This window comes from Cryptomeria japonica, chromosome 4, assembly GCF_030272615.1.
Source record: "Cryptomeria japonica chromosome 4, Sugi_1.0, whole genome shotgun sequence".
NCBI classification, from domain to species: domain Eukaryota; kingdom Viridiplantae; phylum Streptophyta; class Pinopsida; order Cupressales; family Cupressaceae; genus Cryptomeria; species Cryptomeria japonica.
This window is the reverse complement of record NC_081408.1, coordinates 760,777,352-760,849,440: the sequence shown is the minus strand read 5'-3', so window position 1 is coordinate 760,849,440 and position 72,089 is coordinate 760,777,352. Positions and strand designations below refer to the sequence as shown.

Below are 72,089 nucleotides of genomic sequence, written 5' to 3'. Positions count from 1 at the left end.
ATATATATATATATATATATAGATAGATAGATAGAATTTGGATAATATTTAGTAGATAGATTTGAATATTTAACTTTAAAATAGAAAAATTACAATTTATTTTCAATTTCTTTTAAGTTTGAACATCTTATCAATTCTATTAGATTTTCACAAATTCATTTGAATATTATTTGTAGTTTCTTGATGATTGTGTGAGAATTTTTTTCAACCATCTACATATTGGATCACACTTTGTTATGACATCTCCTTGAACCCTCTTGTATCTTAATGATGGATCATGAAGTGTGGTTTGAAAAATTGATGCTTAAATTTTTTTCACACACAAGCAAATCCAAAAACTACAAACTATATTGAACACCTTATGTTAAATGTTTTGTTCTACTAAATGAAAACAAACCGTTAAATTATATTTTTTGTGCTATATACATATTGTTAGATATATTAATAATTCTTGATCAAATTATAGAGTTTATTAATTATGAAAATATACGACTATACAATTATAATGCATTTATGTAATATAAACACATGAAAAAATATTTATTTGTCATTTTTATTAGCCATAATGATTGCCTTGTACATAGTTGGAGTCAAATATTGGAATTTTAAGGCCATATTTCACTTTTGATTTAATCCAAGTTAATGTTATCTAAAAGATTATATTTTAGCTAACAAAAATGAATAATAAGATGTTTTCTTGACTATAAACTATTTATTTAAAGTATTGAATGATTTTACTTTAAATATTTACATTTCAATGCATGCCTTGTGTTATATCCTTGGTTTAGTCATTGCAAACTTATTGAAAGATGTATTGAGGGGTATTGAGTTTAAAAAATCAAATAAATATATAAATAACGTGTCGAGACTTAAGAAAGGAGCTCGTTTTTATTTTTATATATTACTTTCAAATTTATGTATCTATACTATGTTTAGAACTTAGAATTAATCAATTAGAAAATTTGGTTACTTACCATTTGTTATTGTGATTTGTTACAAATAAAAATTATATGTATTTAGTGTTAGCTTAAATTTATTTTTTATATAAAAATGTACCAAATAATCTTCATGATGTATGAATATAATGCTATTCACAATCTATGTTTAAAAGTTGCGCACTTCTCGACATAAAAAGTACAACTTTATGTAATTTGTATATCAAAATTGTTATTGACCAATAAAGACTTGGAATGGTTAGGGACAATTCAATTGCATGAATATTATAATTATAGAGAGTTTATAAATTTTCAATGATTTAGTCTAATTAAATACCTTATAAAATAAATGAAACAACTAAATTAAAAAAAATAATAATATTTTAAAAGATAGTAATATGCTATACATAAAATATACATGCCAGTATAATTATGTGTATCTAAGTGAGTGACGGGTTCTTCTATCTTCTCTAATCAACTAATTAATTTTTTCCCGATAATGGTTGTTAATAGTGTGCTTGTCATTTATTTATTAAGATACATATGTTGAAATTGATACTAGTTTATCTATTAATGAAAATGAAACCATTGTAGATATAGTATATGTTGGTAAGAATAGTGTAGACACATAAAAACATATTGTCTTAATCATCTTACTAATGAAATGGATACCATTATCTAAATCATTAGACTTGATTAATCATTAAACGATTTTCTTCCATTCTGATTATTAAAGAGATTTAATATCTATAACTTCATGAAGCCACTTTCAACTCTCAATTTCAATCCTTTTCATAAACCACATTGGCATATCTATTTATCTCTTCCACCTCTATTTTACCCTCTCTTAGAGGAGAGAAACCCTTAAGAAACTAGTGGTACAAATTAGGAAGAGAAAACCAAAAATGAAAGAAACCTAAAAATTAAGCCCTTCCTAGAAAAAGAATCATTGCATTCAATCAATTCGAATAGGTTTAGAAACACTTTAGTATATGTGCCTAATTTATACTTGATTGTGCCCATTTTCATGACTATTATTTAAACTTGGTTTATTCCTATATTCACAACCTTTTTCATGGCCTATTTTTCTAGGACTAGGGCCTTGGGTTCCCTTATCTAGGAAAATAAAGATCAACTTTCAAATAATATAAGCTATGTTTTACAAATAGCAAGAATTTACGTTGCTCTATTGGCCTTCCCTAATTTTTTTTTGAAAAGGTGTAAGTTTCATATAAATACAACTCCCTCTCTCATTTCAAACTTCAACCAATACTTTCAAGTATAGGCATAAGCAATTAAATTTGTTTAAGAATGGATTTGCATTCAAGGAGAAAATAATTCAATTTTGTAACAACAATCATGATCAACTATATTATGTTTCTCCATGTTTAAACCATGCACTAACATATTTTAGGAATTCACTCTAGACATCACATCAATTTTTGTGTCAGATTCCATGAAAGAATTTAATACTTGAGGTAATATGTTTCAAATTCAACATTTTAGTACTTGTTTAGCCTCTATCCTTGTGAGGGAACACACTCTTTTCATAATCATAGTTGTTGTCGAGATGGGAACAAAAACATATGTTTTGACTAAGGTAAGCCCCTATACAATACAACTCCTTGTTTTTTATGTGTCCAGGTTCAAATTCGATAGTGAAAACTCTATAGCAGTGCAAGGAGATAGTTGTAGATTGCAACAAACTTCAAATAGATGAAAAATAATGGGCTAATTCATTTGGCATCCCTATCCTACTATTTTGACCTAAATTTTTTGAAGATAGTAGCAGAGAGCCTCCTAACTGAATTTTCATTTATTTTCATTAGTTTTGGACACCTTTGATCTAGGGTGCCCAACACTTCATCAAACACACTTTTCTCTAGATTATAACTCTAGGTTCTTCTATGTATATCTTGTTGCAATTACTATTACATTGTTTACATCATTAACAATTTCTCATGTAACTATTTTCTATGTAATAGTTACTTCTGTATATGGGTGTATGTAAGAAGTTGAGTCCACTATTTGGCCAAAAAGTGGATGTGTTTTCCCTATTTTTTGAGAATTCATCCCAATTGACCTAAAAATTTGAAGCAGTAAAGAATGAATCTTGGAAAAAGACATTGATAGAAAATATAGAGATTGAAGTCTCGTTTCCAAATATGTATTTTATTTTAATACCTTGATGATACAAATTAAGTTTCAATAGACATTTCTAAAACCTATAATTTAAAAGTCACCTTTTCAGGGCCATACTATACCCATGTACTACAAGCATAATTTGACTTAAATGAAAGCATTTTTCTGAATCCTTTTTGGAAAATATTTGTAGCACACTTACCTTTGATGAGGATAATTATAGAAACCTAAAATTGTCCTATCTAATTAATTTTTTTTTTTAATTATTTAATTATTTTAGCCTAATTCTTCTATTAATTAAATAAATCTTTATTTATTTAATTAATTAATTTACCCTTTTCTAGCCTTATTTCTCATTAAAATAAATACATTTATTTATTTAAATTATCCTTTTTCTAAATTAAATAAAAATCTTATTTATTTAATTGATCCCATTTCCTCTGTTAATTACATAAATCTTTATTTATTTACTTAATTCATTAGCCTTTTCTACCCATGACACATGACATTCATCTCTTAATTCCTACACTACCTACCCTCTCATTATTTTCGTATTTCTTCTACCTACCCTTTAATCCTAGCCAACCATTTATCTTTTACGCCTCTTAATCTTATCCCTTCATTTCTTACAGTATCTTCTATATAAGGAGATGCTTCCTTCATTATCAAATCCCTCTTCTTCAAGAATTCAAGCATTCAAACTTTCATATGTGATCAAGCCTAATTTCAACCACACTTTCGTTCTTTGTTGAGCTCTTGTGCACACATAAAATCTAAGAGAAAATATATCAAGCAAGATCAATGGAGATAGGAAGAATGGAGATCCAAACCCTATTGGACATGTGATGGTATAATCTTTATGATTTTCTTGATTCTCATTTGTCTTAGGTAATTTTCATATGTTATGGTGGTTCTTTCATTGTTGTTAGGCTAGGGTTTTGTGGTTGAATCTATTTAGTCTTTCAATATTGTTGTTTCCATTTTTACCATAAACATTTTGGCATGCCTAGTGGGACTCCTGTCCCTTTTGCATTTAACATATTTTGTTGCAAATTTTGTGTTTTTGAAGTTGCAGATCTGACATTTCTGACAATATTTTAACATTTTCATGTCAGCGCATATTGGAATCACGTTTTTGATCTTCTGTCGCATCTGTGACCTCGCGTCCGCGTTCAATATTATTTCATTTTTTTTTTGTAGTTTAAAGGGTCACGTTTGTTCATCTTTCAGTGGCGTCTGCGTTCTGGATCCTTATCTACATTCTAAATCTGTGTCTGCGAAGGTTTAAAGCGCGTATGTGTCATTTAACCATGTCTATGTGAGGTTTAATCGCGTTTGTTTTTCAAATTTTATAATTTTTTGTTTTGTTTCAGTTTCAAGGCTTTATTTCATCATTTGGATTTCAGATCTGGTTTATACAGGCTAACATCTTGTGATCTAGTTAACAAATTTGTGCAGCTTGTCCTTGAGGAGAATCACATTGTTGAAGGCCCCTTTCTCACAAAGTCTTTTGGATCTAAAATTTACCTACCTTGTGTGCTTGCAGGAGGGGTATTATTGCAAAACTACTAACAAATATTTGTTGTAAGATCTTGGCAGGGGTTTTATTTTTATTTTTATTGTGTGCCTTGTCTTCATAGGTTAACAAACATTTCAATTGGTGCACTAAAATTGAACCAATATCTTTTGTGTATTGAGCAATAGGTTCTTTTTGTTTAATCTCTAGAGGGCCTGTCTCCTCGTGTGGTCATTAAGACTACTAGTGAGGAGAGAACAACCCAATTGGTAGTGAGGAAAATCCACCTCTTCCGAACCACTATAAATAACTATATCCATGGTGAAAGCCATGGGTAACGTGTGTTGATTAGTTCATAATGACACTATGTCTCCCCATAAACCCATTTGATCAATTTTTTTGGATCAGTTGTAGGGCGTAACCCCTACTAACTGGGAGCCTTTTGTATTTAGAGAGTTGAAAGTTCCACATGTATGGCCACACGAGTGGATGCCATTACTAGCACCTTTTTGTTTTAGAAAGACAAAATCCTTCTAGTTATTGGGGCAGGAGGTCAGACCTCTGGAGCGGCCCACACATATATGGTTCTTAGTAGAGATACAAAGTTCACCATGGGGAGTTTTTGTGGGGACTAATGCTTGGATGGAGAAGTGAGTGTCGAGGGTGGAGCCACTGGGGTCGAGCATTTAAGTATCCACTTTGAATAGCATAGCCTCGGGGGAAACCCCATGTGGGATGAATAACTATTATCTTGGCCAACCATAAGAATTGTGCTTGTCTTCATTTAAACATTCAAACATCAAAACATTGTGTCTTTTGTGTCTTCAAGTGTATGCAAAACATTATTACATCAAACAACACACTTTATTTTGAGTCATTTTGAGTCTAAACACTTACAAACATTGAGTTCTCATCAACATTGTGTCTTCTTGTCATGGAAAACTATAAAAATTTCAGATTTGGTCACAACAACAACTTCACAAATTGGAAAATTTCCACGCACTTTCTAGAAACACGTCTGTGCAGTGTTTAAACATGTCTATGTCATTTAATCACGTCTGTGTAGGATAGAAACACATCTGTGTTATCTCAAGGAAAATTTGCAGTCACAAAATCTCAGAAACATGTCTGTGCAATGTTCAAAAATGTCTGTGAAGCATACAGGCACGTTTGTGTTCAGTATTGGAAAAAACTCACAATCTAGCAAACAAGAGTAGTCAGTTTTAGACTTATTAAGCTTGCTAAGTTATTTATTCAGGTTTTCATCTAACATTCAGCCTATTTTTGGGTCTCACAAATTCCATCATTGCTTTACACCTTGCATTACGTTCACATTTATCTAAACTTGAGTCAAACGGTCACTTGCTTGTCCTCATCTTACTTTGTCAACACACTACATACAATAACATTATTCTAAGTCGTCCCTCATCAAGGTCTATCACCTTTGGGTCTCATTTGGTCTCACTTAGAGTCAAGCCCAACTTACCTCATCAAGAGAAACTATCATCTCTTTGGAAGCCACACCTAATCTACTATATACATACTTGGTCTTACACTTTGGATATTGCAAGTGCACTTCAGATTCATTTACATTCCATCCAACTCTTGGTCTTCCATACTCTTTCTATTTTTATCAAGTCTCATACATCTTGGTCAAGACCTAGTTCATGGTTGGAACTTGTTCCCAAAAATCTAGGAGAGAAGCTAAAGAGGCTCAAGAGTCCACAAACATGAGTTCCTATGAGTATGATAATGATGTTTTTTTCAATTCTGATCACACCACATTACCTGACATGGATGCTTATAGAAACATTCAGAATGTTCAGAACATGGATAACACAAACAACAATGATACACACAATGACAATATGGATAACTTTTCCGTACATTCAGTAGAAGTGGAAGACTCTATTATGGATCCCCATTTTAATAGATTGGTTATGGAAATAATGAGATGAGATAGACAATATTTCCTACAAGTGATGGCACAAAGTGGAGCTAAGATACCTCATGATTTTGACATGTCTCAAATAGTGGAGAATCGACCTATGCAAGAAACTCAAATCAACATGGATCAAAGGAGGCCTAATAGTGGAGGCAATAGAGGACCACATTTCATGCCTGAGTTATCATCATCTTTTTAAAAAAACCCTGAGATCCCCAATACACATGGTCAAGCTTATGATACTCATCTACATAGATCTTTATGGAAGTCTTATGCAGACAAATACACTCAATCGCATACCAATGCTAGGGATCAATCTCAAAAGCAATTGGATATCCAAAGGCATGTTCAAAATTTGGACACAAGGAAACCCCGTGTCTAATTTGGGGACAATGCACATGAGAAAACTCATGACATGCTTTTAAATATGATATACATGGACAAAGAAAACATTTTATTCCTCATTATGACTCTGTACCAGGTGGTTCTCATATGCAGTATCATTATAGACCCCCTCCACATGAGCATGTTTATGATAAATACCATCCATACATTTAGTATGCTCCTCCTCCACCCGCTGGCTCAGGCATGGGATATGGTCCAAGAAGTCGGTCTCCATCCAAAAACAATTTGGAACAAAAAATTAAGGACTTACAAAAGAAGATGGAGGACATAAATACACCAAATCTAGTTTATACAATGAGAGAAATATGTCCCTATCCATTTGACAAAAGCATTCCAATGCCTCCTTTCCCTATATATTTTGTGACACCAAATTATGAAAAGTACAGACACAAAGGAGACCCTAAGGCACATATAAGACAATTTTTCACAGCTTGAATTGAGGTAGGAGTAGAAGAAACATACTTGATGAGGTTGTTCCCACAAATTTTAGGTGAACAAGCTATGGAATGGTTCTCCCAACTTCCACTTGGGATTAAGTCATGGGGTTATCTAGCAGAAGCTTTCATACAATATTTCTCATGTAACATAGAGATAGATATATCAATTACCACTTTGTGCAATACCAAACAGAAAGATGGGGATTCATTTTCATCATTCTTACAAAGATGGAGGAATTTAGCCAACAGATGCTCTTGTGAAATTGCACAAAAACAAATGGTAGAGATGTTTACCCAAAATGTCAACAAATAAATTGGTTATGACTTGAAGAAATCTTGTTTGTCCACCTTCAAGGATGTCATTGAGAAAGGCTTAAAGCAATAGAGAAGGTCTTAATTGAACAAGGAGTAATTAAGATATTCAAAGAAAACAAAGAGGACTTTAAAAGAAAAGACAAGCCATGATTTTGGAACAAAAACAAAAACATAATAAATGATGGTGTTGTCGATGCTAACACAGTAAGGCCTAAAATCATTTTTTTTGGATCAAGTTCTATAAACAACCAAGTGAATACCCAAACAACTTCAAAACCATGAATAAAATATACCCCATTGGGAGAACCACTTGAGTCAGCTTTCAAGAAGCTAGTAGTGAACAAGATAATAACAATTCTAGATAATCCTCCATATGAACCAAAGGTCAAACCAAATTGGTGGAATGATGATGAGTACTGTGAATATCACAAGAGAAAGGGACATAAAATAGGAAATTGTCATCGGTTGAAGAACATCATACAAGATCTGATAGAGGTGACATTGAGATTGAAGGACATTCATCCGATCAAGAACATGAGATGTTTAAGGAACCATTCCATAGACATGACAAGGGAAAAGCCAAAGCCATAGATGAGCAAATCAACTATACCAGAGCATCCTATAACTACGATTCAATTGTTAATCGCATTTCAATGGATAATTATGTATCTACCATTATCATAAATGACAAAATGCCTGGAAATCCTGCCCAAAGACCCAAAGTTGTCCTAAAAGGCATTAGACCTTCTTTCGAATCTACCTCCGAATGTAATGTCACAACTCGTCAAGGTAAAGTTACTTTGCAAGGTGATCTAGCTAAAACCACCACTTCCTCATCAACCAAACCCGAGTACGATCTGGTAGAACAATTAGGGAAGATGCCCGCACTTATCTCGATCCTTGAGCTCTTACACATATCTCTTGCACATAAAGACATCCTGGACAAAACTTTAAGAGACACTGTTGTCCCCATTGATCTAAACGTGGATCAGTTTCAGGCCATGATGGGATATCTTTCCTTTCCGCATTCTCTCACATTCACTGAAGCTGATGACACATTTGTAAGCCAACATAATGCACCTTTACACTTTGAATCCTTCCTATACAAACATCGAATAAAATGATTCCTGATAGATGGAGGAGTTGGTCTCAATATATGTACTTTGAACACAATAATATAATTGGGATATTCTAGTAAAGTTGTGAATGCTACAAACAAAATTACCATCAAGGCATATGATGATGACGAGCATTCATCCAAAGGCACAGTCACCTTACCTCTTAGAGTAGGCCCAGTTACAAAGGATGAGGTTTGTTAAGTCCTAGACCTTGATCTCACATACAACATATTTCTAGGACATCCATGGATTCATAAAAAGAGAGCAGTCCCATCTACATACCATCAATGCATTAAGTTTCCTCACAATGGAGTTGAATTAACAGTTAATGGTGATCCTAATCCATTTATATATTGAAATAACTTGAAGCCAAAAGCCAAGACAATAATTCCAATTAATAGAGAGGCTATCCCATCTTTCGCATATATTGAGCCTGAATCATTAAAACCTTCAACATCAAAGCAAGGTGAGCTTAAAGGAATATACCAAGATAAAAGCATGGGTGAATACACTCTAAATTAAACCATGTGCTTACGAAAAGTTATGAGTTCAATGAAAGAATACAGATGACCACATCCTTCTAAACAGGTATCTATCATTACACTAAAATGGAATCCTACTATATTCCAAAAGTGGGGAGAAATGGAAGAAAAAAAATTATACAAAATGCTTTACAAAGAGCCTGAAGATATTACACAAGGTCACATCAAGATACCATGTGAAAAATATGGAAAAGGATTCAAGATCTTAAAAAAGTTTGGGTATGATGGTAAAAGTCCTCTTGGATTAAGAAAAAAAGGTATCATTCAACCTTTGCAACTAGAATTGACACTTAAAAATCAGCGCTTGAAAAGGATTGGTTTCATATCTTCCAAGGTAAACACTCGAAAGGGAGAAGAAGCATTTCAAATCAAAGTTTCTGAAGATCAATAAGAGATTTACTATTCCAATGACTCTAATGGATGGGAATGGGGTTCGAACAAATCCTCCATCTTTTATGAACTCACTGAGACATTCAGAGAACTAGGTGAACCCATAGAAGAAGAGGAATTGCATAGAAAATTAAGAGTTGGTCAAGAAACAACCCTTGAAGATCCCACACAGTCTTTTTCATTATGTTCTAGGTTGAAATCACAACAGATGAGGACACTCATTCTAGAATGAGCTTCTAGTGATAACAATTTGGACTCGTTCATGATCGAGACAAATGAGGAGAGTGTCAATGATGATGTCGACAACTACCTTCACATACCTGAATATAACTGTATCTGCACCCTAACACCCGCAAAACTTGAAAACATTGACAACCTTCCCCTTGTTCACCCCCAAATTATTGACTAGGACCATGAAGGACCTATACAATTCGACACATTCCAAAATGATGAAGCCTTTATCAACTATTTAGGCATACGAGAGGAACTTCCTCTTGGGGACCATAAGGTGGGATAAAATATAGAACTCAACAACATGGCATATTTTTGTGAGGGTGTTCGGCCTTCTAGTCATAAAAATGTAAAAATAAAAACAAATCATGGGTTTTACGGTGAAAACCACATTGTGGCACTGTCTGAGCCCAAAAAAGTAAAAAGAAAGGATGTATCTAAGGGTGAAAACCTCTCTGAGGCACCTTAAGATGGAAGGCTTGAAATTATCCCGACATCATATGAGGAAAAGTCATCTACGTTGGTAGAGGAGACCATCAAAACAAACATTGGTACAAAAGAGATTCCACATAACATATTTCTGGCACAATCTCTAATAGAGAGAGAAAGACCGAAGTTCATAAGTTTCTTCACAGAGCGACAAATAAATTTTGCATGGTCCTACGCTGATATGCCTGGATTGGACTTGGATTTGGTAATGCATCATTTGACAGTTAAACCAAGAGCAAAGCCAATAAAACAAAAATTAAGAAAGATGCATCCACAAGTGGCATTATTATTCAAGGTAGAGCTTGAAAATTTGTTGGATGTCGGATTCATATGCCCAATTGATTATCCTGAATGGATCTCCAACTTGGTACCAGTCAGTAAGCTGGTTCACAGCATCAGAATATGCATAGATTTCAGAGACATTAACAAATATTGTCCTAAAGATGATTTTCCATTACCAAACATCAACCTGATCATAGATCTTACAATAGGTCATGCAATGTTATCTTTGATGGACAGATTCTTTGGCTACAATCGAATAAAAAATCACATCCGAGGATCAACACAAAACAACATTTACTTGTCCCTGAGGAACTTTTTGCTAGAATGTCATGCCCTTCGGGATAAAGAATGTAGGTGCAATATACCAACAAGCCATGACTAATATCTCTCATTATCTTATGCACGTAACTATAGAATATTATGTTGATGACCTCTTGGGAAAATCAATAGATAGAGATACACATTTGGACATCCTTTCAGTCGTTTTTGAACAGTTGCAAAAATACAAAGTAAGACTAAATCCCAAGAAATGTGTCTTTGGAGTAACCTCCGGGAAGCTCCTGGGATTCATTGTTTCAAAAAGAGGAATCAAAGTTGATCCAGAAAAAGTTAAGGCGATCTTAGAAATTCCACCACCAAGAAATATCATTCAACCTCGATATTTACAAGGAAGACTCCAGTCCATATGAAGATTCATAGCACAACTTGTAGATAAATGTCATCCTTTTCAGCACTTGCTACACAAAAACATCAAATTCAAATGGGATGATAACTATCAACAGGCTTTTTAGATACTCAAAGATTATCTTCTGAATCCACTAGTCTTGATGCCACCAAACCTAGAACAACCCCTATTACTCTACATATCAGCTACATCAACAATACTGGAGGCACTCTTAGTGCAACAAGATGCTGAGGGAAAAGAAAATGCAGTCTATTACATTAGTCGTACTTTGGTTGGTTATGAGATAAACTACACACCAATTGAGCATGCATGTCTCGTTGTGGTTTTTGCTTTGCATAAATTATGACATTACATGCTAACTCATAAAAGTAAGTTGGTCGCAAGGATCGATCCATTGAAGTATCTTCTCAATACCACGATGCTTACTAGCAGACTAGCCAAATGGGTGATGCTCTTGAGTGAATTTGACATTGAATACGTGGATAGAAAAGCAATAAAGGGATAAGCTATCACAGATCAGTTATCAGATTCACCCATGATAGATTATGCTCCTCTAATTTTAGAATTTACAGATGAATCCATCCTGACAGTATCACACACAAAGCCTTGGCAACTATACTTTGATGACTCATACACGTAGCATGGTGTGGGAGTTGTTATCCTCTTTATCACACCTCAAGGAGATTCCATTTCAAAATCATATTAATTGTCATTGCCTTGCACTAATAATATAGCAGAATATGAGGCATTAACAACTACATTACGGATTGCAGTTCAGTGGAAGATCCAAGAACTTCATGTTTTTGGGGACTGTCAACTGGTAATTCGTCAAGCAACCGATGACTACCAAACAAAGGATGAAAAATTAAAGCCTTACAAGAAAATGGTAAATGAATTCAAGCATTATTTCATGAAGTTAACCTTTGAGTAGATACAAGAAGAGTAGAATCGAGCTGCAGATGTCATGGCTACTATTGCTTCACTAATCGATCTACTACAGAATGAAACCTGCTATGAGTTCTTGGTGGATAACCTTTTGGTTTCCTCGTATGAGATCACTTCTATTGAGATGATATGTGTCGTTGGTCTTGATTCCCATTTATATGGTTCCATTTTCACATAATTTAGTAACAACACCCTTCCTCCTGACTTATCCAACAACCAACGCCGCACTTTCATCCACCAATCTTCCCGATATGTCATTTTAGCTGCTATTTTATACTGTCGAGGTCTAGATGACACTCTCCTTAGATGTTTAGAAAGGGATGAAGCTTAGATTGCATTACGCGAAGTTCATGAAGGAATATGTGGTCCTACCTTAGCCAAGAAACTCATCAAGACTAGATATTATTGGCCCAATATAGAAAAAGATTCATATTAGTTTGTCAAGAAATGTAAGAAATGTCAAATTCATGGAGATCTTATTCATGCGCTAGCACAAGAACTTCAACCGATTGTGACTCCTTGGCCCTTTTGTTAGTGGGGACTCGATCTCATCGGCAAGATTCACCCTCCTTCCAATGGCCATAAAATCATTATGACTGCCACAGAGTATTTCACAAAATGGATTGAAGTCATGCCTCTCATACAAGTCACTAGAAAATAAATTGCTATATTCATTCTTAACTATATCATTTGCTTGTATGGTACTCCTCTTTCCGTCATCACTGATAACCTCCGTCCCTTCAAAAACCAAGATGTTCATGAACTTTGTGGTCACTTCCATATTACCCATCGTTTCTCCACTCCCTATTACTCCCAAGGTAATGGTCAAGTTGAGGCGTCTAATAAAACCATTCTTAAAATCCTCAAAAAGACAGTCGATGACGCTAGCCACAATTGGCATGTCCAACTCAATCCCGCACTTTGGGCTTATCACACAAGTGTTCACACACCTACAGGAGCCACACCTTATTCACTTGTCTATGGCCCTAAAGTTATCTTGCCTATTGAAGTCAAGCTACCATCTTTATGAGTCTCTTTGTAAAAAATTATCAATGATGAATATTACAAGGTCTCTCACTTACAAGAACTAGAACTATTGGATGAATGAAGATAAACTTCTTTTAATCATCTCAAGGCTTATCAACAATGAATGAGTCACAACTACAATCATAAGGTAAAGCCTCACACATTTGAGGTGGGTGACTTAGTTCTCAAAGAAAATCCTAAAAATTAGCAAGACAGAGAGAAGAAGGGAAAGTTTGAACCAAATTGGCTTGGTCCTTACGTCATCACAACAACCTATGGATCCAGTGCATATCAACTCTCAATCCCAGAGGGTGAACCTTTGGAGGATCCTATCAACAACATGCACCTTTACAGGTTTTATGCATAGCTCTTCAGAATATCCTAATTCAAAAATACAAAAAAAAATCAAAAATCAAAAATACAAAAAAATAAAAAAAATATTAAAAATAGAAAAAAATAAAAAAATATCAAAAATACAAAAAAATTCAAAAAATTCAAAAAATATAAAAAAATCATAAAAATAAAAAATTGTTACTTGGTGAAGACCTCACAAATAGGTGCCCTGTGACACAAAAAAATTTGAAAAATAAAAAAAGTCAAGAGAAATAAATTCGTCCAACGGTGCAAACCACTTCGGTGGCGCCTTGGGCAAGTACCATGGTGAAAACTAGGTCACCGACGCAATGTATAGAGACATTGCTCCTCTCTTCTTTAGGATTCACTTTCATCCCTTCACTCTGCACACACTCACAACCTTTCCATCCATAATAAATCAGCTCCTATATGTGGCTAAGGCAAATCCTACGTCTAGTGATGTGTGTGGAACTAAGAGCATCACACATTCCGAAGAGTACAGTTTCTTCTAGTTTTCTTCAGTCTATCCGTGCACACTCCACAATAAAGCAACTCTTGCATCACAAATCCACAATAAAGTTTCATCTTCTTTGCAATAAAGTATCAATTTCATGGATTCAGTTAGTTTCAAATGAGACATAAGCAACAATGGGCTTCAACAAATCAAATCTTTCAATAGACTCAGGCAACATTATGGTTCAATGCTATCTATACTTTTGTGAAAGAAAACATTGTGACCACAATCAAATAGACTTATACAAGTGACAAGAGACACTAAACTTGAGGACTACAGTGGATGTTGGTGTCGAGTCTTGGTTTTCTTTTGATTTTATCTTTTGGTTACATGTCTTTTAGCTTTTTTGGGATGTCTCTGACTAGAGATTTCATCTCTAGAATGTCTTTGACTAGAAAGGTGAGGATGGGGTATCATCGCCTATTTTTCTTTGTTGTTTGTGGATTGTCTCTTAGTAATGTTGTGACTTTTCCAAGGATATGAGGACACTATGAGTCTAGTGTGAACTAGGGCATTCCTTGTTTGCGACTATCTAATCTCCATGCAAATAGGTACAATGACTTTCTAGGTTGAACATATACCTCGATTGTCATAACCTATTTGCCATAATAAAGCTCAATGATGATAATAGCACAAGAAGCTCTTTCACTTCCATATCTTCTATCTTTCATCCCCCTTTCTTGATTGACCTCCATCATCCCTGAGTCTGTGTAGCCTGTTATCACATGACTAAGTATAATGACACACCAAAAATATCTGCATTTTATGTAGATTGCACCTGCATTACCACATATTATCATTTCATACATACATATAGATATCACAATTGCATCACATCCTACACATAACACATGTTAGCACATTTTATATTCTCATCATGTAAATCGTTACTCGCATTACCATATTCATTTGCATTTTATACATTCACATTTGCATTTGCATAACATATAAAACATAAAAGAACAAAAATATATTGCATTTCATCATGTACATATTTGCATCCATATCATAAGCATCATAGATACATGTATCTCATAAATTGCATTTGACACATAAAAACATGCATCACATAGGTACACATGCATATAGCTTCCGCAAGAATCATCTCATATATATATATATATATATATAAAATCATAAGTGTCATGATACAATGATGTAAAAATCATATGGCTACAATCACTCGAAGGTGAAATCATACAAAATGGTACAAATCTAAGCCTCTGTGTAGCGCCGAATAGCCTAATCCCTCTCCCGCTCAGTGTCCCTTAGTTGTCTCCTAAGCCTAGCTATATCCCTCTTCAAATCATTGATCTCATCTACCTGTCCCTAGAAGATCTCCCTCAAGGATAGTAGCTCATCCTCCTCCTCTCTCCCCTCACCCTGTCCCTGTGGCTGCTCTTGTGGCTACTGATATCCCTATCCGTATCCTTGTACCTGCCTGGGAACTTGGGCTGCTGGCACTTGTAATGAAAATCCACCTCTACCCCTCACTACATGAGCCTATCTCTCCTATCCTCCCTCTCTCCTCTGAGCCACTCTCCTCTCTACCACTGTACCCCACCTTAGCCATCGGCCTCGGCCTACGCCGTCTCCACTATCATCTCCATCACCTCCACCGTCTCCATCTATCGGCTCCCCTAGATTTGTCAGCTATGGAAAAGGCTACTCTCTTCAATATGCAGTGTACTCTGCATCCATCCCTACATCCTCCACATCTACCCAAATATCCCAAGACATCGGCACCATCTCCTGTATCTGTGTCATAGCTTGATCATACAACAATAATGACCTGAAATGCATGTGATCCCTCACTATCCGTGCATACATCCCTGACCCCTATGGCATCCATTGTATCCTACTGAACTACCTGTATACCCTGTCTATCAACTGCCTCTCAATAATATAGGGTGTTCAACCAATCAGATACCTTTTCCTGAATACAAATGGCAGCTCCACTGCATCATCCTCCCACTCCTCACAATCCCGATAAGGCCTCCATACCACACTATCTATCTCATCAATAACCCTGCACCAATACTCTAGCCTCCCAATCCATGGCTGAGAAGTAATCATATCATACAGGTGCACATAGTTGCACCCATGTCCTCCCCCTCTAAAATGTATCAATCGTGTAACTGGCAGATGCTCATATGCCCATACCTGCAACAATGTCACTCTGCATCCTAATCTTGTTGATCTGTAATATACAATCTGATGCAGCTCATAGTACACATGTACCAACAGACACAACTCCCATGCAAACCTAGTGTGCTCAGTCACCAATGTCTCCAGAGTCCTCCCCCATCCCATCGCCAACCCTCGTGTCACCCTATCCAGACATAGGAACCCACTGATCACTCCTGCCAACACTGCCGGTAGTGCCAATCTTGTAGTTGTCATGGTATCTTAAGCTACATGTCCAACCCTCATCTCCAGTCCTGGATCCTGAAACAATCATCTCAGTGCATCCCTATCTCCATCTTGAACATAAGGAACTAACTCCCCAACAACCGATATCCTTAGTATCCTATATACATCCTCTAAGGTGACTTTCATCTCACCCATCGACAAATAAAACATACAAGTATTTGAGTGCCATCTCTTAGCTAGTGTAGTCAGCAACCCCATGTTTGCCCAAAACTTAGGCACATACAGAATGTATCGCAGTCCCATGACCTCAACTGCTACTCTATCCTTGAATGTCGGCTCTTGTCGTAAACTCGGAGTCTAAGGGAATCTCTCTCGTGACTCCAACATAGGTAGGTCCTCCTGTAGTCAAGCAAATCAACTGTGTCAATCCTAGTAGTACTCCTTGTTCATCATAAAGTGCTTCTTTTTATCCTAGTGCCTATATCTATCATATGGCACTCTATCCTAGTGGTACTCCCTATTCATCACAAAGTGCTACTTTCTATCCTAGTAGTATTCCCTATTCATCACAAAGTGTTTCTTTCTATCCTAGTAGCATTCCCTATTCATCACAAAGTGCTGCTTTGATCCTATCTTTTTGGGCACCTACTTGAGTGTATCCTCTTGAGTAGCTTATCCAATTGACAATGTATGTTCTATCATAAAATTGTCAATTTTAGCCGAATCCAATTGGCAACGTATGTTCTATCATAGAATTATCAATTTTTATGGTTCTCCCTATTCATCACAAAGTGCCTTGATCTATCCTATCCCAGGGCATCTGCTTGAGTGTATCTTCTTGAGTAGTTTCCTGATTGGCAGCATATGTTCTATCACATAATTGTCAATCCCCACCCTATCTGCTACCCTAGTCTTTCCTAGAGGACCTTTTTGAGTGTATCCTCTCAGCAGCTTATCCAATCGGCAACGTATGTTTATCATAGAACGGTTGATTCAACCTTAAAGAAATAAATGTGCATTCATGAAACAAACATGCTTGCATACTTCACAAACGTGTCTGCTTTTCACAGACATGCCTCTGTTCGACACAGACGCTCATGTCCTGCATAAATGTGCCTAAAATTCGCAGACACGCTTGCATTGAACATAGATGCTTTTACAATCATAGACATGCCTGGCACAAACACAGATGTGCCTATCCTACCCAGACGTGCCTGACACCAACATAGATGTGCCTTAACATTTCTCCCCCTACTTGACAAGTTTTTGCAACCTACCTAAAGCACATTTATTGCCTACCTAATAGATATTTATGACAACAATTAATGCAGCAAAGTACAAGGAGGTTTTGTGGTACTTACCGGCTCTCCTGCCTTTGTTGGCCTCTGATATCGGCAAATGTGGTCGAATCTCTATACCAATGCCATCGCTGTTGACTTCTGACTGCTCTCTACTCTCTCTGCACTCTGATCTCTTAGGTGTGTGGATGACAATGAGGATGTTTTCCCTCGTAGTCTATCTTATAGATTGCCCTAGCCCTAATCTCCCGAGTTAGTCTTCTTTATCCAGTGACTCTATCACTCTACCCTATCTTCTCAGTCATTTCTAGCCTTTCTTTCTTATCTAGAGATTGTTTGTGATCTTTTCAGACATTGATATCCAGTCTCTCGAGGGGGCATATCATTCCCATCTTGGGGCAACTTTGTATCAGTTCATCTTATCTTCTTTGGAACAACATGACAAGCTACATTGTCTCAAAGAGGGGCAAAATGTAGACACCTAAAATTGTCCTATCTAATTAAATAAATATTTGTATTTATTTAATTATTTTAGCCTAATTCTTCTATTAATTAAATAAATCTTTATTTATTCCACTAATTCATTTACCCTCTTCTAGCCTTATTTCTCATTTAAATAGATACATTTATTTATTTAAATTATCCCTTTTCTAAATTAAATAAATATCTTATATATTTAATTGATCCCATTTCCTCTATTAATTAAATAAATCTTTATTTATTTAATTAATTCATTAGCCTTTTCTAACCATGACACATGCCATTCATCTCTTAATTCCTACACTACCTACCCTTTCATTATTTTCTTATTTCTTCTACCTACCCTTTAATCCTAGCCAACCATTTATCTTTAAATACACCTCTTAATCTTATCCCTCTATTTCTTACAGTATCTTCTATATAAGGAGATGCTTCTTTCATTATCAAATCCCTCTTCTTCAAGAATTCAAACATTCAAACTTTCATATGTGATCAAGCCTACTTGCAACCACACTTCTATTCTTTGTTGAGCTCTTGTGCACATATAAAATATGAGAGAAAATATATCAAGCAAGATCAATGGAGATAGGAAGAATGGAGATCCAAACCCTATTGGACATGTGATGGTATAATATTTGTGATTTTGTTGATTCTCATTTGTCTTAGGTAATCTTCATATGTTATGGTGGATCTTTGTTGTTGTTAGGCTAGGATTTTGTGGTTGAATCTATTTAGTCTTTCAATATTTTTGTTTCCATTTTTACCATAAACAATAATTTTTTTGTAATTTTTTTCTCAATATTTGTTTTTGTTAATTTTTATTAGGCATTTAATTGTTGTTTTGAAAAACCCTTGTGTATGACAACCATAACTTGACTTAAAATTGCTAATTTTTTTTTTTTTTTTGAAATTATATAGAACTGTCTCTAGTTTGATACCATATAATTTAAAAAAAACAAAAAACAAAAAAAATAAAGCTATTAAAAAAATAAGAAACCTTGCTATTTCAAGTTTATGGATCTCTTTCAAATTAGAAATTATATTAAAGAAAAAATAATCCATTTTTGTAAAAAAATATTTATTTGGAATCCAAATAGTCTCTTCTATAATTGGTTTTAATTTCTTTAAAAAAATGTGCCAAAAAGACCTTCATATATGTGTCCAAAGTCAATATTTTGTATGGACACTAACATGACCTTCAAGTTGCAGGTCAAACCAAGTCCAAGGCTAAGGGTTGACTGCCCAATCCTTTTTCCAAACTGAATTCCAAATAAAGTGCTAAAATTCATTTTTTTTTGAAATGGAATCTTGTTCTTGAAGTGGGATCCTATTTAGTAAAAAATAGGATCTCATTTTAGAAACAAGATCATATGTAGTTAAAAATGAGATCTTCTTTCAAAACTAAAAGGGGATGCTATTTATTTTTATGCTATTTATATTTATATTGAAGTTGACTTATATATACGTAAAAAATAACATTTTTAATATTGTAAATGACTTATACATACATGAAATATAAAATTTAAGTATAAGTCACATTTCAATATGTCTTTTTCCTTTCTTATACTTTAAGTTATATTTCATGTATATATTGAAAATATGTTTGAGAGTGGTTTTAGATCTCTAGGAGTTATAATGCAGATTCTAGATTTGATAAGATGTTATAAATTTTCAGACTTAGGTCAATTTTTAGTACTCAACAAGATACTATTAGTATTTTATCACTCTCTTTATCTCCCTCAAGATATAGACTTATCTCTCTCTATATCATTCAGATTCTTCTATCCCCTCTCTAAGTTCTTTGTCTCCTCTCTCTCTCTCTCTCTATACACACCTCCCCTCACTCCTTCCCTGCCTCTATTTCTCTACATATACCTCTCACTATCTCTCTCCCTACCTAACTATATTTCTCTACATACATCTCTCTTTCACCCTCTCTCTCTCTCATACCCTCTTCTCTCCAATTCTTTCCATCCTCTCTCTCTTTCTCTCTCTCTCTCTCTCTCTCTCTCTATATATATATATATATATCTACATCTGGATCCATCCTTCCTTTCCTCTCTCACACTCTCTACCTATCTTTCTCCTCTCTCCCTCTCTCTATCCATCTATCTTCCTACTCACTCTCTCTTTATAAAAGTAGAGAGGGAGGGAGGAAGAGGTAGGTAGAGCGAGTGGGAGGGGAGATAAAGAGAGTGATTGGGGACATAAATGGATAGAAAGAGCGGAAGAGAGGAGATAGAAATAAGTAAAAGGAGACGGATAGGTAGGGAGGGGGAAGTGGGAGGGGTGGAGATTATAGAGAGAGGGTTGAAGAGAGATGTATGTAGAGAAAGATAAGTTGGCAGGGAAGGAGAGAAAAGTATGTACATAGAGAGATATAGAGGCATATGTAGATAAATTGATGTATGTAGGGAGAAAAGGGAGGTGTTTAGAGAAAGAGGAGACAAAGAGTGGAGAGTTAAGGATGTGAGAAAGTAGAGAGATAGGTGTACATTTTGGGAGATAGTGAGATAACGAGGTAGAGAGGGGATAGATGATAGATAAAAGTAAAGAGGGAAGGAGGGAGGGATGGAGAGGTAGAGATGGAGAGAGGAGGGAGAGGTATGTAGAGAGAGTGAGAGGGGAGATAAAGAGAGTGGTTGAGGAGATAGATGGATATAAATATGGGGAGAGGGGAGAGAAAGGTATGTAAGAGAAATATAACTTGGTATGGAGGGAGATAAAGGTATGTAAGAGAGATGGAGCTATATGTAGAGAATAGAGGTAGGTAGGGAGTGAGGGAAGGAATGTAAAGAGAGAGGAGATAGAGTGTAGAGAGCTAATGATGCCAAAGAGAGGTAAAGATATAATTTTAAATTTTGGGAGAGAGAGGAGAGAGTGATATGGAGAGGAGATAGAGGCGAGATAAAAGTAGACATGAAGGGAATGATAGGTAGGTAGAGAGAGTGAGAAGGGAGAGAAATAGAGTGGATAGGAGATAGATGGATAGAAAGAGAGGAAGAGGGGAGATAGAAAGAAGTAGAGAGAGATGGATAGGTAGAGAGAGAGAGAGGTTGGTAGGGAGGGAGAGAAAGGTATGTAGATATAGATAGAGAGATATATGTAAAGAAATAGAGGTAGGTAGGGAGTGAGGGGAGGTGTGTAGAGAGAGGGAGGATATATAGTAGAGAGTTAAGGATGTGAGAGAGAAAGGTAAAGATATAGGTCTAAATTTTGGGAGAGAAGAGGGAGTGAGATAGAGAGGTAGAGATGAGATAGAGGGGAGATAAAAGTATAGAGGAAAGGAAGGAGGGGTTATCCTGTGAGAGAAAGAGGGTGAGAGAGAGGAAGAAAAATAGGGTGTAAGAGAGATGTATGCAGAGAAGAATAAGTTGGTAGGGAGGGAGATAAGGTATTTAGAGAGAGAGCTAGAGAGAGATCTATATTGTGTGAGAGAGAAGAGAGAGATGGAAAGGTAGAGAGGGGATATAAGGGAGGCAAAAGTAGAGAGGAAATAAAGGAGTGGTTTTGTGAGAGAGAGAGGGTGTGAGAGAGAAGAAGAAAAATGTGGGTGGAAGAGAGATGTATGTAGAGAATGATAAGCTAGTAAGGAAAGGAGGTATGCAGAGAGAGAGAGGTATATGTAGACGAATATATGTAGGTAGGGAGTTAGGGGAGGTGTTTATAGGGATAAAAGACAAAGAGTAGAGAGTTAAGGATGTGAGAGAGGTAGAGAGATAGATCTAGATTTTGGGAGAGAGAAGAGAGAGTGAGATAGAGAGGTAGAGAGGGGGTAGAAGGGACATAAAAGTAGAGAGTGAGAGAGATAAATAGGTAGGGAGGGAGAGATAGGTATGTAAAGAGAGATAGAGAGGTATATGTAGAGAAATAGAGGTAGGTAGGGAGTGAGGCGATGTGTGTAGAGAGAGGAGATATAGAGTAGAGAGTTAGGATGTGAGAGAGAGGTAGTGAGATAGGTCTAGGTTATGAGAGAGAGATGTAGAGAGATAGGTCTAGATTATGAGAGAGAGGATATACCATTAGCTAGTATGGTGACTAGGCAGCATTGATTAGTGGTGATGACATTAATCATGTCTTGTTCAAATTTTCATAGAAAATTAGTGTGTGGATAACGCTAGGTAGAGGATCACCAATAACATAGGAATATACCTTTATTTGTAACATGTAAGCATATTTAATGATGTATGTAGGTGATTATAATTCTGTGAAGTGAAAGTGTTAGGGGTAAAAATGTATGTTAGTACGAATAATAATTATAAGTGTGTTATGTGTGTTTATGTTTTGCTATTGCCGAGAGGTTCCCGTCGGGTAGTTGGGAGTTGGTGATAGTTGGCAACTTGGCCAACCATCGGGTCTATATATTGTTTGCTTGGAACCTCGGCAGGGGGACTATGTATGGACAATTGGAGACATTGGAGTAAAGATATAACTTTCTGGTCTAATTATTACTATCTGTCATTTATGTTATGATGTACAATTGTTCTGTTCTATGAATGCTTGGTATGTGCAGGAACTACTTTTTTATTTATTATTCACCAATATACATTTAGGACTAAATGTTTTGGTGCCATTGCATGAATGAACCCGGGGATAACTATGGCGGCAGGCAGAAGCAAATAATGGGCCAATCGTTTAACCAACATTTAATTGCCGTGGACAACGACATATAAAAGGAGAGTTCCGCGAAAGAGGAGCGAGAGGATTAGTTGACGGCAGACTTGCTGGAGTTGTGGGACGTGTCGGTTATGTAGTACGTGTAGTGAGAGGCTCAGGAGAGAGTTGTCTTGGAAGGCACAGTATGTGGTGAACTCACCATCAGCACCCTTGTCTTTGACCTACTCGGGAGCATTCCAAGGTTACTCATGAGAAACTTGATTGCACGTCAAGACCAAAGGGAAGAAACAACAAAGGAACTTTGGTGGCAACAAGTCCTCTGATGGTATGAAGAATGGAGTCGTAGGGAGGATGAGGAGAGGGAAGCCAGTCGGCGCCGTACCTATGGCACTTGATGCCCCTACGGCCAAACAAAGATAGACGTGCGACTACTACCAGAGGAGTAAACGAAGAAACTGTACGAAGATCCCTCCATATAAAAGAACAGGCCGATAGGAAACAATGACTGAGAGAGGTTGCTGACTTGAGGAGTCCCGAGAAACACAATAGAAGTCAGAGTGTGAGTCAGAGTCATAGTCGGGAGAGGAAAAAACTGTGTACCTGGAAGGAGTTGGCCGAGGTTGCCAGGAACCTACCACTTTTAGACGTAGCGAAGGAAGAGCTCGCCGACCAAGCCCCACACTCTATGTCAAGTGACGAAGACTCCAGAACTGAATTACAAAGTACCCAATCAGAATTTTTCGAACAAGAAGAGGAGGCGATACGAGATTTGCACTAGGAAATCGCCACTATTTTCAAAGCAACATTGTCTAGCATTAAAAACTTGTCCTTGTCAGAGGGCATCAAAATAGGAAGATCGGATCCAGAAACCCGAGGAAGGAGGGACTATAGAAGTGAAGGTGACCAAAGCCCGGCTGGCAAGGACTCGACCCGACCAAGAGCGTATGGTACCTTCTAGAAACATAGTACCTTCCCGACATATAACCATTTCTAGGCACTGCATAAAACTGCACAGAAAGGAACGATGACACACACCCCAGAGAAACAAAAACTTCCAAAATTCATGGGCGATGGGTTAGAAGAGCCCGTACAGCATTGCAAGACATGCCTCACCATTTGGGAAGCGAATGCCCAGGATGACCGGAACTACTGGGTAAAGGCATTTCCAGCCACCTTGCGGGGAATAGCTATTGACTGGTACATAGACCTTGATTCTTAGCATAAAACATCCTGGACCAATCTAAAGAAGGCCTTCGAGGAAGAATTCAAACTCCTAAGGGATGACAACAAGATTGTGGTGGAAATTTACAACACCAAACAAGGAAAAAATGAAAGTGTATGCGCATATAACTGAAGGCTGAGGGAACTACTGAACAAAATGGAGAACCACCCGGCAGATGGCCTCAAGAAGGGGTGGTTCATGGAAGGATTGGTACCATCCCTAAGAAGGACGATGAAAGTACTTCCTCCGCCGTCGTATGATGAAGCCTACAATCGTACCATGGATATTGAAAGTGAAAACAAGACATCCCAGGGGAAGCGACAGACCAACAATGGTGACAACATGGATAATGACAATGACGGGGGATCCAAAACCATGCAAGAACTCCACAAAGATATGATGAGGATGATGAAGGAGTTAAAAGGTGACAAGGAAAGTGGTAGGGATGAAAAATAATTATGGTGTACTGACTGCAAGGCTGAAGGACACACTAAAGGAGGTAGCCCCCGTAAAGCCTTCTGTGACATCTGCCAAATAACGGGACATTCCACCAAGGAATGCCCGTACAACTTGAAGGCACGAAGCACACAAGTTCTCTACGCCCAACCCGACCAAACCACACCACCGGCAACACCAGCAAGGCCAACAACAAACTCTGACGCCTCACCCAGAGGGTACAGAAACAATCGGCGGGGTAACAACAGATCCAATAATAACACACCAAGGAGCATAAACCAATACGATGGGAAGGGGTGGCCCATGATTCAGTGCAGGAAGTGCAATGAATGGGGTCACTTTGCCAGAGAATGCCAAAACGGAGGTGATGTAGGAAGTTTGTTGTGCAGATGGTGCGGTCCAGGGAATCACGAGGACATATATTGTCCAAAGCAGAAAGGGGTGAACATGCTCGATGTAGAGGGATCAAGGGAAGACATACTAGCAATCACAAGGTTGCAAAAAAAGAAAGCCATGTACCCAGACCCTCACACATAAAAAGAAAGACTTCAGGAGGCAAGGGAAGATATCCAGCGGGCGATGGCTAGAGAGCAGAGGGCCTCGCACCTAGCCGCCGATACATCGGTCCAGCCAGAACTAGAAAAAACTATCATCAAGCAAATGTTACAAACCACAATACGAGTGCGGGTGTATGACCTTCTGCAGACCATGCCACAGATAAGGATGGCTTTGACAAATATAACCATGGACACTACCCCCAGATAAGAACACCAAACGGTGGTGGAACCATGTAGTGCGGACCTAATGAAGGAACCTGGTATGGATGCGATGAATCCTATGCTACTCATGGTGGGCGTCAGATGGAAACCAGTGGTAGTAGAGATGGATATAATGGGGCAGAAGCTTACAAACACCATTGTTGATGGTGGGTTTGGAGTCAACATACTATCAGAGGGAACTTGGCCTGAAGCCTACTCTCTGGCCACCAACCTTCTACTTGGTTGGTGCCGACCAACACAGTATCAAACCCCTCGGTACCCTCATGGCAAAAAAGGTGGTAATTGGGACGCAACAGTTCCTCTTGGATTTTGTAGTCATTCCGCTGGAAAGGAAAGCGTACGACGCTCTTCTAGGAAGGGGGTGGCTGATCATGGCCAAAGCTAATCATAACTGGAAAAGGAATACACTCTCGATCGAGAGTGATGGTCATAAGTATGTAATTAATCTCAAGAACTAGTCCATCAGTGAAGAGATTGCATCATCAGACTCTAACTTAGAAGATTCCAATCGATGGGAGTGGGGCTCTGAAGAAGGCAGAGGAGGGAAGGAGCCCAACGAGGAAGGAGTGTTGGAGTTGGATGGGTGCTCGGAGGATGGAACCAGTTTAATGGCAGGACTTTTTCATTGGCAAATGGAGGACTATGAGGTCTTCCACCCGGAATGTCACATGCTACAAATATGTGAGTTAGGAGAATCAAGTGGGGGGACTGAGGAACAATCCTTTCCCCCAAAGTATGGTATATATCAAGAAGGAATGGAAAGAGTGGATGATATGCCAACACACCAATTTGAAAGGGATAAACCCATCAAGTACGAGGAACGAGATGTGGAGAAGATTAATCTGGGCAATGAAGTAGAACCCCAGGTGATACTAGTAGGAGATGATTGGAACCCGGTGCTGAAGGCAGCAGCCTTCAAGATATTTTTGGAATATAAAGATATCTTCACCTGGACCTATAAAGACTTGAAGGGGGTACCACCGGAGCTGTGCGTGCATTGCATAACCCTCATAACAGGAGCCCAACTGGTACAAAGGAGGTCGTATAGGATGAACAAAAACTACACAGCCAGAGTAAATGAGGAGATCAACAAAATACTAGAAGCAGGGATTATATTCAAAGTGGAGACAAGTGACTGGTTCTCCCCAATAGTCATCTCCTTTAAAAAAGAAGCTAACCAGATAAGGATATGTGTGGATTTCAGGTACCTAAATGCAGTAACCATAAAGGATCCATTTCTGATCCCATTCACTGACAATATCCTGGAAGAAGTCACTGGGCATGAGATGTACACATTCCTGGATGGATTCTCTGGGTACAATCAGATAAGTATTGCAAAAGAGGATAAGCTGAAGACCACATTCATGGTGGAGGAAGGAGTGTACACCTATAACTACATGCCCTTCAGGCTATGCAATGTGCCCACAACCTTCCAGCGAATAATTTTGCACATTTTTGACAAGATGTCAGTAGGGAATTTCAGAGCATTCCTGGATGACTGGTCGATTTTCAGTGACTAGGACACCCATTTGGAGGCTTTGGGGGAGTGTATGGAAAGGTGTCCGAAGGCTAGGCTAGCCCTTAACCCAAAGAAGTGCAAATTTATGGTACCACAAGGGAAACTCCTAGGCCACATCATCTGTAAGGAAGGATTGAAGACAGACCCAGACAAAATAGGAGTAATTGTCAACATGGAAAGTCCAATGAACGTAATAGGGGTGAAATCATTCCTTGGCCACATAGGTTACTATCGGAGATTCATCCAAGGCTTTGTGCAGGTGTCGTGGCCACTAGATAAGTTAACAAGGAAGGGAGAGCCATTTGTATGGGGTACGGAGCAAGAAGAAGCCTTCACAGAATTAAAAGACCGACTAGTGAGTGCATTGATATTGGTATACCCAGACTGGAACAAAGAATTTCATGTGCACATGGATGCCTCCAACTTTGCAATTGGTGCTACCCTCGCCTAGGTAGGGGCACAAGGACTAGACCATTCTGTCTTCTTCACAAGTTGACTCCTGTCAAAAGCATAAATAAACCATAGCACAACGGAGCGAGAGGCACTAGGGATGGTGTATGCAGTACAGAAGTTTCAGCACTACTAGTTAGCCACACTGTTCACATTTTATATGGATCACCAAGCACTAATGTACCTAGTGAATAAACCAATCATCCAAGGGAGGGTAAATCGGTGGCTACTGCTTTTACAAGAATTCACTTTCACCATTGTCGTACGGCCAGGGAAGTCCCATGTGATAGCAGACCAACTATCAAGGATCAGATCAGGAGAATTGACCGAGGGAGTAAATAAAGACTTCCCAGATGTGCACTTGTTCCAAATTGCAATACTACCAACCTAGTATGAAAAGATAGGCCAGTACATATCTACTTCCACATTTCCAAGTGAGATGCCTCCAGGGGAATGGAAGAAATTGGCACTAAAGAACAAAACCTTCCAACTAATTAATGGACTTCTATACAAGATGGGTCCTGACCAAATCTTGAGGAGGTGTGTCATGGAGGAGGAAATTTGTGGTGTACTAAAGGAGGCACATGATGGATTGGTAGGTGGACATATGTGACTAGATGCAACCACTAGGAAAGTGCTTCTGGTAGGGCTATGGTGGCCAACTCTACACACCGATGCCCGAGAGTGGGTGATCGGATGCGACACCTGTCAACGAGCAAGAAAACCTCTCAAGAGGGACTTCATGCCACTCTTCCCTTCGCAGCCGCAAGAACTATTCAAATGATGGGGTTTGGACTTTGTAGGACCTCTGAAGCCAAGTAGCCTACACCGGTGCAAGTATATTGTAGTTGCCACAGAATACCTCACCAAGTGGGCAAAAGCTAAGGCCTTGCCAGATAACCCAGCTCTGAGTATGGCACGGTTCTTGTACGAAGAGATTGTCACCAGGTACAGGATACCACTTCGAATCACTAGTGACAGATGAGTGCACTTCGTCAATCAGGTAATCCATACCATGACCATGGAATTTAAAATATTCCACAACCTATCCAGCCTGTACTATCCCCATGCTAATGGACAGGCAGAAGCAACCAACAAGGTGTTGGTATCAATAATCTACAAATTGTGTGGGGTAGAACAAGAGGACTGGGAGGAAAGACTACCAGCCGTGCTATGGACCTACCATACAATATACAAAGTCACTACTGGGTATATACCATTTTAGCTCATGTACAGGTAGGAGGTAGTGGTACAAGCCGAGTACACCATGCCAAGCCTTCGGGTGGCGGTAAAAAAATGATTAGGGGACACCAAAAGTATGAACGCAAGGCTTGATGGGTTGGTAAAGTTGGATGAATGGAGACTGATGGCACAATAGGCGACTGAGGTAGCACAACATCGGCGAAAGCATTGGCATGACTAGCATCTGCGGAAGGCCAACTTCTGACCGGGATAGTTAGTTTTGAAGTATAACGGTCAGAATGAACTTCGACTAGGGAAGTTCAAGGTCCATTGGCTCGGGCCCTATAAAATCAGAGAGGTCGGCAGGAACAGATCAGTGAAACTCACGACTCTGGATAACAATCCGATCAGGGACCTCGTGAACAGTTCCAAGTTAAAAATCTACAGAGAAAGAAATAAATCTGAGATTGGGATCAACATGCTAGGATATGCCACGAGAGAACATTGGACCATTGGTCAAAACAAGGAGATCAAGGAAGACCTAGTAGTACAAGCGGAACCCTACTGGAGGGATGATGATTGGGCAAAGCCCTTGTCGGCCATGGAAGAATGACTTGTACCAAAAAGGGTGGAAGGTGTAGCAGTCCCCAGGATTCACAAACATCTCATGAATGCATATTTTGGAGACCCAGCTATGTGGGTACGGGTTTCAGGATATTGGAAAAAATGGGCCCCATACAAGGGAGCTTGGGAGGGGTACGTCACATATGACATTGACAAGGAAGTAGAAGCTTAGAGGAAAACTAAGAACCTACTTAAAGAGGTAGAGCCGGGGGACCTAGAGGAAGAACTCAACTTGGAAGAATATGGGGCAACCCTAGGACCATGTTTAAAAATGGTACTGAAGACAGAAGATCTATTTGTCATCACGTCCATAGTAGGTGAGGTGGAGGCCGGACCTAACTCATTATATTGGGTGATTCCCAACCCGGCTGGACCACCGGAGATCAATGGAGAAAGAGTAAAATGGCACCACCAATATGTGGACCGGTACATTGACGACCGCTATAAGGGTGTGGGACCTACCCCACTGGTGGAAAAAACATGGGACCTGGGATACGTAGGGACCTGCTACGCACAAGAATGCTACAAAAGACTATGACATGTGTGTACATGGTTGCATGAATCAGAAATAAAAATGAGGGCGCCCAACAATACACCAGGAGTAAAAAGAAGGAACAAAGAGGAGGGAGACTCGAAACTACATAAGAAATGGAAGGAGGACAAGGCAAGGAATGACGAACCAGGGAAGGAATGGAGGAAAAAGCAAGGTAAAAGGCTAGTGAAAAGGAAACAAAGGAGACAAAGGAACTTCTTGCACACAATAACAAACTCAATCAACTGGTTAGTGGCCTACATCAGAAGGCACAAGCAAGCCAAGCGGTACTGAGGTAAACTAAAGGCAAGGAAGCTAATACTAAAAAAACCATGCTAGACAAAAGAAATAAGACGATTGGCAAAACAAGGGCTCTTAAAAGTTGAAGAGGGGAAATACAAGGAAAAAGCAAGGAAGGCCAAATCAGCAGGCATTAAAAAATTGGAATGTCAGGCAAGTACAAGTAAACATAGTAAGGAAAAATTAAGGTTAATGAAAAAGAAAGTATTTTATGTTAAATTAATAAAACACGTTTACCTAACCCTAACCCTCACAAAGAAAAGTGCTTATAAAAGTTGCCATGAGACCCCATTAGGCACAACGTAGGAAAGAGAGCAGGGTGAACCCGATAGCCAGACAACATTGAGCAAAACTGCTGGTATGAACGCGAAAGGAAGCTAGAGGGATTTGACCAATTCATACGGTGTATGGATTATACAATTTGGAAGGCAAGAGCACCAGGAAGCTGGGCCGTATGACGTACAGATTGCAGGGAGTCGCTAACAGGTTGTACCATATGGTGTATGGATTCAAGGCATAGAGAAGTTGAGCAAGAACCACTATACGGTGTGCGCATAGTTTGGAAGGCAAGAGCACCAGGAAGCTGAGTCGTATGACATACGAATTATAGGTAGAGGACAACAGGTTATACTGTACAACATATGGATTCAAGGAACAAAGGAGTCAAGTAAGAGTCACTATACGACGTACAACACATGAAGCACAACAAAAAATGCAAGATCACCCTACACGTATGACATATGAAGCACCAAGCACGAACAAGGACCACCGTACAACATACGACCTCCATTCACCGTACGTGTATGACGTTCAGCGCACATTGCTTTTGCGTATGGAAAATGGAGTAAGAGGTAGTGGAAAATATCGCACAGCATACGGCTTGACCGTACGGACAAGGCATGAGGAAGGGACACATCTTCACCGTATGGTGTATGGGCAGTGCAAACCAGCACGTACATAAGCAGACAAAATCCATACGATGGTAGACAGGAAAGTGCAAGGAGTATGATGACAACACCTAACTTGTACGGTAGGCACTTGACAAGACAATCAAAGCACACGGGTATAAGAGGCGAAGGGCAGAACACAAGGAAGGGCCCATATAGTGGGAAAATTGGAAGTGACACAATGGGCCGTACCAACTGGCGAGACAATCTATTAGATGGTTATAATAATGACTTAGGAAGGGGTATGCGTAGAAGAGCAGAGAAAGATAGTTGCAGTACAACCATGACTGCCACAGAGCCTACCAGCAGCAAGAAAACCAGGAGTAGACCAAAGGCAACAAAGGACTCAGAGGAACTCATGACAGCAAATGTAGCATTCGAGAGTGTGACTGGTAGTGAATACCATACCTGGTGGGAGGAAAACCCTCCAGACCATGTGATGAAGGAATCGCTTAAAAAAGCACAGGTCGACCATGTTGTGTAGACGCCCATATTTAACATTAACGAGTTTGAGCCAGTCCTATGGACCATGGTATCCAGCTATAACCCACACGAACGAGCTTCAATCATCCAGTTTCAAGGGCACGCAGTGCGGGTTTCATTCAAACTTGAGGATTTTAGGCACGTATTTGGTATGCTGGATAAAGAAGCATCTGCTGCCAAACCAACCAAAAAACTCACTAGAGAAAATCAACAATGGTTGTTGGACTTGGTGTGCAGAGACGACCTCACAGAAGAATAGTGGAAGAGCATCTAGGTTGATAACAGGGGAATGAAGCGTAGCTTTATCGCACCAGGAGAATGGAGGATGTTGATGGACCTGGTTAAAAGCCGCCTGATAGGGGCCAGTCATGCCTCTGACATCACCATATGGATGATTGGATTAATGAATGGGATCAGATGTAGAAAAGTGTACAACTAGGGGCAACTCCTGGCAGAACGCATCCACGACTTCTTGAGATTGGAACACAAAGCATTCTACATGTGCCATCATGCCATCAGCTTGTTCCTAGATGTTGTACGCCTGTAGGTACCGCCAAATGGTTGGGGGATGTTTGAACCTCATGGACGGGTTGAACCAAATAAACCCACCATGTGCTACTACATTCACCTAGACATCCTTGGCGACACAGTGCAACCCACACGGAAGAGGAGGAAGCTAGAGACATCTGTGAAAATTGAAGAGGTTAGTAGTGCCGAGGATTCAAAGGAAGTGGAAGAAACAAACAAATAGAAAAGTGGGCATGAAGGGTTCCATTTGTCTAAACACACCATCATAGAGGAGGAAGAGGAAACAAAGTCCTGCCAGTAGGAAGAAGATGAAGAAGAGGAGCAACAGGGGGGATTGCGGGTGCAATGGAAGAGTACGAGGGTAAAGTTTACACCCTCAAAATTAGCCTTAGCACACCTGGTACCTCAAGAGGCGCTTGCATTCGCCAGTCCAGTAGGGGATGTACGACTAGTGGGGGTACTATTCCAGAATATTAGAGAAGGGGAGCCGCCGGTACAATGATGAGTATCGTTGCCATATATTAGTCTGGCCATACTGGCAGTAGAAACTAGTACGGTGGTAGCAGAAATTGGTACGACAAAAACTAGTACGGCGGTAGCAGAAACTGGTATGGTGACAATAGAGACCAGTACGGTATCAAATAACTTAGAGTCAAGTAACTTAGAGGCAGCCCTAGATACTATGACAGATGAGGATATAGATGCCTCACTGGATGGATGACTAGGACAGTTCGCGCTCACCCCACACCTTCTCCCCTCCCCGACACCACACAACATGGCCATCGAGCCAGGCATGACTTTAGATAGAGAGGTCACTATCCTAGATGAGGAGAGACCCACTAATCAGAAGCAACAGGGAAAGGATGAGCAGAGCAGTGGCCGGGAGGGGACTCTCATTGGACTCTATATCACACCACCTCATCCGAATGACCCAACAGACTCACTCGAACGATTCCTGGTGGAGCTACAAGGGCTCTCTGATGTTGCACGTGGCATGGCTCAGCTTACTGGATAGATGGAGGCCAGTAATTCAGCCGACGCTACATAGCTATGTCATTTTATGGCCCAGGGGTGCAAAGATGAGTTCACACAACACTTTGAGCAACAGGGATGTCCGGATAATAATACACCCGAGATGATTCAAAACTGAACCCACAGGCACTTGATAGGAGGCTCAAGCACCACTTTCTGCAGTATGGAGGGAACTTTTTGAGAGGTGTACTTACAGATGCGGCAGCATCAAGTTGAGAAAGTGGCCCAACAGATGTACATAATAACCCTAGAAAAAAAGAGTAGAAAGCAGACGGAGTTGGCCACAGTAGAGAAGAGCTTGAGGAAGGAGATGGAAATGAAGATGGCTACATGTGAAGCCCGCTGCAGCATGCAGGAGAAGGAGGCACAGGCATTGGTAGCCCAGGTTGCGACACTCACTTCACAGCTAGAGCAAGAAGATAAAAAGCTGATAGAAGCGGCTCACATGGTATGGAAAGCTCGAGAATGACAGTTAATGGAAGAAAAGAACCAGAAACTTTAGGCTAGACAACAACCTCCTCCTACGGCCACTACAGGGATGCCTCCTCCCTCTTCTCGGTCTTAGCTATGTTTTTCATTTCAATTTCTCTTGTCTGAGTCATCTGCAAGATGACTCTATTTTTAGGGGGGCTAATGTTAGGGGTAAAAACGTATGCTAGTATGAATAATAATTATAAGTGTGTTATGTGTGTTTATGTTTTGCTGTTGTTGAGAGGTTCCTGTCGGGTAGTTGGGAGTTGGTGACGGTTGGCAACTTGGCCAACTGTTTGGTCTATATATTGTTTGGTTGGAACCTCGACAGGGGGACTATGTATGGACAATTGGAGACATTGGAATAAAGATATAACTTTTTGGTCTAATTATTATTATTTGTCATTTATGTTATGATGTACAATTGTTCTGTTCGATGAATGCTTGGTACGTGTAGGAACTACTGTGTTATTGATTATTCACCACTATACATTTAGGACTAAACATAAAGCATCTTAAAATCTAAAGTAAGAAGAGAGAGGTATATGAAAATTTGTGGTAAGTGAGAGGTGGAGAAGGTTGATCATTGATTTGGGAAATAAATGAGAGATTAGAGAAAGGTGGAACATAGGTATATTGATTGATAGGATTAAGCATAGAAATAACATGGATGGTAACATTACCATTTTATGCATTAGTAGACATGATATAAAAAAGTATATGTAGGAATAAAAGGTATTATTGTGGGTATCAGTACTTGTATCTCTATTTTGTTTGAAGAGATGTGTATTCAAGGACTTCTACACAAGTATTTCGCTGATCCAATTGAGTTTGGATGTGTATATCAATTTCCTATATGTTATTTTCTTAAACGAATTGGTTGTTTCTGCGATTTGAGAGGAGAAAATTCCATTGAACCAAGTACACAAGGATGCCCTAGAAGCTTACAAGAAGAATGAAGAGAAGGATCTCAACAGTTGTATGAATATATATACTAAAAAATAAATGTAAATAATAATAAACGCATTTCAATCATGTAATTAATCAATTATTGAAACAATAAAATTATTTAATTAGATGAAAAACATAAGATAAAATGAATATAAAATAAATAAATAAATATATATATATATATGATTATGATAAAAAAAATATACTAGAAAAATATCTGAACATCTACAAGGATGTTTCCTAGGAAATGAACACATTTTTTTCCAACATGATAAGTCATAGTATTTTCTAATGAACATTTATTAAAAATAAATTCGCAACTTATGCACTTGTTTTGTATTGAAGCCAAGAATCTAACAATTGTGCATTTGGATTCCAAACGACAACAAACAAGTGGGCTCATATATTTTCAAATCTGTGGACAGATAGCGCTAGGTAGAACCATAAATATACCCCTCTTCAAGTCACTATTCACAAATGTGGAGTCAATTGACATGTCAAAAATTTAAATATATATTTTTTTTCTCAGCCATGAGAGAAACAAACAAAATATGACAGAAAAAAATAAAAATTGATACGCAATCCATGGATATAGTTGTTAGCTTTCCTTTCAAGATTTACGCCCAAAATTAAATTGTTTCTAGTGCTATGGAATTCATTGGGATTAGAATAAATAGACTGCATTTAAATGTTAATTGCAACTGTAATTTGTGAACTGTATGTTAGTTTGGTTAGCTAGGACAGTTGGTTCTCCATATGTAATAATTAGTAAATAAATGTTTGCTAAACAAATTTTGTTAGATAGGGACAATTATTTGATAATTATTTGATCTCTTTTAGAAACTTCTAGCAACCAATTTTGTTAGGGTTATTTAGTTGTTATTAATCTCAGTCGTTGATTGAGAATTAATCTTAGTTGTTGGTTTTCCAATGAGAGTAGTATAAAAAGGGGTCAAGGGTCATTTGGAGTACATGAAGTCTGTGGAGAAACTTGCAACGTTAGCAAGTAGTCTTGCAGTGTTAGCAAGGGCATAGTGATAGCGTTGGGATAATAGCGGGGTGGAATCTCAGCAGGAGAAATTGGGAGGTCCTCAAAGCTCTGCTAGTAAGAGGCAAGCAGTATTTGTATCTCTTGATTTGTTGTAGTTAATATATATTCCTCATCTGCAGTACTAGTTTTCCCTTTGGGGTTTTTCCAAGGACAATTGTCCGAAAATATTATGTTAGTGTGTTGCATATTTCTTTTTGCGTGTTTTTATTTGTGAAGTTGCAGCTATGTTATTTTTCAGTATTTCACAGTTAAATAATCTTTACGAGATAGGAGATTTATAATCAGTAACTACAATAGAATTTTCACATGTTATCAGAGCTAAGTACAAAAAGTTTATCCTAGGCAAAGGAAATAAAATCAAGGGTTTATAAAACCTAGTTTGACCTCTTTAGAATTATTATTTCTTTTATCCTTTGAGATGGCCTCAGCAGGTTTAAGAGATCAGGACAGATTAGATGGAGCCTCAAATTTTGGTGTCTGGAAAGCCAAAATTTCTTTATTGCTAGAAGAGAATGGTATCAAGGAATATGTTACCACTGTTGTGACTGTACCTACAGATCCAATACTTCTTACAACATATAAGAAAGAAGATGCCAAAGCGAGGAGGGTAATCCTTGATGGTGTTAAGGATCATATAGTTCCACATGTCACAGATTTGGATACAGTGAAGGAAATGTGGGACGCCATCCTGAATCTATACCAGAATGTGACCACTAACCGAAAGTTGATTCTCAGAGAAAAGTTGAGGAATACTCGGATGAACAAGGGAGAAGACGTGATAAGTTAGCTCACCAAGCTTAGACTTGTCAAGGATGTGTTAGCAACTATTGGAGATAAACCAGGTGATGATGACCTAAATGGGTTTTCTAAGCAGTGGGATATCTTTGCTCAATTTATTAATGGACAAGACACCTTACCAAGTTAGGATTGACTTTGGAGTGATTTCACTCAGGAGGAGCTTAGACTAAGCCTTGTCAATGGATCCAATAGTAAGAGTCAGAAAGGTGAGATGGACCAAGAAAATATTGCCCTAGTAGGAAAAGGGAAAACAAAGAAGGAGTCTAGCAAAGGATCAAATCCACAAAGTGAGAAGAAGAAGAAGAACTTGTCTAAGATCAAGTGCTACGGATGTCATGAATTTGGCCACTATGTCAGTGATTGCCCGCAAAGGAAGAAGAATGAGAAGAAAGGGAGGAAGCATATGACAGCTTTAGCAAGTGCAGATGAGCTCTCTAGTAGAATGGAGGATGAGTTTGCACTCATAGCTTGTATGGTTAGCTCAACCTCATAGAGTGTCTGGTATATAGATAGCAAAGCATCATTTCATATGATAGGAGTTAGAGAGTATTTCTCCAATTACAAGGAGGAGAACATTAGAATCCAGATCTCTATGGGGAACTTGTCAAAACTCAACCCAGTTGGGAAAGGGAGAATGGAAAGTTGATTTCCCTTCATGATGTGTTGCATGTGCTAGGCTTAGGTATGAATCTGATTTCTGTATCTTTCCTTCGGGATAAAGGCTACAATGTACTCTTTAGAGGGGCTCATGTGTTGATCAAGCGTAAGGATTGGAAATCACCCATACCTATTGGAGTTAGGAGTGGTCGACTTTAGAGGTTGCAGTTTGATACTCCTAAGGCACTCATGAGTAGTAGTAATCTTAGAGATCTTGGAGAGCTATGACATAGGAGGATGAGCCATATACATCATGGAGCACTTAAATTGCTTCATGAGACTATGATAGGTGTTCCAGAGGTGATCACAAAGCATGATGATGTATGTAAGGGATGTGTGTTGGGGAAGTTTGCAAAAGCATATTTTCCAAGGAGTGACACTCAATCTGAGGGTTTTCTTGAACTAGTACAATTAGATATATGTGGGCCAAAGTTGATGGAGTATCTCAGAGGATACGAGTACTATGTTGCTTTTATTGATGATTTCTCTAGGAAGACCTGGATATACTTATTGAAGACCAAGGATGAGGTTTTTAGTCGCTTCCAAGAGTTCAAGGCTCTTGTGGAGAACTCGACAGGAAGGAAGATAAAGGTTCTTCAGTCAGAAAATGGAGGCGAGTCCAAAGGGAATAAATTCCAAGAGTTCTATATCAGGGAAGGAATAAAGAGAGAGTGGATTGTTCCTTACAACTCGCAATAGAATGGGGTTGTTGAGAGGAAGAATCAGTCCATATTGGAGGCAGCAAGGGCTATGCTACATGATCAGGACCTACCCTGCTACTTATGGGCATAAGCAAGTAGTACGACAGTATACATATAGAACAGGGTTCCACATAAGGCACTAGGGAAGATGACACTAGAGGAAGCTTTTATAGGAAAGAAGACAGATTTCAGTCACTTCAGGATATTTGGGACTTTGGCATATTGTCATATTCCAAGGGATACACATACCAAGTTAGATCAAATTGTAGAGAGGGGGTACTTCGTGGGGTATAGTGAAACCTTAAAGGCATATCAAATATTTATTCTAGGGACTAGGAGGATTATAGTCAGGTGTGATGTCAAGTTCATGGAGGATATGGCATTTAAGAGGTCCAGAGATTTGCCAGCAGAGCATTAGAGTGAGCAGCCGATAGAATCTCCAAGGATAGCTCAACCGAGTCAAGGGCAGCAAAGCTCGAGTATAGTCAATAGTGCCAGTATAGGCTCAGGTGGTGAGAGTTCATAGAGTATGGACCAACAGGTGCACAAAGAGATGCATCAAGAAGACATGGAGGTTGAAATTTCATCCTCTATAGTTGGGAGTAGGAACAATGATGTTTAGAAAACACAAAAGAATACTCAGGGGTTAGTGGGTACTCCTGGGAGGAGTAGTAGACAATAGAGACAATCAGCCAAGTATGATGACTATCTTGCATTAGTTAGTCAGTTGGTAGAACCTTCTAGCTATTAGGAGGCTGCACAACATTAGGTGTCACAAGATGCAATGGTTGAGGAATATACCTTAATAATGCAGAATGATGTGTGGGAGGTAGTTCCTAGACCAACAAATAGGGTTGTGGTTGGATCGCACTGGATCTACAAGATAAAGCATGGTGCAGATGGTAGCATCGAGAAATACAAGGCAAGGTTTGTGGCAAAGGGTTTCTCCTCAAAAGGAAGGAATAGACTATGAGGAGACATTTGCTCCAGTAGCTAGGTATACTTCTATACGAGTTGTAATCTCAGTTTCAGCACAGATGGGATGGCAAATCCATCAAATGGATGTCAAGACAACATTCCTAAATGACGAGTTGAAAGAGGAGGTATACATAGAACAATCAGAAGGCTTTGTAGCATACAACAAAAAGACCCATGTGTGTAGATTGAAGAGAGCTTTGTACAGACTCAAGCAGGCTCCTAAAGCATGGTATGAGCACATTGATAGTCACTTGCAGGAAATGGGCTTTGTGAAGAGTGAGGCGGATGCTAACCTTTACTACTTGGTGGTTGGGGGTGATATTCTCATTCTTGTCCTATATGTGGATGACTTATTTCTAATAGGTTCACTGGGGCTCATAGAAGAATGCAAGAGGGACCTTGCAGCAGAGTTTGAGATGAAGGATTTGGGACTTATGCACTACTTTCTAGGCATGGAGGTATGGCAGACAGATGGAGAGATTTTCCTTGGACAAGGTAAATATTGCATAGAAATCTTGAAAAGGTTTAGGATGATGGATTGCAAAGCCATGTCTACACCTATGATCATGAATTGGAGGAAGGTAGACACATCCAGGGAGAAGGATGTAGATCCCACCTTATACAGGCAGTTGATTGGTTCTCTCATGTATTTGGTCAACACCAGGCCAGATATAGCATTTGCAATAAACTCTCTTAGTCAGTTTATGGTTGAGCCAAAGGGAGTACATTGGACAGCGGCAAAGCATGTGTTGTGTTATTTGCAAGGTACAATCGAGTATGGGATTAGGTATGCTCGAGATGAAGGAATCAGGTTGATGGGCTATACTAACACAGATTGGGCAGGTAGTACAATAGACAAGAGAAGCACTTTAGGGTGTTGTTTCAGTCTGGGATCAGGACTTGTCTCTTGGTTCAGTAGGAAGCAAAAGTCTATGGCTCAGAGTTCTACAGAGTCAGAATACATAGCAGCTAGCATGGCGACATGTGAAGCTATATGGCTTCAGAAGTTTCTAGTAGCCTTGTTTGGTCAGAAGGTGGAGACTACAGTGATACACTGCGACAATCAGAGTTGCATCAAGTTGATTGAGAATCTAGTGTTTCGTGATAGGTCAAAACATATAGACATCAAGCATCACTTCATCAGAGATTGTGTACAGTTGGGGATTGTTCAGCTACAGTTTATACCTACAAATCAGTAGGTAGCAGATATTCTGACAAAGGCATTGGGGAAGGCAAAATTCATCTTCTTCAGAGAGACGTTGGGTGTCATGCAGAACAACTTCCTCGCTAAGAGGGAGTGTTAGTTTGGTTAGCTAGGACAACTGGTTCTCCATATGTAATAATTAGTAAATATTTGTTTTCTAAACAAATTTTGTTAGATAGGGACAATTATTTGTTAATTATTTGATCTCTTTTAGAAACTTCTAGCAACCAATTTTGTTAGGGTTGTTTAGTTGTTATTAATCTCAGCCGTTGATTGAGAATTAATCTCGACTGTTGGTTTTCCAACGAGAGTAGTATAAAAAGGGGTCAAGGGTCATTTGGAGTACACATGAAGTTTGTGGAGAAACTTGCAGTGTTAGCAAGGGCGCAGTGATAGCGTTGGGATAGTAGCGGGGTGGAATCTCAGTAGGAGAAATTGGGAGATCGTTGAAGCTCTGCCAGTAAGAGGCAAGCAGTATTTGTATCTCTTGATTTTTTGTAGTTAATATATATTCCTCATCTGCAGTACTGGTTTTCCCTTCAGGGTTTTCCAGGGACAATTGTTCGAAAATATTGTGTCACTGTGTTGCATTTTTTTTTTCCACGTGTTTTTATTTGTGAAGTTGCAGCTGTGTTATTTTTCAGTATTTCACAGTTAAATAATCTTTATGAGATAGAAGATTAATAATCAGTAACTGCAATAGAATTTTCACACTTCAGCCTTGGAATATGCCTTAAAAAATGCAAGTTTTGACAAACTTTTGGATCCTTCAGCCGGAAATACATGTTCCCAACTATTTCCTCTGTCCAATGTTCTAGGCAAGGATAATTTTTTTGCATTCTTTCACTATTACTCTTTAGTTGAAACTACCCATTTATCTGATTTCATTACTTCACATTCATCTGTCTTCATTAGGTTTTCATTGTAGTTAAAAATTTGGCTTATGGTTAGAAAAGAATTGTTCCGATTTGCAGGAAGTTATGCAGGATCCTTACATTGCCGCAGACGGCTTTACATACGAGAAGGAGGTGATACAAGGATGGTTTGATTGCGGACATGACACATCTCCCATGACAAATGAAAAACTTGTAAGTAAGAATCTGATTGCAAACTTTTCTCTGAGATTAGCCATTCGATAGTGGCAAGAAAGAGGCGATATCCTGAACATTTAACGAGTGACAATTTTATTTATTATTATTGAAGATCATTTTTTGTAAGTTTAAGATATATTTTACATTGTAATTATTAAATATCAATTTATTGAATAATAATTATTTTTTAATAAAATATAATAATTGCTATCAATTTAGTGTAAATGAAGTAATTGGATAATTTTTTGTAGATAGATTTGAATATTAATTTTAAAATAGAAAAAATTACAATTTATTTTCAATTTATGTTTTAAGTTTGAACATCTTATAAATGTTATTATATTTTCGCAATTCATTTGAATATTATTTGTAGTTCTTTTAATCATCAACATAGTGGATCACACTCTTTAAAATTTTTCCCACACAAGAAAATCCAAAAACTACAAACTATATTGAACATCTTATGTTAAAATGGTTTATTCTACTAAAGTAAAACAAAGTGTTAACTTATACTTTTTTGTGCTAAATACATATTGTTAGATGTATTAATAGTTCTTGATCAAAATGTAGAGTTTATTTATTATGAAAATCTACTACTATACAATTATAATGCATTGATGTCATATAAACACATGAAAAAATATATTTTTGTCAATGTTATTAGCCACAATGATTGCCTTGTACATAGTTGGAGTCAAATATTGGATTTTTAAGGCTATATTTCACTTTTGATTTAATCCAAGTGAATGTTATCTAAAAGATTCATTTTTAGGTAGCAACAATGAATAATAAGATATTTTTTTGACTATAAACTATTTATTTAAATTTTTGAATGATTTTACATTAAATATTTACATTTCAATGCATGCCTTGTGTAATATCCTTGGTTTAGGCAAACTTATTGAAAAATGTATTGAGGAGTATTGAGTTTAAAAATTCAAATAAATATATAAATAATCTGTCGAGACTTAAGAAAGGACCTCATTTTTATTTCTATATATTATTTTAAATTTATGTACCAATACAATATTTAGAACTTAGAATTAATAAATTGGAAAATTTAGTTACTTACCACCATTGACGAGTCAGTCAACATCTCCTTGGGGTCCATGACATGGATTCCTCCTGCCTCTCGTGGATCCTTAACTCTGACCACTCTTTCGTTCATTGACAACTCAAGATTTTGGCATAACAATAGCGGTGATTCCAACAATTGGTATCATAGCGCTAGGTTGCAAGTTCGTATCCCAATAGGTCACCCAGTGGCCTCCTTAAAAGAAGTTCATGGAACCCTAGTCAGTGCTAAGGGGGAGATTGTTGGCTAGTTGATCAACACCTCCTTGGGGTTCATGACATGGCTTTCTACCGCCTCTCGTGGATCCTTAACTCTGGCCGCTCTCCCATTTGTTGACAACATGAGCTTTTGGCATAACGGAAATGGTGATTCTAGCAACCATATTCTACTATGGTTTGTTGTAAATAAAACTTCTATGCATTTAGTGTTAGCATAAATTTAATTGTTATATAAAAAATGTACCAAATAATCTTCATGATGTATGAATATAATGCTATTCACAATCTATATTTAAAAATTCACATTTCTCAACATAAAAAGTAAACTAATAAACAACTTTATGTAATTTGTATATAAAAATTGTTATTGACCAACATAAAGACTTGAAATGGCTAGGGATAATTCAATTGCATGAATATTATAATTATAAATAATTTATATTTTTTTTCAATAATTTAGTCTAATTAAATACCTTATAAAATAAATGAAACAACTAAATTAGAAAATATAATAATATTTTAAAAGATAGTAATATGCTATACACAAAATATATATTCTAGTCTATGTATGTGTATCTAAGTGAGTGATGGTTTCTTCTATATTCTCTAGTCAATTAATTCATTTTATTCCTATAATGGTTGTTAATAGTGTGGTTTTCATTTATCTATTAAGATACATATGTTGAAATTCATACTAGGTCATCTATTCATGAAAATGAAACCATTGTAGATATAGTATATGTTGGTAAGAATAGAGTGGATTTCCCTAGAAGAATATGTGTGGCATTCTTACTATCTTAGAAGGATCTCTAGTTATTTAGATGACAATTTCGCTGATTCAATACTTCCTTCCCCTACTAATTTGGATAGTTTTATTGCTCATGATGTTGTTTCCTCTTCTATTGTCCTAGTTTCAAATGACTTGGGTAACTCTCCTCCTCCTTCTATTATCCCAGATTCTTAGTCTCTACTATGATAAATTTCTCCCTCCAAAAGAAGCTCTCAATTGTGTGGAGCCTCTTACATTTGTTCTGATAGAGCCCCCTCCTTTTCTCCTAAGTTCTTTGGTCATGATGATGCGTCTTGTTGGATGATTGTTCGTTATAAGAAAAATTTATTCCATAAAGGTCTCGCCCTCTTAGGTTGCTCCTTGAGGGGCAGCGTTGGGCCCCAACCTTGATTTAAATTGATCTTTCTAGTTGTGATTTGTTTAGTTTCATTGTAGGATTATTGTCCTATATGTTGGTTGCAATGTTGTTTTGGATTCTCTCTGACTATTTTTTTACACCTTTGGTAACCTCCGTGTTGTGTACCAAGGTTTGGGCCTTGTAAGAAACCTATCTTATTCAAAAATATTGAAGAATTCATGAAACTAATATTTATATTTCAAGGATGTAGCTTGATTTATAGATTTTATATATATTCACCTCTATTTGGAGGAAATATTCTCTCAAGGGAAAGACAAAGTTGCAACGCATTAGGAGAATTTGAAATGTGATCTTTAAAAAAAAAAAAGGATATTTCATAGAAATATTCACAAATGCATGTGATAAAGATGGTATTTTAGGAGGTGGTCCATGTTTCTTTATTTTATTATTTTCATGCATATAGTATATGGGTTTTGTAGCGCTTTTTATTAAAATAAGTGATGAAGGGACCCAACAAATTACAAACTTAAAAAAAGAACAATCAAATAGTAGTAACAGAATAAAACTAGTTGCAACAATAGTGAAATAAGACAACCAAAAAAGTAACAATCTAGATAGAGAAGATTGATAAGTATCCTATTTTGAATAAGAGCTTTTCTTATCTAACATCTAAGCCTAAGAAGGTGAATAGTTGTTAGTAGGATATTTCTTCTTATGTTGGCAATTGTCCAAGTAGATCCATCATAATAATTAGAATAATGTTGATCCACAAAGGAAAAAGATGGATTAGCAAAAATATAGTTAGAAAGAACAAAATCATTAGGGTAAATAGATTTATCAAGAGAAATAGCAGTAGAATCATTAACACCACTATTAAACTTAGAAACTTTGTCCAAATCAAAATTAGTCTAGAAAACATTAGCTAGAGAAACAACAAAATAAACGTTCAGCCCAATATCTATCATTTTATTACTAGAAGTAGATTTAGAATGGAAAATAACACCAACAAGTAAGCTATAGTAGAATGAAGAGGAGAAAAAACAATTGGAGTAAGAGACAACCCAAGATCATCAAGGACATTAGTTGAAAAAAAAGGAAAAGAAACAACAATGGGTAGTTTTGAATCATCTAAACCAACATCATCCTCATAAGTAGCATCACAAAAATAGTAAAGTGGTCATGAATGGTATATCTCCACCAAGTAGAGAAATACTATTTGCAAGTACTAGGGGGACAATCAAAATCCAAATTCCCAATAGCTAAATAGTGCCCATATTTAAAGGGGATGTGTTCATAGTCTGCTAGCTGACATTGAGATCTATCATCAATTTGTAGTTTATGACCTCACCAAGAAAATATTTTGAAAGATCAAATTCAACTAAAATATAAGAAAAGCACGTATGATCAAAGTCTTTGGTCATAGAGTCCACATTCAAGAATCTACCTAAAGTATTGCCAATAGACTCATAGGCTTAATCATATCAAAAATAAAGGGAAAGATAAAGAAATCTTACCCACATAGGAAAAATATCAATATAATATTTTAAAGGATTGAAAGAAGAAACCAAGGAGGGGCCTAGAGAGGGGATGTGAATCTCACCTCAAAGACCCAACATCAAGAATAACCTATATATTATCCTTACAATTGAAGCAAACCACAAAAAAACCTTCGATAAAATGGTACAACTCTATTTTACCCTCACTTAAAGGAGAGAAACCGTTAAGAAACCAGTGGTGCAAATTAGGGGGAGAAAGCCAAAAATTAAAAAAACCTACAAATTAAGCCCTTCGTAGATAAAGAATCATCACATTCAATCAATTCACAATAGGTTTCGTCACACTTTAGTATATGTGCCTAATTTATACCTAATTGTGCCCATTTTCATGACTATTATTTAAACTTGGTTCATTCCTATATTTACAACCTTTTTCATGGCCTATTTTTCTAGGACTAGGGAATTGGGTACCCTTATCTAGGAAAATAAAGTTAAAATTTCAAAGAATAAAAGCTATGTTTTGCAAATAGCGATAATTTACCTTGCTCTATTGGCCTTCCCTAAAAATAATTTTGAAAATGTGTAAGTTTCATATAAATAAAACTCTCTCTCTCTCATTTCAAACTCTAACCAACACTTTCAAGTATAGGCATAAGCAATTCAATTTGTTGAAGAAAGAATTTGCATTTAAGGAGGAAATAATTCAATTTTGTAACAACAATCATGATCAACTATATTGTGTTTCTCCATGTTTAAACCATGAATGAAAATATTGCAGGAATTCACTTTGGACATCACATCAATTTTTGTGTCAGATTCCATGAAAAAATTTAATACTTGAGGTAATATGTTTCCAATTCAACATTTTAGTACTTGTTTAGCCTCTATCCTTGTGAGGGCACACACTCTTTTCATAATCATAGCTGTTGTGGAGGTGGAAACACAAACATGGGTTTTAAATAAGGTAAGCCCCTATACAACACAACTCCTTTCCCTTGTTTTTTATGTGTTCAGGTTCAAATTCAATAGTGAAAACTCTATAGTAGTGAAAGGAGATAGTTGTAGATTGCAACAAATTTCAAATAGATGAAAAATAATGGGCTAATTCACTCGACATCCTTATCCTACTATTTTGAGCTAATTTTTTTGGAGATAGTAGCACGCAACCTCCTAACTGAATTTTCAATTAATTTCATTAGTTTTGGGCACCTTTGATCTAGGGTTCCCAACACTTCATCTAACACTTTTTTCTCTAGATTATAACTCTAGGTTCTTCTATGTATATCTTGTTGCAATTACTATTACATTGGTTACACCATTAATAATTTCTCTTGTAACTATTTGCTATGTAAAAATTACTTCTGTATATGGATATATGCAAGAAGTTGAGTCCACTATTTGGCCAAAATGTGGAAGTATTTTCCCAATTTTTTAGAATTCATCCCAATTGACCTAAAAACTTGAAACAATTAAAGAATGAATCTTGGAAAAAGACATTGATAGAAAATGTAGCAGTTGAAGTTTAGTTTCCAAATATGTATTTTATTTTAATACCTTGATGATACAAATTAAGTCTCAATAGGCATTTCTAAAACCTATAGTTTAAAAGTCATGTTTTTAGGGCCATAACATGCCCATGTACGACAAGCATAATTTGACCTAGATGAAAGCATTTTTATGAATCCTTTTTGGAAAATATTTTTAGCACACTTACCTTTGATGAGGATATTTTTTGTAATTTTTTTCTAAATATTTGTTTTTTGTTTATTTTTATTAGGCATTTAATTGTTGTTTTGAAAATCCCTTGTGTACGACAAGCATAACTTGACTTAAACTTACTATTTTAATTTATTTTTTTTGAAAGCATATAGAATTGTTTCTAGTTTGATACCATGTTTTTTTTTCAAAAAACATAAAAAAAAGTTATTAAAAACATAAGAAACCCTGCAATTTCAAGTTTATGAAGCTCTTTCAAATTTAGAAATTATATTAAAGAAAAAAATTAATCCATTTTAAAAAATAAAAAATAAAAACTGGAATCTAAACAGTCTCTTCTATAATGGGTTTTAATTTCTTTAAAAAAATATGCAGAAAAGGTATTCATATATGTGTCGAAAGTCAATATTTTGTATGGACCCTAACATGGATTTCAATTTGTAGGCCAAACCAAGTCCAAGGCTAAGGGTCGACTTCCCAATCCTTTTTCCGAAGTGAAATCCAAAGAAAAAAATAGTACTAGAGTTCTTTTTTTTTGAAATGGGATCTTGTTCTAGAAATGAGATCATAATTAGTAAAAAACAGGATCTCATTGTGGAAATGGGATCCTATTTAGTTAAAACTGAGATCTTGTTTCAAAAACAAAAGGGATCCTGTTTCTTTTTATGTTATTTATTTTTATATTGAAACTGACTTATTTATACATAAAAAATAATATTTTTTATATTGTAAATGACTTATGCATACATGAAATATAACATTTAAGTATAAGTCACATTTGAATATGTCTTTTTCCTTTCTTATACTTTAAGTTATATTTATTGTATATATTGACAAGATGTTTGAGAGTGGTTTTAGATCTCCAAGAGTTATAATGCAAATTATAGATTTCATAAGAACTTATAAATTTTTAGACTTACTCAAATTTTAGTAATCAACAAGCTCCTAATCGTATTTTATCACACACTCTCTCTCTATCAATATCACTCTCTTTATCTCCCTCAATAAATAGACCTATCTCTCTCTGTATCACTAAAACTCCTCTATCTCCTCTCTAAGTTCTTTGTCTCATCTCTCTCTCTCTATACACCTCCCCTCACTCCCTCCCTACCTCTATTTATCTACATATACCTCTCACCATATCTCTCCCTACCTAACTATATTTCTCTAGATACATCTCTCTTCCCCCTTCTCTCTCTCCTACCCTCTTCTCTCCACTTATTTTCATCTCTCTCTCTCTCTAACTATAGGTAGAGAGGGGGGAGTTGGAGGGGTGGAGATGTATAGAGAGAGAGAGTGGAAGAGAGATGCATGTAGAGAAATATAAGTTCGTAGGGAAGGAGAGAAAGGTATGTACAGAGAGAGATAGAGAGATATATATAGTGAAATAGACGTATGTAGGGAGAAAAGGGCGGTGTTTAGAGAAAGAGGAGGCAAAGAGTGGAGAGTTAAGGATGTGAAAAAGTAGAGAGATAGTTATAGATTTTGGGAGAGAGAGAGAGGAGAGAGTGAGATAAAGAGGTAGAGAGGGGATATAGGGGAGATAAAAGTAAAGAGGGAAGGAGGGAGGGGTGGAGAGGTAGAGATGGAGAGAGGAGGGAGGGGTAGGTAGAGAGAGTGAGAAGGGAGACAAAGAGAGTGGTTGGGGATATATTTGGATAGAAATATAAGGAGATGGGAGACATAAATAAGTAGAGAGAGAGATGGATACATAGAGAGGGGAAGAGGGAAAGAGGGAGCGGTGGAGACATAGAGATAGATAGAGAGAGAGTGGGAGGGATAGGCTGGAAGAGTGATGCATGCAGAGAAATATAAGTTGGTAGGGAGGGAGGAAAAGGTATGTATTTGAGAGATAGAGGAATATAGGTAGGTAGGGAGTGAGGAGAGACATGCAGAGAGAGAGGAGATAGAGAGTAGATAGCTAAGGATGTTGGAAAGAGGTAAATATATAGGTTTATATTTTGGGAGAGAGAGGAGAGAGTGAGATAGAGGGGTAGAGAGGAGCTAGAGGTGAGATAAAATTAGAGATGAAGGGAATGATAGGTAGGTAGAGAGAGTGAGAGGGGAGTGAAACAAAGTGACTAGGACATAGATGAACAGAAAGAGAGAAAGATGGGAGATAGAAATAAGTAGAGTGATGGAAAGGTAGAGAGTAGTAGATAGATAGATAGATAGAGAGAGAGAGAGAGAGAGAGAGAGAGAGAGAGAGAGAGAGAGAGAGAGAGAGAGAGAGAGAGAGAGAGAGAGAGAGAGAGAGAGAGAGAGAGAGAGAGAGAGAGGAATATATGTAGTTAGGGAGTGAGGGGAGGTGTGTAGAGACATAGGATATAGAGAGTAGATAGTTAAGGATGTGAGAGAAAGGTAGAGGGAGATATATATACTTTGTGTGAGAGAAGAGAGAGAGATAGAGAGGTACAAAGGGGATATAAGGGAGATAAAAGTAGAGAGGAAAGGAAGGAGGGGTTATGTGTGTGTGTGTGTGTGTGTGTGTGTGTGTGAGAGAGAGAGAGAGAGAGAGAGAGAGAGAAAGAAAAAGTGGGTGAAAGAAAGATGTATGTAGAAAATGATAAGTTGGTATGGAGAGAAGGTATGTAGAGAGAGAGAGAGAGGTATATGTAGAGGAATATAGGTAAGTAGGGAGTGAGGGGAGGTGTGTATAGAGATAGAAGACAAAGAGTAGAGATTTAAGGATGTGAGAGAGGTAGAGAGATAGATCTATATTTTGGGAGAGACAAGAGAGAGTGAGATAGAGAGGTAGAGAGGGGATAGAAGGGACATAAAAGTAGAGAGAGAGAGAGAGAGAGAGAGAGAGAGAGAGAGAGAGATAAGTTGGTAGGGAGGGAGAGAGAGAGAGAGAGAGATAGGTATGTAGAGAGAGATAGAGAGGTATATGTAAAGAAATAGAGGTAGGTGGGGAGTGAGGGGATGTCTGTAGAGAGAGAAGATAGAGAGTAGAGAGTTAAGGATGTGAGAAAGAGGTAGAGAGATAGGTCTAGATTATGAGAGAGATAGAGAGGTAGATAGGGGGGAGAGAGAGAGAGAGAGAGAGAGAGAGAGAGAGAGAGAGAGAGAGAGAGAGAGAGAGAGAGGTTGGTAGGAAGGGTGAGAATGATATGTAGTGATAGATAGATCTAGGTAAATGTAGAGAAATAGAGGTGAGTAGGGAATGAGGGGAAGTGTGTACAGAGAGAGAGAAGATAGAGAGTTAAGGATGCGAGAGAGATAGACATATAGGTCAAGATTTTGGGAGAGAGAGGAGAGAGAGATAGAGAGGTAGAGATGCAATAGAGCAAGAGTGATATGGAGAGAGATGGATCTAGAGCTCAAGGAAGATAAAGAGAACAATAAAATGTTGATAGGAGCCTATTGATTATTGAAATTTGAATGTCTAAAAATTTATAAGATTTTCTAAAATCTAGAATTTTTATTATCTCTTAGAGATTTGAAACCACTCTCAAATATCCTATCAATATATACATGGAATATAACTTAAAGTAGAAGACTGGAAAAAGAAATATACTTAAATGTTATATTTCATGTACATATAAGTCATTTCCAACAAAAAAAAATAAACAATATAAAAAGAAGCGAGATCCCTTTTTGTTTTTGAAACAAGATCCCATTTATGAAATAGGATTTCATTTTGTTTTTGAAATGGGACCCCATTTCATAGATTTGGGATCCTATTTCAAATTGGCTTGAGGCCATGATGTGTTGATGTAATATATACACATGAAAAAATATTATTTTGATAAAGTTATAAGCCATGATGATTGTCTTGAATGTAGTTGGAGTCAAATATTAACATTTATAAGGCTAGACTTCACCTTTGATCTAATATAAATGAATATATCTTAAATATTCATTTTTAATTAAAAAAAATGTATAATAAGAAGTTTTGATTATAAACTATTTATTTAAAATTTTGAATGATATTTATTTTAAATATACATTTTTTAATTGATGCCTTGCAATATCCTTAGTTTAGCCATTACAAACTTACTAAAAAATGTATTCAAAGGTGTTGAATTTGAATTTTAATATAAATGTATAATAACACATTGAGACCCAAGAAAGGAGTTTATTCTCATTTTTATTTATTATCATCAATTAATCCAAAATTATTTCTAATTACATAGACGTGTCTTGTTAAATTTATTAAACACGAAAGAGGTCATTTTCATTTACAAATTGTATAGGGTGTTTCCTATTACCAACAATATTATATATACAACTTCTAGCATTTGGAGGACAACATTTTTTCCCAAGATTACAGTTGTATAATTTATTACTCGTCCTTGTTTGGCTCGACAAACATTTAGACAACAAAGCATTCATTTTTTTATTGAATTGAACAGCCAATCATTACAAATCACTGTCGCAAATGCGTGGGCGGATAACGCGAGGCCCAATATATTTGAATGAAACAAACAAACGCTAAATGTTGTCGACAATAACAAACAGATGCTACTCTATGTTTTTTCTTAAGCGCTTTCAGAGCTGGGTATGAAGGAGCTTGTCATGGGGACAACTTCTAGGTAAGCAATACAACTCTCTTATGCAACATCTTTAAGATAGTGAATGTTAGAGATTGTTTGCATGAACATAATAGTCTTTGGTTTTCAACCTTTTGATAGATGGTATCAAATGAGGCTGTAACCTATATAAATTACTGTCTTATTGTGCCATTGAAAACATAGTCTGGAAAATGCAATCCATCTTTAAAGATGAATAAAATAATTTCTCTATCTTTATATGGAAATAATTTATCATACTATTACTTTTCTATTTTAGGTGGATGACAAGTTATTGTTTTCTGTTTCGCGTCTTAAGAAAGTTATCACTTTATGTATCATGCCATTAGATTAAGATAGTTGCATTATTTTATGCCTTCTTATGTTTCACCTTAGCCTATTTAACCAAGGGGTCTCCTATGTACTTTCATCAATTTGTATTGCATTCTTGATAACAATACAATTTATTCTTGTTTTATTTATTGTCTCTTGTTCTTGTGCTTTATATTAGGCCTCTAGATCCTAGGTGTCTACCTTCATAGCTAAATATTATAGTAACAAATATGTTCAAAATGTTCAATGAAACTAAATGTTCACACATTGATTAAAATAGTAGTCAAACAAGGCTTGAATGTTTGAGTCAAGTCACTGATGACTACCTGTTATGATTAGCACGTTGCAAGTGTCGCGCGTCCTCTTTATGTTAGAGAAAGGGAAAGCCTTGTGATATGTCATGAATGAGAAAAATAAGTAAATGAGTACTTGAGTTCTAGAAGTCTACTAAATGGGTCTGTGATACTAGAGTGATGGTAATGTTACATAATGAGTTGTATACGTTTAGTTACAAAAATTTGATATCATATTGTGATTCTTGTTAGTATCAGCGGGGAGCATAATAACAAGTGATTACGAAGTCTTACCACTGTTCAAATCAACTTCATTACCATGGACCACCATGCTATGTGCCTTTTTTGCCATGCACAATTATTAAGTTATTAGACAGTTAATGTTAGAGATATTGAGATCTAGATAGAATATTTAGTTTAATACTCTAATATTTATAACTCTTTCGATTGTGTAAGAATATTGGCCAATGTTGAAGGAATTTTGTAGAGTTCAGATACTTTACTCGAGAAATAAACTTTGATACTAACTTGATGAGAGAAGTTCCATGTCCTCGTAATTGACAACTTACATTTAAAGCTTACTTTGTTCATAGATAAATTCATTATTTTAGGATGCAAAATTTGTATGTAGAATAAAAATTCATTCAAACTTAAATTAAAAAATGATAAAAAGTACCATTATTTTTTAAAATTTCAATGTCCTTGTATACATATCTTCTTTCTATTTTATATAATTGTTTTCTATTATAGTACAAATAATGTATGTAAAATATATACATTATACATAACTTGTACTCTATATATTTGATTTTATTTGTATTATAAATCTTCAATGTTGATTTGTACTATACAACATGATTTGTACTCAAAATTTGTAATTGAACTCTCTAGAAGCTAGGTATATTTTAATTATAGCCTTATCTAGATACTATAATAAAGAATAAGATTATATATATTTTAAATTATACTCCTAGCTATGTACTATAATTGATATATTTATAAAATAAACTCAAAGGACAAGATTACATTTATAAGCATAAAATGATCTATCTACAGTGGCAATGATAACCAAATACCATGAAATAGAAAGCACATAGACAAGGAAACAATGCAGTTGTGTAAGGAAAGATGTCGTTGATTGATATTTTCTCACTTTTTTATTATTGACCATTATTTTTTATTAGATAAAATAGGTTTAGAATGGACCTTGAAATCCTTAACAAAAAAAGACAACCGACACTAGAAAAGAACCAGATGCAAACCAAAAGTTGACCAACTACTAAACGAAAGGAGAATAGAGGGTATATAGATCATAAAGCCTACTAAAGATTATTTAAAATTTCAATAGCTTCAACATTCATGTGAATAACTTCTTCATTGATTTTTAGAATATTGTGGACAAAATGGGTTTGGTCAATTTTATGTTTATCATGATTGCACGTTCTTGATGAGGAGTGAGGACAATGTCTTGGACCCATGCCATGTTGATCTACAATAGTGTTTGTCCCTTTATTCTCCACAATGGAAGAAAGAGGGCCTAAGTTACCCTTTTGTTAAACTATTAAGAGTCTAGGCCTTTTCATCTGATTGTTTGATACCATCAATGCTAATGTTTATAATTATTCTACTCACAACGACCACAAAACAAAGCTTATAATATATCTTATTGATGTTCTCTTTGAGATGCATGAACTTATCCTCATGATCCATCTTCATAGTTTTCACATCCTTGGCCACATTTTGGATAAGAGAAATAATTTTACCAATGTTGTTCATAGTATGGTTCCTATTCAAATTATTTTGGCCAAAAAACACATTTTCATTAATTGTTTTAGTCCTATCCTTAAGCACATTGATTTCATACACCATCCATCACATCCTTGGACACCATCAACATGTCCCCTGATCTAGTAGCAGAGGACCCTTTTCTATATTTGCAAGAGTACCTTTCTTTGTTTCAATAAGAAATTTAGTGTGCAAATCCAATCATTATGTGAGAATTTAGTTAGATCATGACATATTATGTGAGAATTTAGTTAGATAATGAAAATAAAAAGTCAACTCTAGATGAAATATTATGTCAGAATTTAGTTAGATCATGACATAATGAAAACGACCTAATGAATTTCAATAAATTTTCTGCGAACTAACTTATATTCACTAGCTAGGCCTTGAACCCAGGACCTTTAATTTGTTGTTGGAATGATCCACCAACTGAGCTACTAAAACTTATTTGGTTAACATTTTTAACAATTCTCTTTAAGTTGCATTGCAAGTGCTCAGATATCTTATCCTATATCTAATGCTACATGTTGAGCTACATTGTATGCATCAATTTCATATTAATAAGATGTAAAAATGATGGTCACAAGAGAATTGAGTACCTAGTGATAAGATCAAACTCATAGATTTTCACATCCCTTAGTGTTTTATTTACCAAGAGCCACATTAGATATCATCTTGTTTAGATATTTTATAGTAATGAATATTTATAATGAAAAATAAAAGGAAAAAATAACTCTAGATGAAATCTTATGTGAGAACTAAGTTAGATAATAACCTCTATTTTAATCTTACGACTTCAAATGAAAAGAAAAAAATATAAAATAACTAAGCTTAATTATTGATAGTGTTTGAAAGAACCTAAATAATTAAGTAACTTGTTGAGCAGTAACTCATACAGACTAGCTAAGACTTGAACCTAGGACCTTCTATTTGTTGTTGGGATTCTCCACCAACTAAGCTAGTAGCGCCTCCATGGTTGACATTTTCAAGAACCAGTAGTCCCTCTATGGTTGACATTTTCAAGAATCAGTAGCCCCTCCATGGTTGACATTTTCAAGAACCGTACTTATTCCACCTTACAAGTGCTTGGGGGTCCTATCCTATCTCTAATACCACATGTAGACTAGCTAGGACTTGAACCTAGGACCTTCCATTTAATGTTAGAGTGCTCTACCAACTAAACATTCGACTCTTCTTTGAGGAGCTCATTGTCAATCAATCTACATATGAACTATTTCTTACAAATTATATCTTTATAGTAGAGTGGTGAAACACTATTTTCATAGCTTAGAAAATATTCCAATTATCCATGGGACATATACTTTTATATAGTGAAATTTAGAAGACTAAGATTATTGTAAAACCAAATAAAGATATAACCACAAAATAACCCTAGTTTTATAATGAAATCCACCATACACCAATGAAGAACCTAAGAACATGCAAAATAAAAAATTTGTAAAATTATACCATTCACATGCTCATTAGGTCGTGATCTCAATTGTTTGCTGTCTTCGTTGATCTTTCTTGATATTGATTAGTATTTCTCTCAAATTTAATGTATATACAAGAGCTCAATAAAGAACATATTGTGGTTGTGTAGTTTGACAGTATGTAGACCATATTGTTGGCCTCTTTCAGAAACTTACTTTGCTTAGCAATATTTCTTTGCAAATATTCACACTTTCAATCCAAAATTTGTAACCACATACTGAAGTGGGAATCCTTTGATTTTTTGATTCCTCTGTTGTTTGCCACATCTAACTCGAGATCAAGAATTTCTTGTAGTAACTTCTTTCTTCCTTATGTACAATTTATTTCATCTTGGTAATGACGAACTTAGAGGTTATAGTGTTTCTTGCCAACATGAGCTCACTGAATGATTTGCCTAGGTTTTTGAAAAATGGTAACCCCATGGCCCTCAACATTTTAATCCATCCCTAAGCTACCCTACCAAAATGACTATCCATCTGCCACTTGTTTATTAATTCTTTGTTTGCATTCACTGAAGGATTTAGAATGATGTATGAACCAACATCTTGACGTGTCAACAGGTTGAGAAATGACCTCAAGTATTCAATAAAAGCATCAACTAAATCCTTCAAGCCGTCTTTATCCATATTTTCATTCTCAACCCTGTCCTTTACTTTAGCTACATACACTTGGAAATTGTGAAGTTCTCCACCCTAGGTTGAAGGCCCCATATCAATCCTTGTGAGATTGAATTTTGCCATTGTATCCTTGCTTGGATCAACTTGTGTAATTGGTTGAGATACCTCTAAGAATAAGTGATATGAGTTTTCTTTCTCTACAACCCTTGACATAACCTTCAACTTCTTTGCTTTGGAAGAACGTGTTCACTATAAGATTTGTGATACCATAAGTATCCTTAATGGGTTGCCTTATTGCTTCCAATTGCATCTTATTAGATAAAGATATTTCTATCCATGAAGGTGAAGAAAAATTTTTCATTGAACTTTTTCTAGTATCAGGGCTAAGAAACAAAGTTCTCCTAACAGGAGGAGTCTTGTCGATATTTTGGGTTGAGAGAGGGAAAAGAGCCTTAGGTGCGCTACTCACATCTTTACTTTTCTCTATATCTTTCGTGGGCTTGTTTTTTTTTTGTCATTTGGAGCTTGCATTAGTCATCTCCATCATTTCCCCATTCTTTGCCTCCTTGCCTTTCGATGGTCACATAGTACCTGTGTTAGGAGTAGAGCCATCTCCACATATTTTCTTGGGTTCATTATTATTCTTTGGTTTTTCTTCTCTTCTACTTCCTCCTTGACTACCTGATGGTGGGGTTAAAGTGGAAAAAGTTGTGGTAGTAACAGTAGGTGGATTTGGTTTTGTAGAGCTTGTTCACCCATTTGACTTATTTTTAGAGGTAGGATTCCAAGCCTATTGTTGGTCCCTTTCTTATTTCCTATCCACATTATAGTCATGCTTATTACCCTGTCTATTCTTTGTTCAACATCTAATTTTTCCTCGTGGTCCCAATCTATCTCCTCCAAAGGATAAGATTAAACTTAAGCTTACATAGAATCAACAAGATCTGATCCATCTTCAACCACGCTTGCAACATCTAGTTGAATTTGGTAATCTTGCACCTACTACATGGTCATTTTAGACCAATCTCTCTTTTTGACCTCAAAATCATAAGAGCAATATGCAAAGTAGTCCTCTAACCAAGGCATATGATTATAGGAGGGGCATAAATATAGATTTTTCTTCAAAAAGCTCTTAGAATCAAAGTGTAGCCTTATGAAATCATAAGTTTCTAATGAAAACTTTTTAGCAGCTTTAAAGACATTCAAAGCATTTGCTTAGCATTTACAACTATAAATTATTAATTTAATAGGAAATTGAATACCAAATTTCTTCTTTTACTACACCTCTTGTTAACTTCACTAATCTGCCTACAAAGTTATATCATTTCAAATCTTGCATCTACATGCCTTGGAAATTTTAAAGGGAAGCCATTGAACCCTCCAACTTTGATATAGATGAATGCAGGAAATTGAATGAAATAGCTTCCATATACCTTTATCAACTCAACTACTTCTAAAGATATTCTCCCTAACAAATCTCATGGTGAATACATCATTAACAATTTGATAGTTGGCATAGGTACTTTTCAATTGAATACTTGGATAGAAATGATATATCTAAATATTCTCATCAAATTCCTCTACTTACTCCATCCCGATCCAATCTCTAGTTGAAGGAAGGGCATACACTAAATAAGAGGTCATATAGAAAAACATTTTAAGCTTGAAGAAGTTAATTTTGGTATGCAAATGGTCACTAATAATATTAGTCCAATCTAAAAATGAAGTGCTTGCACATATCACTCGAATGAAAAAAATATCCACTTAGCTAGATCAGTAGCTATCTCATCTCCTCTCAGTCTATGTAGCAAGATAATGATGTCCACAATTTTACCCTTAAGGAATGAATTATGCATGTTCTTGGGCAATTTTGACTGTCTGCTCATAGGGTTGTCAAACCATTTCTTTGTAATTCCTTCCTTGTACACCTTTTTCCTAGTATTAAATTCATAGTGGGACAGGGTGAAGTTACAATCTGAATATTCTTCTATATTCGAGACCCGAAAGAAATTCTGAATTGTTGTCATATCTAAAGTCACCAACAACTGATTATTTTTTTTCTTGATTTCTCTAGTATTGGGATCATATCTATTTATGCACTCCATTACTAAATCTAGGCACTGCACAAAAATAAGGAATGTGACAGCTTGCAACAATTTAATTTCAAACAACTTCTGACTGATAGGATGTCGATTACGGTTCTTAATTCTCCACCCAAAATCATCAAGGTTAACATGACCTAGTTTTGTATCTCCAATTTCAAGGAAAGCATAGTAAAGCCCATCGATACGACCATAGCCTATGTATTTAAACTTCATGTTTTCCTAAATAGTTTTTAAACCACATGGTTTTCTTCAATCACAAAAACATTAAAGTGTCTCAACTATAGAGAAATTTCTCTAGCTTTTAAGGATTGGAAATTTACAACTAAACAAACCAATGTTAGATTTAGAACTAACCTTTTGAACAATGACACTATGGTACTGAGATGTTTCATGCCCTAGCTTTTCTGCTATCCATTTTTTTTTCTTTTGAGTGCAAATGATCACAACTAATAGCACTTAAATGGGAAAGATTTTATAGTTTGTGCCTTGGCATTTACTCTGTAATCACTTCGGCCTTTGCATTCAATGCTCTCTAAAATTACTCTCTCCAATATTACCGTTGAACCCTACTTTAAAAATGGTTAAAATCTCTTTGTTGGGCTCCACTTCTACTTTCAAAACAAGCTTCTCTCAGTGCCTCGTTCACTTTACTCTTTGCTTTCTTTTGTTTGAAATTTATAAAGAAAGTTTTGCCCTTTTTATTAGTCTCCTATGAACATTTTAACAAAAAATTCAACTTACTTTGTTGGGCTCCGTCATCTATTCATGAATATGCTTTTTCTGTCACCTCTCTCTCTTGAACAATTTCTTTACTTAGAACTTTCTCCTATTCACTTGCCTATATAAATGAGAGTTCTACTTGTTCTTTCGAAGGCTAATATGCTATCGTGAACCATCAAATCTACCAAAGAACTTAGCAAAACTAGAGCAATCACTGAGTTCAACTTCAAACAATGAGGACTAACAAACAAAAGACTTAATCAATCAATTCCAATTGGACTATCAGAGAATGACACTAGAAAAAGAATGACAAAAGACTTATAATTTTTTATTGAAAACAATATAAAACTTAGTTCCATTTATTCCATCAGATGCCGACACTTGGGATATAACTTTATCTCAAGATGGAGGAGGATAGAGTGATAAAGATGAGGGCTTGAAAAAAATTGAAACAGGATGCGGGGCGTGAAGAGAAGTTCAACTCAACCCATGTTCCACCAACTAAGAGATTTTCCAGAACGATCTAGCTCCAACTAACTTGTCAAAGATCGACATCAATTAAAGTTCAACTAACTTGTCAAAGATCGACATCACTTAAAGTTTTGACTCCAACTTTTGACAAAAACTTCAAGTGACTACTAAAGATTTCACCTAACACAAAAATTACAAGGCAAGGCTAAAATTGAAGCTTGAATAAAATGTTGGCAACACTATACTATCCTTCTTCATTCTATTTTGAATATTTGTAAAATATATTAACATCTTTTGACGATCAAATTACGGCTAGAATCTACAATGATATGCAATATCCATTTATCTTTTAAATAGAAATTTTAAACACTTTTACACTATAGGGAACTGCAATAATTTGAGTCGAGTCGAGTTGTAGTGGAATTTTTAGCTTTAGGTAAAATATAAAAAATGTTGACTGAAATGGGCACCTATTTTGTAAATAATAGGTAATGTTATACTTTGAGATCTCATTAAAACCTTCAAAATGGGCACCAATTTTTATTTGGTTTTGAAAGGAAATGGATACCTATTATTTACAAAATATGTACTCAGTTTGTAGATAATGCACACACCGATTACTTAGAAAATGGGTGCCCATTACTTAGAAAATAGGTTATCCAATTCTAAAATTAATTTTCTTTTTAAAAAGCTATGATTTCATTTTACCTACCCAAAGGCCATAGCAGATAAACAAGATCCTTCTTTCATGCCACTCCAACACATTTTCACCTCCTCTAGCTAGTGACTCATGCCAACATCTCCTCTAAGTATGTACCTCTATCTTTTTTCTCTTTTTTCTTTTTTATTTGAAATGTATTAGGATTTAAATTAGGGTTTTTTAATGATTTAAATTAAAGCGATAAAAATAAATAAGGGTTCAAATTACACTTCTTATAATAACCTACACTATTCTATCAACAATCATGTGATCTCATTAGACATTACTCAATGAATATAGAAAATAAGTTATCTCTTCACATGATCCATATATATAGCCCTTTGTTGCTGGATATCTCACAAAAGAATCAAAATTACAACTTATAAGTGAAATTTTGTTTCTTCAAATGGTCAATAACCCAGAAGCATCTCATCCAAGTTATCTATGACGCATGAAAAATAATGTTTGATAGTCACACCTATTACAAGGGAATATAACCATAATATTTATAATTGCAACATAATAGAATTCATCCAAGAAGTGATATATCTAAATAAAGTAACCATAACTAATTTAAGAGGCACACTCACCTCAACAAAATTGAAAAATCTCCCTTTCATACACTATCATTTAAAATATTAAAAACTAGATGAATTATGCAAAAACCAATGGAGGCTTCGAATGATCATAACCACAAAGGACAAGCACAAAATAGAATCAAGTGTTAAAGTCTCAAAAATGTTGGGTACTTGGTTCATAAAAGTAATGTTGGGTGTTCTCGGTCTTTAAGCCTTATGTGCCATCTATTTAAGGCATTTAACTACCTTGTCTTAATATTCAAATCAATTTCTATATCATTTGTTCTACAAGACTTCAAATGGAAAAAGAGTATAGATCTACATTGTACATATGTTGAAAAACTATTCTCATTAATTGTTCTCTCAAGTTTTTTAAAAGTTGACCTAAGAGAACATGTCCTATTATTATATATTGATTGTGATTTTTGAAAGGTATTCATCCATACAACAAGTCATAAATATTAGAAAGTGTTTAATAAATTAAAAACAAAGTGATGAAAAAAAGTAGGAACAAATATTATGCAAGGTCAATTTGAGATGCAAAGGATGAATTTCTAATTATAGATTTAAAAAATAATACGAATCCAATATGAGATTCAAAGATTATAAAGACAAAAAGAAGTCTATTTCAATTTATCAAAGCTAAGTTAATCTGTGTTTTGTTTATATGCATCTTATTAATTTAACCTCTTCTAATGAATATTTAATAAAAAATACATAAGGTTAGTTCATACGACAACTAGTCGACATCGACCGGCGGGTATGACATTAATCGCCCTTGCTCAAATCGCCGTGGAAAGTCCGTGGGCGCATAACGCTAAGGAGAGTATCATCCATAACATAGGAATAACCCCTCTTTGGAACGCGTAACAATATTTTAACCATCTAAACAAGTGATATTCTTTGTAAGAATTAAAGCTGCAGGAGAATACACACCCAAGTCTCGAAACTTGAGCTCACAGAGGCGGCTGCAATGATATCAATGAAATCAAATGAGAGCGTGAGATGTAAGAAAGCAGAGCAGGCTGCCATGATAGCAAATTTCAAGGTATGAAACCATTTCTTCTTTTCTAGATGCAAAATATTGTTCCTCTGATAAACTCACATAGATTTTCATGTTTGTCCAGTACGAAAAACTTGAAGCCGCTTTCAAAGAAATCGTCAGAGAGAAAGAGATAGCAAACTCGCTTTTAAACCATTATGCACAGAAATGCGAAAGCCTTGCGAGGCGACGAAACGAAGTCGAAGAAGAAGTACAAAAAATGGTGGAGAAACTGACATCACTTGGAGCAAAAGTGAATGAATGCTCCCGTGAACGACAGGAAGCCCTGCTGGAGGTCAAAGAAACACGGCGAAAGCTCGCCGCTGTGGAGGAGCAAAACTACCGGATTTTGAAACAAAAGGACGCCGAAATTCAACATCTTCAAAATTGCTTGCTTTCAATGCCGGGAGTTCAAATTCCGATATCCTCGTCGTCCTCTAATAACCTTGAATTCAGCGAATACTCTTTTGAGGAAATAAAAGCAGCAACCTTCGATTTCTCCGACAGTTTCAAATTCGGAGAAGACGACTACAGGAATCTGTACAGAGGCAAAATAAGACAGACAACAGTTGCAGTCAAAATCCTCAAGGAGATGGCTTTCCAAGGTCGGCAGGATTTCCAAAGCGAGGTATGCACACTAAAATAATCTTAACGCATTGCAGATTTTGCTTTTCTTTGTTTTCTTACAGCTTTTATATAGCCTTCTCTTGTTCAGATCGATATTTTAAAAGACGTCCGGCATCCGCATTTGATAAGGATTGTGGGAGCCTGCTCTGAACGAGGATGTATACTTTACGAATATATGTCCAACGGATGCCTTGCAGATCATCTCAGCTGCCAAAATGCCTTTCCGCCGCTCCCTTGGTACGCCAGATTTCGTATTGCCACCGAAGTATGCTCGGCTTTACAGTATCTGCACAGTTTCATGCCGGATCCAATATTCCACGCCGATCTGAAACCCCACAATATACTCCTTGACGAGAATTATGTATGTAAAATAAGTGACTTCGGCCTGTCTCGTCTTCTGTCGAAAGATGTGCACTCGGAATCGGAGCCAAAAGGCACATTTTTTTATATGGATCCGGAATACCTGACAAGCGGTGAATACTCTAGCAAGTCTGATGTTTACAGCCTCGGAATCGTCCTTCTTGAGCTTCTCACCGGAAAACCGGCACTAGAACTCGTCAAAGAGGTGGAACGTGCCTTACAAAATGCACATTTTGACAAAATTTTGGATCCTTCAGCCGGTGATTGGCCATTTGCAGAGGCTACTCAAATGGCTTATCTTGCCTTGGATTGCACGGATCTGGAAAGAAAGAAGAGGCCCGACCTTCAACTGACTGTGATGAAAATGCTGAATCAGCTTCGAAACAGGTTCGCTGCGACAAATCTTGGGAGACTTGTTGAAAGTGGGGAAAAGTCGGAGCCAGCGACTGAAGAAATACAAGTTCCCAGCTATTTCCTCTGTCCAATCTTACAGGCAAGGATAATTTTCTGCATTCTTTCATTATTACTTTCTACTTCAAATCACCCCTTTATCTGATTCCATTATTTCGCATTCACCTTATTTCGTTAGGTTTTTATTGTAATTAAAGCTTAGGCTTACGGTTTCAAAAAGAATTCTTCCGATTTGCTGGAAGTTATGTAGAATCCAATTTCTCTTTTTCATATGATTCTGTTTACATTTCGCTGACTTCATTAGGTTTTCGTCGTTCTTAAAAATTAGGGTTATGACATGAGCAAAATTGTTCCGATTTGCAGGAGATTATGCAGGATCCTTACATTGCTGCGGACGGTTTTACATACGAGAAGGAGGCGATACAAGGATGGTTTGATTGTGGACATGACACATCTCCCATGACAAATGAAAAACTTGGGAGTAAGAATCTGATAGCAAACTTTTCTCTGAGATCAGCCATTCGACAATGGCAAGAAAGAGGCGATATCTTGGACATTTAACGAGTGACAATTTTATTTATTATTATTGAAGATCATTTTTGTAAGTTTAAGAGATATTTTAAATTGTTATTATCAAATATCATTTTATTTCATAAATTAGAAATACTTTTTTAATAAATTACTTATTTATCAATTTTTATTGTAACTGAAGTATAAACTTGCTATTCATCAAAGAGATTTGAAATATTAATAATTAAATTGAAACTTTAACAAATTTTTTTGGCAAACTTGACTTTATCTCCCAAATTTGAAGTTCGCACTGATATTTTGAGGCAAAGGCTTGTTCATTTCAACATTGAAACAAAGTGTTACAAACAATAACCTTGATTTTTGGAAGATTAAATTATGAATAGTAACCGAGGCACCAAAAGAGTCAAGAATACTACAAGACAACCAAATGTCCCTAAAAAGGAAAATGGAGAAATTGATAGCACAAAACAATGACATATCAAAAATGCTCTTTGTGGCTCTATAGAATACTTAGGAGGAAATTGATAGGAGGAAAGCTAAAAAGAAACGTCACTTGAATTCATCCCTTGATATTGGAATAGAGTCATTGGTGTCAAGGGTGAAAGCTACACCGAAGTCTCCTGCTATTTCTTCTAGTAAGGGTTCAAACAAGAGGCTCTCCTTCTTTGACTAAGTGAAAGAGTTGAGCCAAGATTGAAAAATTAAAAATCCCCCCCACCATGTAGGCCATTTGTTCATGTCTTTGGTTGTGGTGTGATTGTTGGTTTTTTCTTTTATTCATCTAGTACAATCTAATTTCATCTTCTAGTTTTCTGGTATTTGGTTTTGGGTGTCAACTGGGTTCTATATTTTTTGGCAGTTGGATGTTTGGTTTGGGGCTCTCACTCCTTGTGAGACCCTAGGTTTGTTTGCTTTAGCGACTATGTAATGGTTCAAGCCTCTCTCAGTTTAATCTAATAAAATCCAAGATACCAAAAGAGTCAACAATACTTTTGATAATATTCAAACACCCTATAGGGAGCCCTAAAAGTCAAACCCAAGTAAGGACAATCTTTCCCAAGTTTCCTATTGACTCAAATCCATGTTTCCATTTACAAAAAGAGAGACCATGGTAATGTCCTTTATCAAAAAGCCAAGGAACCTCTAAGAGAACCTTATTAGATATTGTTTACTAACAAATCTAAATTAGAAAAGACCATCTATCATAGAGATAATACAATTCATTTCATTTTTTGAACACTAAAAATACCATTGGTGAACTATGTCAACATTAGGTTCAAAGAAAAGGAACTTACCATGAAGGGCATTTGACTTCCCAAAGTAGCTTCATCCATGAAGGTGTTAAGAAGAGAGACCTTAATACCTTCCTTGGGAACTTTAATAGAAGAGGTAGAAGAGCTGTAAAAAGACTAAGTGTTTCTACCAATAAGTTTTTTATAAGAATAAAATATAGGTTTTATAGGGACCCAAAACCTAAACAAAAATTAAAAGTCAACAAAGACAAACTAGACACCAAGCCATAGTAGGCCAGTTGCAAGAAAACAACATAAAATAGCATCTAATAACCCAAAGATTATATAATATTGTTCAACATTTGAATAGTCTTAATATTTTTATCAATATAAATCCTATTTATCTTAGTAAGATCCTCCATATCACTGGCATTGACTTACTTACCAATAATTTGATAAGCACATAAGGTGGAGATAGAACATCAAAGAATGGTTCTATCGTATGAGTAGACCAATCCAGTGGGGCTTCATTTTTACCAAACATTTATTTGACATCTTTTCTAAACAAACAATAGAGGTCTTTTTATTTTTAAGACCAACTTTCAAAGTTGTCTGTTTTGAAGGACCCATAACAACATGGTCGCTAGAGCTTTGATTCATGTATTAGCGATCCTGCTAGGGGCTGCCTCTGTGATTACCATTCCTTGAACATATCTTGGTTAGAAGAAAATGTACAATGTAAAAAGTTGTATAACTTGGTTTCATGCATAAGTACAAATCTATGTGAATATAAAGATGCAAATGAGTTTAGAAATATGGGCAATGAATTTTATTAAAAATATTTGGACAAAACTAAAAAAGATTACAAATGAAATTTACAATTTTCAAATATATAATATTTTTTCATTGTTTGACATAACTTTCTATTTGTTGATTTTTTTTTTAAACAAAGGGTCCCATAAAATTGAAATGACATACATTATTACTTTTAGTAACTTCCTTTTTTAGAAAAAAATATATTTAATCAATCTAGACATCATCTATACATGGTGATTTTTAAATTTTACTATATGTTTAGCTCAAATTATGTCTTACATGCATGAGGGATTGGAAAAGCATAAATTAGGACTACTAGAAACATAATAATAATATATATTTATTCAAAACATACAAAAGACACATCACGAAACTAAATCATCATATGCATCTTTCCATAATAGGATTTTAAAAAAATAGTTTCAATTAGGACATATTATGCTAGCCATAAACATGCATGTTTTGGCTTAACATACATAATTTTAAGAAGATGACTTTTGTACATCCTACATAAAATTAAATTTTATCATTTGAATATTAGTTTAAATTAAGTATTTAAAAATGAGAAATACAATAACTACATTTCATAATATACTATTGTTAAACGTATAAATTCAATGAAGTTTTACTCCAACTATGACAAACTTTGACTTTTAGGAAAAACCAACTTCCACTTTTTGGCGAAAAGGTGGACCTGTCATCTTGCACATACCATATTATGAGTTCCTCTTAAAAAAAACAATGTTGTAATAAATCACCTTTTCTTCTTCTTACAAAGCTAACAATAAAAAATAAATTTATTGGTTTTACGTGTAATGATGTGACCCCTTAAATTTTTGGTAAAAGTGAACTAGATAATATCATCTAATGTGGCTCTTGGTAAATAACACACTAAGAGGTACAAATCTATAATTGATAGGAACCCACATGTGACTTACAATCTCATCTCAGAGGCACTCTATTATCTTGTGATCCTAACTTTGATATCTTATTAATAGGACTTTGAGTATCATTTGTGATGAGGATATATACATGGTCAAATTGGAAAGTAATCATGTATTATGAAGTAGATCTTATTATTTAATATAGAAGCATTTTTCTAATTAAGTAAATTGGGAAAGAGCCCAAACCCTTACATAACAGCCCAATGAAAAAATAAAGGGGTCTCATGGGTTGTGAGACAACCCAATATTAAAGACTAGAACCCAAAAAAAAACTAGAATTGGACCTAAACCAAAAAATGGACTATGAGAAAAAATATCAAAATAAAACCCTTAGGAGACACAAATAGATCATCTTATAGACTAGGGGCTTTCATAGTCTATGAATCCTAATTGAGTACATTTAGTTTCTCCCTAAAATTAAGCCTTTTGATCTTAGAGGACTGCTTAGCAGGATTGACATTTAGGGAATCAACATTATCTTTACCTCTTTTACTAGACAACACCAAAGCGCCAACCACAATCTCAATGGAACACTTCTACTTGGCATGTTTCCTTTCTAACTGCTATTGTAGAACCATCATATGATGTCTTCATTATTTCACCATCTCCTTAATAAAAGAAACAATCACATTAGATTTTTACTTGAGCACAAACTACTTATCCTAAATAACAAAGATAGACTTCTCCATATTCTTCCTTTCTTCCTTTGAGACCATTTTTTCTTTTAGAACATTCAAACCCCCTTCCAAAAATCATATTTGTTGAGTCTATCTACCAGATTGTTAACCTTGACTCACACCCTCTCATGTTTATCCTCTGAGAATTAGTCCCTAGCCCTCACATCCACCTCAGCCAGAGTCTCATGCCTATTGATTTTCCTTTTCAAAATGTATATTTAAGCGAATAGTCATCTAATGATATCATTTTGTTTATTATAGGCAATGCATAACTCATTCACTTTGTTTGTTATAGTCAACAATATAGACCAATGAAAAAGGATTTAGGGAAGACCTAGTCACATTAGGATGAGAATCCCTAGTTATCCATTTAGAGTAAGTGGACTAGGAGGAATAAGACTCATCCAAGATGACTTCTTGGTCCACAATAGAAATAATATTCTTCCCCTTGTGGGACTTACTAGGGGTTTCAAAAAATTTCATTTTGGTAGTGCGTTGAGGATTGACACATGGGCAAACCTTTAGGAAGGAGTGAAAAAAGCCGAGAAAGAGGCACCTAGCAAATTGGACTCAAGGGAATTAGTTAAGTTCACAATGAGAGAAGGGTTAGATTGGGGACTATGAGTAGGGAAACGGATCAATTAAAAAATATAGAATCTAAGAAGGTTGATGAAGGGTTACACATTATATTTAGACTTGGCCACCACAATTGATTGAGAAAGAGAAGAGAAAAGATGAAAAGGAAAATTCATGTTAAAATCATGCCTAAAATGGTTCAATAGCATAGGAAAAAGTTGAGAGTGGAAACTTTTATACCTCCTATTGAGAGTCACATGCTCCATTAGAGTCGCATTCACATTCTTCCGCTCCCTTGGGAGGGCCTCCTTGTTAAACCCATTTGAAGTCGAGAGATTTTTGACCACCCACAAAATTTTTCTTGAAATCTTCTATTGGGTATGGTTGTTGTTGCACCAAAAGGTCAACCTGTCAATTTCTGCTACAACCACTAGACACATAGAATCCATGAGAAGAAGTTAAGCCATGTCACTAACCCACCACTTGTGTTGCACAGAGACCAAGGGTGCACATCTTGCAACAATCCCCAGCACAAGCAGGGTTTGAACCTATGACTCAGTTCTGATACCATTTGTTGGGTACAATTTCCATTGCACCAAAAGGTCAACCTATCAATGTCTGCAACAACCACAAGACATAGAATCCATGAGGGGTGGTTAAGTCATATCACAAACCCATAGCTTGTGTTGCATAGAGACCAAGGGTGCACACTTTGCAACATCTTCTTTCTAATTTCCTTTAGGAGTCTTAGGAAACATAATCCTTTCAATGGAGAGGCCAGTGACAACCATAATGAGCTCCATCGACATAGTGAAAGACATCCGCCAATACTAATACTGCCTTCAACCCAAAAGAGGGAAAATGAGAAAAAAGAGAGGGGTCATGAGCAGTCATGGCCTCAAAGTAGGAGGAGAAATTACCCCTTTCAAAAATTGATCAAAAAACTTAATCCTCTATAACTTTCTTACAATTATCGGGCTCCGTCTAAATTAAGTGACCACCCATGGTAGACTAGAGCACTATAGAAATAGAAATCTTGAAAGCTACCAAATTAGGAAATTTAAAAACAAAAAGAAGAAACGGAGAAACTTAAAAAACTAAAGCAATCCTTTCCCAAAAATGAAGAGTCTCTTCCCACATAGAGAAATTGTGATAAGAGGTGATAGGAATGACGATTACTAAAATGACAACCCGCAAAAGTTTAACCATATTAAAACTTAGATTGTCTCAGATTGTGGCACAAACATCCCCTAGGAGTTCATGCATAGAAGTTTGCATTTGTAAATAATTGGCAAAGAGGCCTAGGTTAGTTAGCCTATCAATTGACTTGTTCCCTTCCCTAAGGGTGTGGAGCAATTTGATCCATCTAAGAGTAGATTGAATACAAGAAGAATCAATGATTAAATCCTTCATGGGCTATCTAGGGGATGCATCAGATCATGAAGCATCATGATGACATTCTTAAAATCCCCTTCAATGATGAGATTGTTAAAATCTTTCTTATTAGCCAAAGATATGCCATGAAAAAATCAGCCACCACCTCAGCAAAACTGGAAGTTTGAACCCTTAGATTGATCACATAGGCAAGCACTAAATTACCTTTTTTATCCTTTATGATGTCAAACCCTCTGACCTAACTAGATTCCCTTTTGATGAGCCGTCAACTATAGAAGCATCTATTACTCATTCATTTTTTAAAATTTATTTTGTATTGTTTAATTTATTTGTTTTAGCTTTAATTTTTTATTACATGTTAAATTATATGTAATTTATATATTTTAATATCTATACACTTTCTAGATAATTGTTAAGTAAAATAAAAACTTTTAAATAAATAAAATAATTTAAACAACTATTTAAAATTTTTTAATATATTTACCTATTTAAGATATCTATAATATTTTATATTATTATATTTATTAATAAATATTAAATATTTGACAAACACTCCATAATACCACTATACAATTATAAAACTAATAAAAATAATTAATATTTTATCAAAATAAAATGTATCATTATGATTAAAACAACATTTTTTTACCCTACAAATTAAACCGTAAAAAGTCCTAACTTAGATAAGAAAAAAAAATTACATTTACTGACTTATATTGATCAATATTTCTTAAGGCTAAGAAATAAAAGAACGTAATACAAACATTAGAACTATTTTAATATACGAATGTTATCAATCGACATTTGGCTTGATTTGAATAAACGAAGATAATTCGTGGTTATCATTTAATAATATAATAAAACCATTGACTTGAACATTTCCAATTGAATTTGTCCGCTTATGTCATTGTTGCGTTGCATTTTGTATTTGGTGGAATTTGGTCATCTTAGATAGTTCATTTTATGGTTAGAAATATAATCTTGTCTCTTATCAATTTATTAATGATATTAGATAAGAGGATAATTCATAAATAATATAATCTTATAAATTATAATTAAAAATTAATTTTGAGAGAGTTCAGTTATAAATTTAGAGTACAAGTCATATCATATAATACAAATTAATATTAAAACTTTATAATACAAATAAAATCAGATACTTAGCGTGCAAGTTATGTATAATGTATATATCTAAGTTTCTCTTATCAATATATTAATGATATTGGATAAAAGTATATTTGATAAATAATATAATCTTATCTGTTATGTTTTTAAAGTATATTTACTAATGATTGTAGATTATTATTAAAAATTTGTTTTGAGAGAGTTCAGTTATAAATTTAGAGTACAAGTCATATCATATAATACAAATTAATATTAAAACTTTATAATATAGATAAAATCAAATACTTAGCATGCAAGTTATGTATAATGTATATATTTTATATATGTTGCTTGTAATTTGATAGAAAACAATCATATAGATTAGAAAGAAGATGTGTATCTAATGTCATTGAAATGAGAATATAATTAATAAAATAATAATAATTTTTATCATGTTTTTTATGTAAGTTTGAATGCATTTTTATTTTGCATTCTAAAAAATAGTTTTATTTATGAACAAAGAAAGTTTTTAGTGTAGATTGTCAAATATGAGCACATGTAGAAGTTTTCATTAAGTTAGTAGTAAAGCTTGTTTCTCGAGCAAAGGATCTAAACATTACAAAATTGCTTTGCACTTCCCAATGTGAATAGCAATCCCACACAATAATCACTTTCATGGTTCAAGAGAAAGAATTATGAATATTAGACTATAAAATCAAGGATTCTATTTTAATTACTAAATCTAAGGGACTTGGTAGAAAATAGGTGTACAAAATCCCCAAGTCAAGCAATATATAATCATCTTACTCAAACTTAGATTTATTGAGGGAAAACAATGGGAAGATTAAAAAAGTCCTATTTTTCAAGGTATAAAAGTGAGGCTAACGAGGTTGCAAATGTTAAGCTAAATTGGAAATTTACAAATGAGAGATTTTGAATCTATGCATGATTATTTTACCGAGGAACTAAGTGTGGTCAAAAAAATGAAATGAGTGGAAACTCTATTATTGAACAAAGAATATTTAATAGAATATTGATGATTCTACTAGCAATATTTGACACCATTGCTATTACGATTAGATAATCCCATGAATTTTGGACCTTAAATCTTATTTCAAGTTTTCTAAAAGCTGATTTAAGAGAACATATTCTATTTTTATATTGATTGTGATCTTTGAAATGTATTTTTCAGTAGAACAAATTCTAATATTAGAAAAGGTACAAAAAGTAAGAAAGAACTAACAAAAGAAAAATATAACATTATACATTGAGGTCAAGTTTAAATGTGATTGACAAATTTCTAGTTATAGAATTGACCTACTTTATAATCTTAATCTAAAAAATAATTCGAAAAATCAACATAAAATTTAAAGATTATAAAGACAAAAAAATCTACTTTAATTTATAAAAACTTAATCAATCTATAAATATATTTATATGCATCTTATTAGTTTAACCTTGTAATGAACATTTATGAAAAAGTACATAAGATTAGTTGGTACCGTAGTTATTTGACATCAGAGATGACAGTCATCGCCGGGCCGACAACCTCTAAGCAGCCATTGGACTGCACATTTGATCCTATTAATTTATTTAAAAACAACAGTTTTTTTTTTGGGTTGGTTTGTTCATAGACCAGAGTCCCATCGCCCTTGCTAGAATCGACCTTAATTAGCTTAATTAGCGATCAAACCAGGTGATATTTATTCTAAGAATTAAAAGCATCTAAAAATTTAAAGCTGCAGGCGAATACAGATACCCAAGTCTCGAAATTTGAGCTTACAGAAGTAGCTGCAATGATATCGTTGAGATCAAATGAGGCCGAGAAACGTAAGAAAGCAGAGCGAGCGGCCATGATATCAAATTTCAAGGTATGAAACCTTTATTATATTTTCCTGAATGCAAAATATTGTTCCTATGGTAAACTCACCTAAATTTTCATGCTTCTCCAGTACAAAAATCTTGAAGCTGCTTTCAGAACAATAGCCAGAGAGAACGAGGTAGCGACCTCGCTTTTAAAGCTTTACGAGCAGAAATGCCAAAGCCTTACAAGGCGACGAAATGAAGTCGAAGAAGAAATTCAAAAAATGGTGGAGAAACTGACATCACTTGGAGC

At 35.9% G+C, this 72,089-nt stretch overlaps 2 protein-coding genes across 2 annotated transcripts in view; both read left to right on the top strand.

The window, feature by feature from the left end:
• The first annotated feature begins 33,289 nt into the window (after positions 1-33,289).
• LOC131875373 (U-box domain-containing protein 33-like) lies at positions 33,290-63,259 on the top strand. The gene is made up of 6 exons (XM_059219480.1): positions 33,290-33,541; positions 40,879-40,946; positions 61,183-61,306; positions 61,386-61,928; positions 62,016-62,780; positions 63,062-63,259. Exons 1-6 carry the CDS (start codon positions 33,290-33,292, stop codon positions 63,257-63,259), a joined length of 1,950 nt encoding a protein of 649 aa, XP_059075463.1.
• An 8,237-nt stretch (positions 63,260-71,496) lies between these two features.
• The window catches only part of LOC131045400 (U-box domain-containing protein 70-like), a 2,304-nt gene continuing 1,711 nt past the window's right edge, over positions 71,497-72,089 (top strand). Inside the window, exons 1-3 of the mRNA XM_059219479.1 lie at positions 71,497-71,595; positions 71,719-71,844; positions 71,926-72,089. The exon at positions 71,926-72,089 is cut by the window's right edge and continues 379 nt beyond it. Of these exons, the coding sequence (XP_059075462.1) occupies positions 71,497-71,595; positions 71,719-71,844; positions 71,926-72,089 (389 nt within the window). The remainder of the gene's footprint in view (positions 71,596-71,718; positions 71,845-71,925) is intronic.

What these genes read in the sequence shown, in the direction of transcription:
- LOC131875373 (XM_059219480.1), top strand. Translation starts at nt 33,290, where the DNA reads ATGCGGCAGCATCAAGTTGAGAAAGTGGCCCAACAGATGTACATAATA. An exon ending in TGATAGAAGCGGCTCACATG is followed by an intron (nt 33,542 to 40,878) that starts GTATGGAAAGCT and finishes TCCGATTTGCAG; the next exon opens with GAAGTTATGCAGGATCCTTA. An exon ending in AAGGAGGTGATACAAGGATG is followed by an intron (nt 40,947 to 61,182) that starts GTTTGATTGCGG and finishes TTAAAGCTGCAG; the next exon opens with GAGAATACACACCCAAGTCT.